Source organism: Dermacentor silvarum, chromosome 5, assembly GCF_013339745.2.
Source record: "Dermacentor silvarum isolate Dsil-2018 chromosome 5, BIME_Dsil_1.4, whole genome shotgun sequence".
In the NCBI taxonomy this organism is placed as follows: domain Eukaryota; kingdom Metazoa; phylum Arthropoda; class Arachnida; order Ixodida; family Ixodidae; genus Dermacentor; species Dermacentor silvarum.
The window spans coordinates 95797690-95869778 of NC_051158.1; the positions used below are offsets into that span (position 1 = coordinate 95797690).

The 72089-nt window shown below is 47.9% G+C and overlaps 1 protein-coding gene across 1 annotated transcript; it reads right to left on the bottom strand.

Annotated features, from left to right (window-relative positions):
- Nucleotides 1–2038: 2038 nt before the first annotated feature.
- On the bottom strand, nt 2039–58155 carry LOC119452515 (uncharacterized). The gene is made up of 9 exons (XM_037714615.2): nt 58056–58155; nt 44011–44060; nt 30891–30929; nt 29130–29165; nt 24578–24677; nt 23870–24039; nt 17802–17849; nt 8303–8338; nt 2039–2436 (listed from the first exon to the last, which is right to left on the bottom strand). The coding sequence occupies exons 1-9, from the start codon at nt 58114–58116 to the stop codon at nt 2260–2262; spliced, it is 717 nt and encodes a 238-aa protein (XP_037570543.2). The 5' UTR covers nt 58117–58155; the 3' UTR covers nt 2039–2259.
- Between the last annotated feature and the right edge of the window lie 13934 nt (nt 58156–72089).

Below are 72089 nucleotides of genomic sequence, written 5' to 3' on the forward strand. Positions count from 1 at the left end.
AAAAAAAACGGAGGACAAGAATGAAAGAACCAAGGAAGCTATCATAACTGGTTTGAACGAGTGCTTCGCAACAACAGTCGTAGGACATGTCGTGTTCATGTACATTCCTGCGCTCAATTGCGCAGTCGTAGTGCATTTATTTAAATGTACACTGCAACCTTCAAGAAGTATTCACTTTCTACCATAGTTAAATTCTATTCACAAGTAAATTGGCAATAAAATTGTTTTCTTCCTTTTATATTGCAGAGTTTTCTTCTGTTCTTAGGGAGCTGAACAATATTTAAGCAATTGTTGACCGCGCGACAGTGAAATTTAGTTACAGCCAGGCAATCATAAATTAACTACGTCCATAAGCCCACAATGACGTGAAAACCAAATTTTTTTTTACGCTGTACACTTGCCGGTAAAATTTTTCACACTTCCAGAAAAATACACGCACGTCCCTTGCGATCGGCGCTTTGTGTCAGTCTTGTCGAAATTACCCGCGCCGATTAGAAATTTTTGAGCTCCATATAGCCAGGTACACTTACTTTTGTGGGCAAGGGCGGCACACAGCCTCTACAAGCTATTAAAAACTAAAAACATAAAGAACGTTTTAAAGCCACAAAAATTGGGATAGTAATCGACCTTTTCAGCGCAGCGAAAGCTTGCGATGCGCGTCGAAAACGCAACAGGATATTGTGTTTTCTGCAGAATTTGTGACAGAAATCTCCTACTTCGGCTTTGAAGCATTGATACTTCGAAGACATTCATGCTTACACTTTATTTTCTAACCGTACTGTTGTGCTTAGCTTGCAGATCAGTTTTCGTATACCACATAACGCCATTACAAAAAAAAAATCACGTCTTTCCAATTCACTTTTAAGAGCAATAACATTAACGGGGATGTAATCTTTGTTCTTCCCTGAGATGAACTTGAATAATTTCCGTTGTCTTCTTGTATGTGAAATTATGCTATTCACATTATATATGCGAGGCACTGAAGATATATTGCCCAGATTGTTTGGTTTTGGGGTGGAGATAGTGAAGTAGGAAGATGACTTTGCTTGTGTACGTAGTAAATTTTTCTACTCCATTCTTCACCGAAAAAGGCTTAACAGGAGTGAGTGAGTGAAAACTTTATTGAATATGCTGGGTGATTTGGGCAGGGTGGGGACACGAGCACCCCAGCCTAGGTAACGGCCTCGGGTCATTGGACACGGGCAGCTTCCTCGGCGTGCCGGACGGTCCACAGCTGATCGGCGAGGTCGTGGCTGAGCAGGGTCGCCTCCCATCGCGCTCCGCGGCTCGGGACTGCCATGCGTACCCCGTTCGTCGGGGACTCCTGCTGCTCGCTACCGGTGCACTCCCACAGCATGTGCTACAGAGCCGCTCAGGCTCCGCACGTTTTACATTCTTCAGATATATAAAGCTCAGTGAAGCAGAGGCGAAGGTTCGACGTGTCTGTCTGCAGTTACCTCCAGGCAACCGTTGTTTCTTCTTTAGTTTGGCGTGCTGTGGTGGGTATTTGCATCTGTTCAATCTGTAGTGTTGTGTGATGTCTCTGAAAGTGGTCATGCGATTTCCCCACGTCCACTCCCGCGTTGCTCTCGTGGTGGGCGAGACGTCGGGATTGCCGGCGGGCGCCGCGGCTCGGCATGTAAGTCCACGAGCCGCGGCGTGAGCCATCTCGTTACCCGCAAGCGGATGGTTTCAGTTTAGAGTAGGCTTTCAGTTTAGACTAGGCAAAATCTAAAAGGCTAGGTTTACGTGTTTCTATAGAACTATGTTGAAAGTTCACCTAGTAGCTTAATGACATTATTAATTAAACAAGATTGCAGCTCTAAGCAAGACGACCGGCATCCATCTGTCCCGCTCGATCGTGCGTGTCTTCGTCTTGCCGGGCGCTGTAAAACACTTTCATTACGTCTATAGAATACAATGTCTCATTGGGGACGAAATATTCGTCAAAAGTTTTAACGAAGTAGTTTTTAGTTATAATACTTACTCTAAATATATAGTGATAATACTGAATATGTGCTCATAAACCACGATATTGAAGGTTTACAGCGGCAATTGCAAAGAGTGCTCAACATGTTCTTCATGAAATGTGCATACATTTTTATGTATAAAAGTAAAAACGTTTAGAACGAAGTGAGCGCGCATGCAGACTTAGACTTCATGCTCTCGGTTTATTTCATGGCGGTTTTCATCATAAATGCGCTCTCATAGAAGTAGCACAAGCGCTGCGTTGTTAGCCTGTAATCCACCAAGAACGTTCTAGCACGTGATGCCAGCGCAATCGAGCATTAGCGCATTTTGAACTGTGCATAGAAGGGGCGTGAGAGCCTTGGAGACAGGGCTGCCGAATATGCTGGAAATAATTGTAATGAAGTCGCATCCGAACTGTCCGGCAACTTCAGCCGGAGATGTAGTGATAACGTAATAGATGAGGCACTGAAAAACAAGAAAAAGCAAGAGTTTAAGCATGCATGGCTCGTCAAGTAAAGTAGCGACACCTACATTAAACAAATCCGTCTTGAATCAAGTACAGAATTCGAACGGGAATGAATAAAAATGAACTGTGGAATGGTATACTAGGGAGGGTGCCGTTGGGCTGCTTTTAAGTAATTGCAAGAAATGAAGAAAATATATGCCTAATTTTACGTGTAAGAAACATACATTGAAAGCCAGCAAGTGGCGTTAATTAACAATAGTGTAAGGTCTACTAAACTGAACAAGTACAACTTGTTGGAAAAAGAAAGAAAGAAATATGGGGGCAGCTTCACATTAGTGGTGCGAAGTCGGAGCAAACAGCTAGGCTGGCGGCCCTTCCCTAGCTCTAACTTGGCTTTTCATTAGCTTTACCTTGGTTCTTTCTAACCTTTAACTTGGTTCTTTCTTAGCTTCAACTTAGTTCTTTGTTAGCTTTAACTTGGTCTTTTCATTAGCTTTATCCTGGTTCACATTGGCTCCGTTGCCGCTCACCATTCCAGCGTAGAACTTCACTTCTCTTAATTATAGTGGGACGCGTAAAGCTGCTGCCGACCACACGTTTCCCCACGTTCGCGCCGAAGGCTCCCGGTGTCCGTCACTGCAGCCGATGCCTCTGGTGGCGGCTCGGCAGGAGAACTCACACTATGTGCGTCTCCGAGTCCGCGCCTTGGCGACGCGGCGCTATATACTCTGGAGTGACGTCATTGCCAGCTTCGCCCCGCGCGGCTGTGGGGAGAAGCTAGGCAGAGCTACGGCGGAGGAGCGAGCGGCGCTGCAGCGGAGGTTAGGCAAGGCGTCGCTAGGTGGCACTGTGGCGGGAGCGGCGGTGGGGCGAGGAGTTGGCGCTTCGTTGCTAGGCGACGCCCGTGACGTCATCGCAAGGCGGAGGAGTTTTCTGCGTACACCACGGGATTACCTCCACCTTTTTAACAGCGTCGCTGTTAAAAAGGTGCGCCCAGCACAAGCAGCGGCCACGGGTGCAGGCTCACTCATTTGCTGTAAGATGACAAACGAGTCGGACGTCCAGGTCTAATGCCTATCCTTGTTTAGTTAAGCATTCGAACGGTGCTGAAGCCCACTGGCTCGTCTAGCCCACGACTTTAGACAATGGAGCAACTGGCACGAAGTGCCGCTTTGTCCAGGGTGCCATCACCCAGGCCATTTCTACGCTCGACTCATCGTGTTCGACCGCGCGATTCTCGACACGCTCGCGCATGCAGACCTGGAGGCAGACCTGACAGCCGTTTTGGAGTACGAGCAGAAGTTCAGCTTCACGAAGAGAAGCATGGGCCTGGCCATGAAGCCGCGCCCGCCGGCCCTCCCAGTATACGTCGACTCCACCGAGAATCCTACAGAATCGCTTGCATCCACACTGTAAACAGCTGCCCATTCCATGTCGCCCGGAACTTGGCCCGCGACGTCATTATCCGGCGTTTTCCTGCCCAAGGTGCACACCTAGAGCTTCTCGGGGGAGCAGCGCGAGTAAAAGCTTTTGGAAACAATAACGGGCAAGCATTCACGGCATTCATTGGCTAGACAAGATCAACAAATTGAAATACCTGCTGACGTGCCTTACCGGTTCTGCCAAGCCGGCAATTCGCCGAATGTACCTTGGTAAGGCACACTACGATGTCGCCATCAGAGTGCTGCCTGACCAATTCGTCCATCGCGGCATGCTGGTAGACGACCATCTGGACCAGATGCTCGCAATGGTTTGCAACGAGCTTCTCGCGCTGCCTCCCTATTTGTATTTCAGTGAAATCTCTCTGAAGAGATGCCTTTCTACACAAGCGCACTGAAGGGCCTTGCCGTTTCTCCAGACGAATACAGGACTGTTCGACGGCACGTGTTGATGAAAGCACCTTATTTTGGTATCCTGTACCACCAGCGCCTGAAGGAGGCTTCTTCATCTAACTAAGCTGACATAGCTGAGTCACTAGAATACCTCATGACTTTCCTTCCAATTCAAGTTGACGTCAGGGAGGCTAGACTAATGGAGCTTATTTACGAGCCAGCCGCCTCACCAACGTGTACAGTTGTGCTCACCTTCCGCCGCGGCTCCTGTAGTCGAAGTTAAATCGATGTAGACAAGGCCCTGCTTGGTGTGCATCATGACAGACCACGCGGTTGAAGTATGCTCTGAGGTACTGACACCACAAGAGAAACAAAGAAGACTACAAGCGCGGAGACGGAGTTTCCGCTGCGCCAAGTGGAACCACTTAGCCAGTGTCTGCCGGAAAGCCAGGAATTTACAAAACGCCCCCTGCGCTGGTCAGCACTTGTCACTCTGTGAAGTCTCTATCCACTCCAGTGCTCATCGAGTGAGGGAGTATGGGCAACGCATTTCCGACGTCAGCGCCTCAAGGCCATACGCCTCCTAGAGCCGCATCCGTACCGGGGAGCGGCACCCAACTCATGCGCGTATCCCTCCAGACCGGCAAAGCATGGGCTGTCGCCGCAGCGAGGACAGTTCTGCTGCGGTTTATTTTGGACGAGGGAAGTCAACGTACTCTCATTCGGCAGGACGTTGCTCGATCCTTCAATTGCCCTGTTCGAGGCGAGCTATTAAAAATTTTCACCTTGGAGAGAACACGACGCCCTTTGACTATTACGTGTAACCGCGTGGCAGTCGCGCTCCCAAGCCAGAATTATGGCAACCGGGGAACTGTAGAGACTTTCGAGGTTTCAAAAAAATCTGCTGTGACCAATCCACCAGCGCGTGGCGAGATCATATCCTTGATGACATATACTATGGTCTTGTTACCGCCATTGTTAGCTCTGAAGCGGTGACTTTCCTAGGGAACGAGATCAGGGGACGTATTCTGCGACGATCACCTTCGGCGGTACTATGGCCTTGGCCATTAGGTGCGCGCTGTTTAACTGGTTGAGCAAAATCGTATGAGTTTATTGGCAGGTTGAGCATACGTGCTGATGAACTCATCCGATTTTTCTGAACCAGCTAATCGGCGCGCGCATGATGACTAAGGCGTGGCCAAGGCGATGGTATCGCCGAAAGGGATCGTCGCAGAATACGCCCCCAGCTTCCTGACTGGGTACCGATATTTACTGTAATGCCACCACGTGAGAGATAGAGACTGTCGGTGCAGGTTAAAGGAGTCGGAACTCTTTTTGGATTGACGGTTGAGGGAACTTTCCACGACTTCACACCCAAGGTTTATCTGTACAAAGCACGTCACTCTTCTCTGGTACAGGAGAGCCTCCCACAGACGATGCGCCAATTAAAAGGGCGAGTTCTTTATGGGGCACCTGAGTGCAGTCGGCCGAAGAGACACGCCTGAATTTCAAAACGCAACAATGAGACAATGAATAAGTTCAACCTTCACATAACCGAGCAGGGTAATCAGCACAAAATTCCAGATCCAAAGACCCGGGACAGCGCCGCAGCTCGTTCATCACCCATTGAGCTCCCTGAGAGGCTGCCGCTGCCGAAGGAACCAGCCGCCACAATGCCCCGGAAGGAAAGAAAGCAAATGCCAAACAAGTTAGGCGTCCTCTTCCGGGTCTAATCGCTGTCATTGTTTAGCAACATTAGAACTGGCATTTTGCAGCGAATCTGTTAAGGGCTAGTTCCCCCATGATCGCGTCCCCGCGTCAGAAAAAAATTTCATAATCAGCATTGACTAGAGCGTTGTCGTCTTCTTCTGCAGCTGGTTCGTTGGCGCCCCTCGGTTTGCGCTCGTGCCGTTGGATGCCGTGCCGAGCATGAGCGCGGGCTCGGCACCTGCTCGTGCCACTGCTCCTGCGTTCGTCGTCGTCGTCTTCTTCCACAGCTGGCTGCGTTGCCGCTAATCATTCCAGCGTAGAATTTCAGTTCTCTCCTGTCGTCGTAGAGGAGCCCGCGTTTACCGGGGTACGACGAGCCATTCGAGAGCAACTGACGACGTGTCCTAACGCGTTTCAGAAACGCCGCCGTGAACGCGCTCAGGAAAAGGCTCGTCGTCGACGTGCCGATTCTAGCGTGAGGGCTTCCGATGCTCAGTTGAAACGTCAGCGAAGAGCCACGGAACCCAAGTTGCGGGAGCGCGATGGTCAGGCCAAGAGTCAGCGTCGTCTTGCTCTCCAGGAACCCGACAACGGTGGTCCACGCCTCGGCAACGCTAGCGCCAACTTCTCCAGTGCGACGGCCAAGTTTCAACGCGAGTTCCTCAACCAGAACATTCATCATAGACATGTTCGGTTTGGTGATGCCCAACAACGATATGACCATTCTTATCGTAGCGGCAATATTCACTACTGCAGGCCCGCCATAGTCACAGCTTTGTTGGCTACCATCTTCGCAGTCGTGAAAGCGCTCAGAATTTTTTAGCAAAATTATAAGTCCTGGCCGGGAGTGTGTTGCAAATAAAGAAGAAACTGCGCCTAGCTCAAGCAGCCGCGACGGGCGCTGGAGCACATATTTGCAGCCAGATGACGAACGAGTGGGCCTAACGTTAAGAGACAGGAAGAGAGCGGTGTGGATCAGAGAGCAAACGGGGATAGCCGATATTCTAGTTGACATTAAGAGGAAAAAATGGAGCTGGGTAGGTCATGTAATGCGTAGGAAGGATAACTGGTGGATCATTAGAGTTACAGAGTGGATACCAAGAGAAGGGAAGCGCAGTCGAGGACGGCAGAAAACTAGGTGTTGGGATGAAGTTAGGGAATTGGCTGGCACAAGTTGGAATCAGCTAGCACATGACAGGGGTACTTCGAGATCCTAGGGAGGCCTTTGTCCTGCAGTGGACATAAATATAGGCTGATGATGATGATGTAGATGGCAGAACGAGTGAGACTTGCGGGGCTGGGTCCAATCCCCGTCGCTGTATGGCTACGCCACATGCTTCCAAACATGCACCTTTTAGTAGCAGCTTTCTTAGAGATTCTAGCAATTATTGCTGTGAAACAATACATTTGTACTTTAAGGATATTACTTCAGACAGAAGTTGAATTTTTATTGTAGTCATATATATTTTGCTTCTTAATTAAACCACGCTGGCTCAATGTACCTATTTGTAAGCGTTTTGTAGCTCCACAAATAATAAGCATAAGGTACCCACGGAGATGTACAAAGACGTATTTAGGATGTGATAAAGGCTTGCATAAGATATTTTCGTTCCAGCATATAGCTCGTTCGAAGGTCGAAATGTGAGCTAGCTTTCCAGATCACTCACTCTCAAATAATTTGAGTGAGTCGATTTGCCTTTAGAAAATATGAATTTATAGTAACAGCATTCGAAGTGTCTGATATAAAGGGTAAGAATGCTCAGTATCCTTGATAAGAATATTTTCCGGCCAAGTGCAAAATATAAAAGAGGATGAGTGTACAGCTTTCTAAGGCTATTATCTATTTCCGCTTTCATGCGTATTGGTGTTACAACTGCCACTCAAGATTGCCCGGCAGGCCTGCTCCCTTCTCATCGACAGTAACGAGGGACGCGCAAACTGCAAAGAATAAGCGTCCATGCGGCATCAGACATCAATCATAAGTCAGTGAACATGAATTGGCTCATCGACTGGAGATGTCAACGGCCCCCATATTTATTCCGCTACACCACTCAGAAGTGTTTGCTCCCGGTATAATTACTTTACTCTTCACTCGGAGTAGATGGACATCTGTCAGGACAGTGTTCGTGCGTATGCGCAAACATTTATAACCAAGTTACTTGAAACAGTTTGCGATATCTCTATATCTGAACAGTTCATATCGTATCACCAAATATAAATAATTCGCTATAACTAAACAATTATGTACACCTTTAATTAAAATGTACAATCGCGACTTCTCATGCGGATTTGAAATTTCTGAGTGCAAAAAGCAGACTCTTACCGCAAGAACTCTCAACGATCCAAGAGCAAGGGGTTCCTGTAACACAAAGAAACGAGGTAACGTGATCACGGCTTGTTTCCTACCGAGTATCTGAACACTGTTATGAGGGGTTGTGAACGAAGTCTTCTTTTTTAACTAAGAATATGATAAATTGATGCGTGAGGTTTCAGTAGCTTCGTCCAATATTTGCTTTCTAATATGCGTTCACAGCGGCATTCTCATATCACAAACACAAAAAGGAAAACATTTTAACGCATCTTTGACGATATGTTATATGTGTCAGAACATAGGCTATTGTAGAAAATGAAGCATATCCTATTTGCAAGCTTTCTTTTTATTTTGAAAACATCATGCCTCACCTTGTTTGTCAAAGGTCGTTATGCGACTACGGTCTACAGCCACCTTATGGCAGAGCCTGAACATTTAGAACAACTAAGACAGCTAGGATTCGCTGTGATCACATGCGCGATGTCGAAGCAAAATTTTGCAATTAAAAAGCAAGAGCGCATGGCGAACTTATGGCCCTATGGTGAGCCGTCAGCGTCTCGACGACGACGCCGTTCCTGAAGACGAAAGGCCATCCACAAACACCAGACGAACGCGCTTCGCAACAGCAGAACCTACCAGCTGCTCATAAAGATCGCTCCTTCGCACACTGGCTACCTCGCCCAATGGCGAGCCGTCAGCGTCTCGACGACGACGACGATGTTGCGCCTCGGCTGCTCCGCACGTTCGCGCTGAGCGCGAGAGTAGAACGGCGACAAGACGGCAAGAACGGCGGCAAGAGCGTATGTGATAGTGCATAAATAAATGTGGGCAACCAAACGCCATCACGTCTTCCCACAAGCTTATTTAAACCTTCGAATCGAGTTGATGTCATCACTATATCGAACACTGGCCAAAGCTTAGTAGCACAAGTTAGTGACCAGCTATGTAAGCAGGGGGCATTAAGTACCGGAACTTCATTCTTCAATGTCATCCGTGGTGAACATGTCATAAGCCGTTTGATTTTTGATGCGGTAATGCAGTACAGAGTACTTAATCTACTGCGCGTTTCGAAATTACTTAGTGGTTGCTTATGCAGAGAGAGAAGGCTCTTACTTTGACCTGCCATGCAGCTATAACGAAGTAGCTGCATTGGTAATGAAGGGTAAATCAAAAGGAACAGCACGCATATAGGACGAAGATGAAGAATCTACTCGCAATGTAGCCATGTATAAGCCGGTCACAAATGATGGACCAAACATTCACATCAAGGTGCCATATGTCGTCCCTTTCCACTAGGCAGCGCCAATGAAAATAGTAATTAATTCTCCACTGAATTGCTCAATGTTGTATTTTCCAAAGGCAACAAAGAGCTGAATTATGTAACCACTTCAAATAAAGGAAATCCAATACATGAACCAGAAACTCAAGAAGCGACTCAGACACGTCGATAGTAATACTTAGGTATTCGATTTTGGCTGTTATTGGACAATGTTGCTGAGCCCTTTCTGCACGTAAACGACATGAAAGTGTTTTTCCGAGCGTGAAAGCAGCCCGCGAATACACGCAAAGTGCCTCGAGCGACCAGTCGCGCGGCAATTCTGCGTGCATTCCCGAGGTTCTTTTACACTCGGAAAAACACATTTATGTAGCACGTACTGAGCAACAGAGAGCTGTATCGGGAGTTTTTCATGTTGCTCTACAATGTTTTCATTGACACTTTGACAATTAGCACAGTACTTCCCGGGTTAGATAATTAATTACAACTAGCTAATTAAATCGCAGTAAGGAACAAAAATTACTCCATCTCCCGCTAAAGGGAACCATCTGTGGATGCGAAGAAGCGGGGAGATGGTTAGCTTGAGCGGGAGATGGTTTCGCGGCAGCGGCCCGAGCGCTCATCGCAGCGCTGCACCGGAGAATGAGGCGCGCGCGCTCAGTCATTTTCATACCGCGGAACTACCGTGGCGCCCCGAGCGGAGTATGCAGCTGTCGCACCACCTGTCGTGCGCCCGCTCCGGATTCCTAGAGGAGAGAAAGGGGGGAGCGTAGGAGAGGAGAGAGAGGCGGAGGGGACGCGCATGCGCTGTGGGGGTGTGGGACGCGGGCGCCGCTCCATACAGGATTCCTAGAGGAGAGAAAGGGGGGAAGCGTAGGAGACGAGAGAGAGGGGGAGGGGACGCGCATGTGCTGTGGTGGTGTGGGACGCGGGAGCGACGGACAGAGCCGCCGGCAAGAAATGCTTCGCATTTAAAATACTGGCGGCTACTCCACTGTACTCGAAACAATACACCCTAAGTTTGCTTCGCGTAACGCCCTTCTTCTTTTTTTAAATCGTGCTGCGTAATAGGTGGGACACCCTGTATACTTTTTACGTGGGAACACTTCTCGGCTTGCTTCTCGGCGAGGAGCGATCGACCAGATAAATAAACGTCGCGCACCCGTCGGTCCACTCACGGAAGCGGCTGCCTGTCGGCGGTATGATGCAACTTTAAGACAGAAACGGTTTATCTCCCGTCGGTATAGCAGACGGCGCTACACGGGAAATCCTTAATGCTTGAATGACTCGCGAGAGTAGGTCACGGTGCTGAAGGAACAGGGCATCGCCTCAACCAAGCAGATACCGCGACGCGGCGCCGCAATCAGACGCTGTTGTCTCGTTGCTTGCGTGATGTGCGCGTTCCTTGGCCGCGCTCAACTTGCGCTGGCCCGCCGATAGACGAGTAAACCTAAAGTATGCCCACGCGGCACCAGCGCCGAATACTCCCCTGGCGGAAGGATGGAAGTGTCGAAGGTCGTCGCTGGGCCAGCGCGCGCCCGTGTTCTCTACGGCGCAAGCGATCGTGCGCGTTCTTTTCGCGACAGCGAGCGCGACCTCATCAACCAGGAAAGGTGGCACGCAATACTGCTGCGTTGTTGATTCCCACAACAGCCTCGAAAGGTCGAAATCCGCCCGTGAAGTCCTATATAATTCCGGGGATGTGGTACGAGAAGGACAGGCGACAAGCGTGGATAACTGCAGTGCGCCGAATCAAGTAAGTCACGTACTTTCGCATTCGCGTGCGATATCACGGCCGCTCGATAAAAACGCAGTAATATGCCGCTATTTAGCGCATGGCCGTTTGTTTAGACGTGTCGCGTAGTTGAATCGTACAGTGACATCCGCTGTGTTAGCTTAGCGGTAAATGCATACGTGTCGTAATACAGCTCTAAAGTTGTTTTTCACCACTTTTGTAGCACTGCCAGAGCGCTCTGAAACGACCACTCGAATATGCCATTAGTGTCACTTGGCGCACGTGCACTTCGGCGCACTGAGTCTCACTTTGGTGGCGCGCCGCTACACGAGAAAGAAAAGTGTCCTTTGGCATTGATGACAATGGCAATGGGTGAATCATAATAGGCACAACATATATTTATTTTAAGCATGGTGTTCAAAATAACAGTGCGTTTTAGTTGAAAAGAGCATTTATAATAAAGTTTAGTGCAAATGAAGGAGTTCATTGCAACCGCAATATTATTATCGATCATCACAAGCAAGGACAAGCGAGCGTCGCATCCAAGGCGAGCAGAGGAAAAATGTCGGATTCCGTTGCATATGGCACAAGAGCGGATCGCGAGCTTTTAAAGCGTGTTATTGCAGCGCTTATTTGCCGCTTACGGACTACTCCGAGACCCCGCTCAGCTTTTACGCGCTCAGACAATAGAGAAAGTGTCGTCAATTTCGCATATTCAAAAGCGTTTGTGCTAGAGACGCAAGGCTGTAAAACTACCAAGTTATATGGAGACATGCTCTGCTTGATTTGTTGGTCAGCTTTCCAACTACACTCGACGAAAGATATAGCGTCCATACGGCGTTTGTATCACAACGACGAAAGCGTCGCCATCCTAAACGGCAGTCGAGACTGTCGAGGCACCCCATGTATGAGCGCCTTGGTCTCCTCGTCCGACCACGTCATCATTGATGCGCCACTTCCGTGCAATAAACTCGGAACGACGGCACAGTCAGGGTGGCTAGCACAGGCATGCACAGGCATAAACAATTGCTCGGTCATTACACATAAACAGCCTGAGTTTGAGAATAGTATACTGTCACGAGCGGAAGTAGAAGAAGAAAAAGAAGAGAGAGAAGAAGGAAGAGGAAGAAGGCTGACCTCTGCTCTGACCTCTGCTCTGACCTCTGCTCGTTTTGTAATCAACCGGAGACTATTGACCATTTCTTTCTTTCTTGCCACCGCTTCTCCTCCCTCCGTAGAATGTTTCTGTTATTTCCAAGCAGTAATCTGGGTTTGGCACTTACAACGCCAAACATTTTGTCTTTTGGGCCCTGTCAATTAGGCACAAGTCAGGGTTCTATGATCACTGCTGTTCACAAATTTATTGAAGCATCCGGAAGGTTACGCTGCTAGGGCACCGACCGTGGGACATGTTATTTTGTGTTTATTTTTGTAGTTAGTTTTCTCTTAATTTTTATTTAGTTAATTTATGTATAGGACATCTCAAAATCTGTGTTGCCAAAATCTTAATTTTGATTATTCACCTTTACCATTTTGTTCGTTGTTAGGTGTATGTTTTATTTTATCCAGTGTGGCCAATCCCCCTCGTGGGTACGAGCCATGTTTTGAGGCAACAACAACAACAACAAGAAGGCTGACGTGGCCTGGAAGGAGCAAGGTGGGAAATGGGAGAACACCGCTCGAAGAAAAGAAGGAAGCAGTCTGCTAGGAGACTGGGCGAAGACAACAACCACAAGGCGGTGAACCAATGGCGTCGAGATCGAAGAGTTGAGTAGGAGGAGGACACCAGTGGCCCTGCACCAGTCGGGCTTGATCCTCCACGCCCCGCGGCTGTGCACCGTGGTCGCCAGCAAGGGCTTGGTCCGAGGACAACGGCCCCGTCCTATGCTACGGGGACAATCTCACCGACGACATCGCCCAGACAAGCCAGGCCGATTATGTGGAGACAACCCTCATCAGAGATGTCAGCATTCCACCGGGCCATGCGCAAGAAGCACATCGAATCAGACACGTAAGCGCCACATCGCACGTGACTTATTAGGACGTTTGAAGAAGGAGATATCAAACTGAGTGTGACGATTCTTAAGGTTGTGTATAGGTTTGACGTGAACTTATCGGTGTGGAATAGCATAAATGTGTTTTGTGTGTCTTTGTCCTGATTCATGTCTCGTGCACCGGTAACCATGACATATACAGTAGCTTTTTTTTAGTATAGCATATTTTATAAGCTTATAACAATTCCAGTCATGAAATATGTGGTTTAAATTACTGCTGAATCTGCTTTCAATATCACTTTGTGTATCTTTTAAGCGTTGCCACCGAGGCGACACACTTCGACGCAGCGAAGTGATCGAGTTGGCCGAACACAATCGCTGCCGAGTACGTTCTGCTGTAAGTGTCACTAAGCGTTCCCGTGTGGCAGCCTGCGAATGACACTAGCGGCGAAGCGCACTCACTCCTTAAGCTCCCTCTAGGAACCCCCAACAACAAACTCTTAAGCCTTGGCGTCCATAACACGTTTGAAGAGTTGCGGGAAGCACAAGTAGCCCCTCAACTCTCCCGACTCACACAGACTACCACCGGGAGGGACCTGCTGCGATGCCTTGGGCATGTGGGCCCCCTTCGATACATCGGTGAACAACAATGTATTCCACCCAACGTCCGGGCAAATTACAAAGTAGCCCCCATACCCCGTAATATGGACCCGCAACTTCATCATGGGCGACGGGAGGCTCGAGTTGAAGCTCTTCGTAAAGACTACTCGAATAGGATCAACACAACATATGTAGATCCAGCGCAGTATGGAAATCGCAATAGGGCTGTAGCCACAGTGGTCGACCTTCATCTGCGCGAAATCAGCAGTGCATCCATTCACTGCACCTCCATCACGGAGGCTGAAGAAACAGCCCTCGCATTAGCCATTGCCTACGGCAACAACCAGAGACGGTCGCTGAACACCCTTACGGATTCCCAGGCGGCCCGCCGAAATTTCCTGTATGGGAGAGTCGGCCGAACAGCAATGAGTAATCTCCTCGGCACTCCAGATCCTACCGACCCCTTAGATACACGAAATCCCCCTATCCGCCATCGCATAATATGGACGCCGGGTCACATGGGACTGGAAGGGAACCGGGAGGCAGACTGGGTGGCTAGAGGATACACAACAGACGGAGCACTCCTTGATCCTGCCCCGGAGGAGCCTACCCCGGTACCCTGCGACTGTGCGGCCATTTTGAATTACTACAAGGGACTCAGGCGGATATACTCCCCTCCCCATAAAAAACTAACAAAGGAGGAGGCTGTCAGCTGGCGCTTAATCCAGACTGGCACGTACCCCAACTTACACATTCTTAACAAAATGCACCCAACGGCATACTCCGCGCGTTGTCCATGGTGCTCTGAGAAGCCAACGCTTTTACACACCACCTGGACATGCCGGGCCATCCCCGGACTGCCCCCTATAGACAAAGCGAGTGTGGAGCGGTGGGAGGAGCTGCTGGCCAGCGACAGCCTTGACGATCAACTCGATTTGATCGACATGGCGCGCAGAGCGGCAACTTCCTGTGGCGCCCTGGACTGAGGGCAGCCACCTCCGCTTGAATGGTTCCCATGAACCAAGTGGGCCCCACACCACAAACCACATTTATTCCGTCAAATAAATGTTTTGCTCCTCCTCCTCCAAGTGCACTTAACTTTGCTCCTGTGGCACGGGTCTATCACCGTGCCGTTAACATTCCCGCTTAGCGTTAATGTGCTACGCGGGAGTGTTAATGGAGAGCGATCGACATATGACGAGCTAGAACCCGACAGGGTACAATCATTTTTAAATGGAATGACTTTCTTCGGATCTTTCGCCGCCTTTATGTGGGTTTTAGCTGTATCCGGACTTCTAAGCGCACGTGCTGTCATGCGAGTGCTTTGAGGCGTATGAGTGTGCAGATGCTGGGGTTGAGGCTCTGGGCAAGGACAGCCCTCCTTTTCTCTCGTGGTCCTCTTTCCCTGCGTCTGCGGCATGAGCGCAATAGCAGACGCCTTCAACGCCAGCGCTCGATCCGTGGAAACATCACATGTATGACGAATCGGCCTTATGCGTATAGCCACCTATACTACCGCTACAGATATGCTGGTCTGCGGCGTTGTTTCGTACGGAATTGCGAGAATGAAACGACAAACACGTCTAAACACCCTCATGGCGACAGATATACGTCCTTAGGCGTATCATTCCTTTATTGCAGCGAAATGCGGCTACATGCTTCTACGTTCGCCTTTCATCTGTATACATAATCTGCCGCTTCATATGTCCGCTGCACGAAGTCCTCTGACAGCGACCTCGAATTAACCCTGTCTTGCGCTGATTCCAACTTCCGCCTGCAGATTTCCTAATTTCACACCTCCTTTAATTTTCCGCCGTCCTCGACTGCGCTCCCCCCCCCCCCCCCCCGGCACTCATTCTGTAACTTTAATGGGCCGCAGGTTAACGGCCCTTAGCACTACATGTCCTGCCCAGCTCCATTTCGTTCTTTTAATGTCCAATAGAATATCGGCTATCCCCTCTTTGCTCTCTGACCAACACCGCCCTCTTCCTCTTTCCTCACGTTACGCTTAACGAATTTAGTTCCATCGCTCTTTGCGCGGTCCTTAACTTCTTCTCGAGTTTCTTTGTTAACCTCCTAATTTCTGCCCGATATGTTATCACCGGTAGAATATAATTATAGCGCACTTTTCTTTTCAACGACAGTGCTAAACTTCCAGTCAGGTTATGGTAATGCCTGCCGTATGCAATATAACCTATTTTAATTTTTATGTATGTTTGATTCTCATTATCAGGGTACCCTGTGATTCAGTGACCTAAATAAGCGTACTCTGTACACTCGCGAGAGGCTGACTGGCGATGATGAATTATGGTTCCCTTGCCCGCCTTTTGAATATATCCTTTGTATTCTGCATAACATTTAACTTTATACTCCGACACTTTCCTCGGTTAAGGTCCTCAATCTCTTGCCGAAATACCGTCCCAGTCATAAGCCTTCGCAGTATAATAGCTTGCATACTTTTTCTGACCCTGCAGTCAATAACATAAGGGAGATTGTGTTTGCTTACTTTACCACTTTCATGATAGATTATTTTCTTCTTTTCTTGTCGAGAAGCAAGGTCGCTGTGATGTCTTTGTTGAAATTTTCCAACATATTTACGTATGCTTTTCATATACATTGATTACGCAATGCCTCCATGACTGCCTGGTGTTTATACTGAACAAAATGCCTCTTCATTTTCCATGAAAGCCATATGAAGAGGTTGATTCTATTCCGCAGATTTCTCTATTACATGATTGATGAGATGGACGTCATTTATTGCAGAATATCCCGGTCGCGTATTTCCAATTGCTAGTAGATACAGCGCTCGACCGCTGGCGCCACGATGCGCCGCTCGCGCGTACCATGTTTCTAGCCGCCGCCGTTGGAACGGAGGAGGCGTTGACGGAGAAAACGCTGGGCTGGTGGTGACTAGCCTGCTGTTGGGATCGGTGGTATTATAAACGCATCACTGTTTTCATGATCCAAATATAATCTCACTATCAGGTAGGGAGCAGTCTACCTGACTGGAGCAGCATTTTTTTTATTTGGGGTGTTGCTACGCTGCGCTCCGCAACACCCCAACGACCGCCGCTTCGCGTCGTCGCCCGGCACACCGGGGTTCAACCGACCGCACTGGCAAACAGAGAGGAAAAAAAAGAAAAAGCGTGATATTAAGAAAAAAAAAAAAAAAACCGTAGGCAGGGCGGGATTCGAACCGGCGTACGCATAATCCTGAGGCGAGCGCCGTAACCACTCCGCCATACAGCCACGCTTCGAAGGGTGGCATTCATGAGAGCCATATGATTAAAGTCCCTAAAAAAAACTAGTTTTCTTTAGGGACTTTACCATATGATTGCGTTCGAGCGCCCTCGGCGAACGAAACCACCTAGAAGTGCGGTACGCGCGAGCGGCACAACGTGGCGCCAGCGGTCGAACGCTGTATCTACTAGCAATTGGAGTGTTGCATCCCGGTCCAGCCTTTTCTCTTGGTCGAGTGAAGGCAAGGGTTGTGGAAATTTAGAACAAAACTGAACGCAAGCTAATGGCCTGTAATGCAACTCTTCAATGCTTCCCTTTGTGTGTGTGTGTGTGTATATATATATATATATATATATATATATATATATGTGTATTCCAAGTTTTATGTGCACGTTACAAATACTTCGGTAGCCAAGATTACTCCTCAGCCCCCCACACGGGGCCTCCCAAAGCTAGGTTTTGGCTTCGGAATCTATTACAATTTAATAGTTTTCTCTTGTCGTGTCCCGGTAGATACGAAGATCCTGCAGACCCCATTCAAATATAAAATTACCACGATAACTTACTAGCCCGCAAAAACGTATTACAACGAAAGATGCGCCAGTACTCCTGCGGGTCGGTCAAGTGTATCGTACTATGTACTCACTTACGTAAATTGATACTTACGTAAACTGGATCTTGGTTATCACACGTGAGCCCGTTCTTGCCCAAGCACTAGAAAAATGAAATACTGTTGGTCAAACACAGATAAGGTAACATGCACAAGATCTGCTTCAAGAAGTACCCGACATGCAGTGTTTCTGTTTACTTTAGGAAGTGCCTAACAAATTTCAGGCGCGATAAATGCTTTTCCGCGAACTACTGCAGCATTTGGTTAATTCAAGTAATTTATATGGTACATTTCACTGCCACCAGGTAGCATGGTCGTCCGAGTGGACAGCGCAGTTATTTAGATCTACTGCAGAGCTGCAGTGTAAATAGATTAGAAAAACACCACTGCAGTGTTTCTGAGTAGATTGCTGGTCTATTTCAGTGTTGCTCTTAAGTTACCGACAATAACCGATTGTACAGACACTGATCTACTCCGTGAAGTAATTTCACCTGTCGTCGTAAATTATGAGTAAAAAAAAAACAATTCGGCAGATCCGATCTCACGTTGACTGTGGACGGTATAACGTTTCGCATTAAATAAATATAGCCACACAACTTATTGCCACCGTCGATACAAGCTATGTATCGGGCATGTACGGCAGCGGGACTTCTTTTTCGCACTTTCCTAAGAACACTCGGCGCCATCCAGCACCTCTGCCGCGAAGCTCGAAGTTGCATCCGAAATGAATGGCGCACCGATGCGTGCGAACGCTGAAAAATGCGTCATGCGAGAACCGGGATCCTTTTTCGCGCTTCTTTCTAGACGCGCTGTCACATCTTGTGGCCGAGAAGTCCGTGCCTGGACCACGGTGTAAGATATATACAGGCATACATCTTACCGCTGTCGTTGAAAATACAAGTGTACAATCATTGCATTCTACCGGTGCTAACATATGGGGCAGAAACTTGGAGGTTAACAAAGAGGCTCGAGAACAAGTTAAGGACCGCACAAAGAGCGATGGAAGGAAACATATTAGGCCTAGCGTTTAGAGACAGGAAAAGAGTGGTGTGGATCAGAGAGCAAACGGGGATAGCCAATATTCTAGTTGACATTAGGAGGGAAAACTGGAGCTGGGCAGGCCATGTAATGCGTAGGATGGATAACCGGTAGACCATTAGAATTACAGAATGGACACCATGAGAAGGGAAGCGCAGTCGAGGACGGCAGAAAACTAGGTGGGATGATGAAGATAGGAACTTTGCAGGCGCAAGTTGGAATCAGCTAGCGCAAGACAGGGGTAATTGGAGATCACAGGGAGAGGCCTTCGTCCTGCAGTGGACGTAAATATAGGCTGATGATGATGATAATATATCTTACAACGTGGCCTGGACGGCGAGACTTGAAGCATGGTGCGCTGGTGCTTGAGAATGATGAGAATTGTTCCCTCGCTTGCCGCACACTGAGTGGAACAAACTCAGTGACCCAAGTTTGTGAGACGTTCATAGAAGAGCAGCATCTACCCAATGCATTCATGACGCAGCTGACGAAGCGTTGGCGTGCAACGTGTTCATTAAAAAAATTGCTGCGACTTAGCTCAGCTAGATAGATAGATAAGTGGTTCTTGAGGGAAAGGGAAAGGTTGGCGCTATCTTCTGCGGCCCTTGAGGGAGCACGGCTCAGCGCCAAGCTCAGCTAACGCTGGATATGCAAAGCGAACGGCTCGCTCTTCCTTAGTCTCCGACGGTAGCTTCGCGCGCTTGGCATTCCGGACCCTCTCCGGTGAAGCAGTTCGCGGGCGATATGCGCAGGGTGGTCAGACTCCTCTTGCCGACGACGGCTGAAAGCCTCCCGCTCCCGCGCAACTCTCAGAGAAGACGGCCCGGCGTCGCTCTCATGCTGCTAAGCGTTCGATATAGCGTGAGGGCTTCGAAAGCCCTCATGCTAGAATAGGCACGTCGACAACGAGCCCTTTCCCGAGCGCGTTATTGACGGCGTTGCTCAAACGCGTTAGGACACGTCGTCAGTTGCTGATGAATGGCTCATACCACCTTCAGGAATGGCTCATACCCCCGTAAACAAGGCCTACCCATTTCAACGGCAGAAGAGAAGGGAAATTCTACGCTGGAATTATTAGAGGGGCAACGCAACCGGCTGTGGAAGCAGACGACGAGCACGGGAGCAGGATAAAAGCGAGCGCGGCGCTCCTCTTAGCCAGGCGCGCGGCGAGTCACGTGATGCGTTGCCAAGGCTACGGCACAGCTGCGGTCAAATAAAGGTCAATTGCTGACGACGGCAAAGCTCCGCTCGACGCCCTTAGTAAAGCTTTCGCTTTAAAAGCGGCACGTACGCAATGCATTTGTGGCGCAGCCTGCAATTACATCGGGTTGCTGTCCTTGAGGAACCCTTGCGAGGTTGGTTCGATTCCGCTCAGCAGCGGAGAAATTTGAGGTATCTTTTAGATGCGAGAGCATCTTATGCTCGGGGCAGTGTCCGTTCTGCGGCGTCCGCACGCATACTGCGCATGCGCAACTCTCCCTCATTAACCTCTCCTACGCAGGTGTGCGCACTCCTCCTCCCCTCTCCCCCTCTCCGCCACAGGTGCGGCGCAGCGAATCATTGCATATAACTCTCTCTCTCTCTCTCTCTCTCTCTCTCACTCTCTCTCTAAGGGTAGGCTGGTAGGCGGCGCAAGTGTCGCGGCGCAGTGTAAAGCGCGCGTTCGCTGTGCTTCCGTCATTCTCTCGCTGTGCAACGATGTGCGAAACGCCATGAACAACGTCAACGTCGGCGCTAGTTGCAGCGGCAGCGCCACCGCCGCGGGGCAGAGGATGGCTCGGGAAGCCGAAAGTAAACGTCAGCATTTCCCAAGATCACAAGCAGCCCACCACCATCAGGGGAACGTGCATAGACCTCGTCTTCGCAAATTTTAAACTCGACCCTCTGCAGCAAGACCCATTGACGCTACACTTCACCGACCACAAAGCCATCGTCTTCAAGATACCGCGCGCACCGGCGCTACGAATCACGTACGATCTCTAAACAAAGACGCAACAACCGCGTACAAACGTCTCCTCTCTTCTCAATAGATTCTCTCACTCTAACTTTCATTGGGTTGTGTTGCCAAGTGAAACGAAACGGAAACTCGACGGGCACCCCCCGCGATGCTTTCGCATCCCACCATGGTTGCCCGTAGGGTGAGATGATGTGATTTTTTCGTCACTGTAGGGTGGAACATTCCCTTTAGCGCATACCAGTCATTGAAGAGCGACACACCCCTACTCGGACATACCCAAAGACCCAAGTTGGCATCAAAGAGGTTCATTGGAGAGCAGCACACACCCAGTGGCATGTACCCAATACTCCAAGTAAGCTAGAAGTACACCAAGGGTAAATGGAATAAAAGGTGATAGATGAAACACATAAAAAGACCAGTGCTGAAACCTGTCTGGATCAGAGTCCTAGAGCGTTTTCCTCTGTCAAGGGGCGATCGTCCAATTGTTCGAGCGTGGTCGCGAGCACTTTTGTTGCCACACTGTAACGTGGACTGTCACATATGAGGTGCTTGACCGTCTCTTCGCAGCCACAGTTGTCGCAAGCAGATCTGTCGGCCATTCCAATGCGGAAGGAATAGGCGTTCGTGAATGTCGCATCGAGCCACAGGCTGTCGCGCCGAGCCACAGAAGTGTTGCTTCCGCTCGTGGTATCCCTGGTGGAAGACGGAGTTGCAGAAGTGGATCCAATGCACTCGTGTTCCACAGAGCCTGTGTAAGCTCGCGTGCGAGGGATCGAAGCCTTGTGGCTGCATCTGTTCTGTACAGTGGTATTGATATAATATGGGCACCGTCGTGGGCCGATAGGGCAGCGTCATCCGTACTCTCATTTCCAGAAATTCTGCAGTGACCCGGTATGCACTGGTAGATGGTGATAGGCCCCTTGTCGTTTGCGTGATGGTGCAGTAGTTACACGCCTGTGATTAATTGCACGTTAGGTTCGTGGTTGAAAGGGGACAGGAGACATTGGATAGGTGCCTTCGCGTCACAAGAGATGGACCATTACTGTGATGATTCGTGACCAATAAACTCCAGGACAGCACAGATAGCTGCGCGTTCCGCAGCCGTCGATGATGTAATGTGAGTCATCTTGAATTGGATGATGATACATTTCGCGGTAATTACCACTGCTCCAGCTGAAATTTTGGAGGATGCAGAACCGTCCCTCTAAACGTGGAGGCGATCTCTGTGCTTCTTATATGTAGGAATGAAAGTATGGTTTGCTTGAGGGCAAATAATGACATCTCATTTTTCTTTTTGATGCCGGGAATGACAAGAAGGGCTTGAAGTGGATGCAGGCACCGCAGCGGTAGAGGTGGTCGTGCTGCAATGCGACGGTAAAGTTTCATGGTTGGCGGCGATAATCCTGCTGAACGAAGTCCAGCGGCAGGAAGTGAGGCGAGACGATGCGATGGAAGTCTGGCGAAGTGCCTGGTGTGCACCCTTAAAGCGTCGAATTTAATGCATGAGTACGTATTGATGGAGTGCTCAGGCGCGATAGCTTTTGTTTCTGCCGTGGATGCACACCTTGGTTGGCTAAGACATATTAAGACATATTTGCTGAGCTTGAGCTTGCCCAGACTGGAGGGCACAGAAGTTGGTCCTACTTGTCCCAGCCAGTAAAGGTAATAGCATAGGGGAGACTTAGGGACAGTGCGCTATAGAGTTGGCGCATCGACCTCACAGACACACCCCATTACTTTCCCGTGATAAATCTGAGGACATGCGTTATTATGGCTAACTTCTTTTTAACAGCGGAGCTGTTTAAGCTTGAGCTCCAGCCGCGTCCGGCGTGGATCGGAAAATCGGAAGTGAAGAGGAGGAATGCTAGGTGACACGAAAAGGGAAGCAACAGCTGTACAACGTGTGGCGAGGGAGAGTGGAGTTCCGTCGTCCGCAGCTCCGCCGATCTCGGGGAGAGGAGCTGAGAGCAAGTGAAAGCAGAGTATAAAAAGGGCATCGCGCAGCATAGCGGATGCGAGGTGGAGAGGAGTGAGGCAGGTGGTAGTGGAACACGTAGAGCTGCTGCCGACGCCGACCGCGTTTCCCCGCGTTCGCGCCGAACGCGCCCGGTGTCCGTGACTGTAGCCGATGCCTCTGGCGGCGGCTCGGCAGGTTTCGACCAGAGAACTGGACACTCGTCGCTTCCGAAAGACAAGCGAGAGGTAGGGAAGCTCGAACCAAGCGTCACAGAAGAGAACATCTTAGCATTCTCAATCTGCACTGGCATGTCAAAAAAGTTAGGCGTGGCTTTACTATCGCAAACACCAGAGACCAGCGGAGATGGAGGAAGCCCAGTAAAAGTTAGGATAAGTGTGTGGTTTGCCACTACTTTACTGGGCTTTCCCCAGCTCCACTGCTACCTGGTGTTTGCGATAGCAGAGCCACGCATAATTTTTTAGGTAGGAGACATGAATATTCCAGGAGAGGTCTCGATCTATTATCACACTTAGAAAGCGGTGCGTCCAATAATTCTGACGACGTACGGTCTCATTGATTTGCACTTTTCGAAGGACACCTCCAGACCTCGTCAGGGTATATCTTGTAATGTTCTAAGTATCACTCCAGACGTTTCAGCACCATCCTCTCCATCACTTTTTCTAGGCAACTGGCCAGAACATCAGGACGATAAGAGGCCATGTCTAGGGGTGATTTGGCTGGTTTGAGCAGAGGCACAAGGCGGCTGGAGTTCTATGGAGCAGGAACCACTCCTTCACGCCATGTATTGTTGTACATGCCCAGAAGAGCATGCCGGGGCTGATACCTGGGCCTGACCCCGTCAGGCCCAGGTATCAGCCCCGGCATGTTGTCACGTTCCTCATCACCTCGGCCAGAATGAGGAACGTCTGCAGGCTGCCAACGCCGCTTGCAACTTCAGAATGCCAACGCAATAATATTCAGCATATTAGTTGCTCTTAATAGCTCCATAAATAGTTTCGGTACCTTCTTTTCTAACGTGAAGTATTTGTGACCGCGGACGATTGCGTATGTATAAGCTTTCATGTTAAGTGTTTATCGGTTCAAAGAGAGCAATGCGTGATGCATCAAGTTCTCGTTAGAATAAACGAAAATGACCAATGTTATGCTTTCACCTCTGCAAATGGTGTGGTAGCCTGGACGCTTATGAAGATGGGATCACCACAGACGACCATCCTGTCGAAGTCCAGCTCAGCGCAATTGATTCGCACGGTGCCTCCAGTCAAGAAAGCGATTGCAGTGCTGAGGGTCTTGCATGTGTTGATTATGAAAGGATATACCACCCCTGTGCAGAGAAAGGATTGATTTTCCTTATATTCATAACGCGTAGCTCTGTGCATGAGTTAAATTTTGGGATTTAACGGGCATTATGCGGGACGCCATCGTGGAGGTCCCCGGATAGATTTTGACTAGCTGCGGTTCTTTAACGTGTGCCTAAATACCAGGCAAATCACGAGCGTGTTTGCACTAAGCTATCATCGAATCGTTGTCGCCGAGGCTGGCAATCGAACCCGCGACTTCATGCCCAGCAGCAGAACGCCGTGTCCGGAGGGCCACCGCGGGCGATAATTCAAGAAGTGCAAAGAAAACATTTCGAACAAGAACGTCCGATGGTGCAAACAACAAATAAACTAATTGGCGGAATTCGGCATTCAAAAATACGGAATGTTTTTTGTTTGTTTGTTTAGAAGGGCATCCTAAATCGTGGCGGAAAAACGTGTGCTTAAGAAACTTACATGTGAAATTTGTGAAATAGTAACAGTGATAGGAAATAACTGCTCCTCACCTTGTGTTCAATGGAAAAGTGCGCTTCCAAGACTTACCAAAATCGTCTGTTTCCGCTCGTAGAAGAAACTTCAGGAACTCAATTGTCAAGTAGGTCTGAGATCCTATGTCAAGGTTGGCAAGGCCGGCGAAGGTGCACTGAAACATTAGAGAGGAGATATTGTTCAATGCTGTTGCATAGATGTGAGAATCTTGGCTATGAGTGACAAGTTTAGACGCAAGCTTCTGGGGTAGGCAAATTTTATTGTCGGCAAATCAATGAACACTCGCGAGTGTAATCTTGAGTGCTGTTTTTCAGTGGCATAGGTAGGAATACCAGTATTATTTGATTTTGCTGTACCATGACTTTCGTAAAGCAAGGTGGCTCAAGTTTCTTCGAGATGTGTCCAATTTACAGGTGTGCGAAAAAGCGGCGAGGCCAACCTAAACTTTCAGCATTCATAATACCAGAGGTGGGAATGCTGTTACGTTGCGCTAAAGCTGCTGCATCCCTGCTACAATTGATAGAAATTGCTTCAAAGCTGCTCCAGGCATGCAGCGCAATCTCGGAAGCCATGCCAAAGAGGAGGTGTGGTCAACGGCTGATGAAGAGTGCCGTCGTATCTCCTGTCATTGAAAAGCTAAACGAGCCGAAGGGCTACTGAGATATAATCCAAGCCAGTGCACACGCGTGCATGTTGAGGTTGCCCCACCAGGAAGCTCTATGCGCCATATTAGCGAGTCTTTTGTAGTTAAAGATGAAGCTCCGTCTGATCTAGTCGTGCGCACTCGGCCCGTTCCGCACTGTTTGAGTGTCCCTTATCCCTACTTCTATCGGCGGCATGGCTTTGGTCAGATCCTCAACCGACAACGTCAACTTTGCGCGTTCAGCACGCCGGCTGTGCTATGGCATTCAGCCAACTGAAACCTATCCCCTTGCATTTCTTGAGCTGCTTTGCTGTGCAACGTTCATCTTTGTGTGATCGTAGTAGCGGATTTGTAGCTTTGCCATTTTACTGGCTTGACGACTCTAGGTCCAAAATAAAATTGCCGCTTGATGGGGTAGCATAGCCAGAGGGAAGAGCGAGAGCGTAGCCTGGCTGCAGCGCATGGCTCATACATGATGTGCTTCGCTTTTGGCAATACCGTATGTCGCAACAGCGCTTGAATGCTAATCGCATTAAAGGCACATTCACACTGAAGGCGAGGAGGCTAAAGCAGGCCGGAGAATGCGGCGAAAGCGGCGGAAGCCCTCTCAGAGCAGAAATAGCGGAAACAAATATTTCGCTATTACTTCAGCGCCGCATGAAAAAAATGTAGGCTTTCATAATCTATGCAGCCCATGTATGCAGCCTAAACGGCTTCGCTGGTAATCCAACCCCATATGAATGTTGCGGACCCAGAAATTTTCCCACTTCGACGGAGCTTCCCGATTTTACTCACCCAATCAGAACGCAAGGAGAAGCAAGAGCCTGGTTGTTCTTGCCAGGCCGGCCGAACCCACCAGGGCTTGGGGGGTGTCTTCGAGTTTTTTTAGGCACTTCTTGAAATTCCACTAGATAAGTTGCCATCAGAACGCCAGCTGTCTCGTCTTATGCGGCTGATCCTCCTGCATACGCGGCTAGGGCTCCTCCAGTGGCCTAAATGAATCCTCTCGCTTTGCTTTCAAGCCTGGTGATTATGTTGGTTTATACGATTTCTTGTCTACCGCCGATTGGTCGCTGATTACAGACGAAACAAAGGTTGATGACCAAGTAGATCAGCTTACGGAGCTTGTGTTGAGCAGTATGTGCAAATACATTCTCTGCTAAAGAACCAAACGCTCTAAATATCCAAGTAGTTCTGATTCTAACTTTTAACAACCCTATACAATACAGATCGCGTGCACCGAACATCGAGAAGTCCTGTTCCTAATAAGTGGAGAGAGGAATTCCGATTTTTTCTAACTCTCTGCAGACGCCTCTATAAGCGGTATCACTACTCATATATTGCATTCTTGGAGAAGAGCGCCTCCGACCGGCCGGCGGAATTTTGGAAGTATATCCGCAAGGCGCTCTAGTAATCGCGGAGAGTGTTTTTGCCTGTTCGACTCTAGAGGAGTAGAAGTCCAAGCAGACGCGGATTGTTTTGCTGCGCATTTCTCTTCCTTATATAAACCTTTGGTTTTCAACGCTGGCGTCAGTCAGCAGCACACGATGGCTCCTACACTTATTACTGTGTTGTTTGATGAAAAGCTGATCAGCGAATGCCTTAGGAGCTTGAAGCCTGCGGCCCTGATGGCATCCCCTCCGCAATTTTAAAACCTTACGGCAATATATTTGCCCCAGTATTGACCTCTATATTCAATAACTCTCTGAATGCTTCCACTTTCCCTCGCATGCAGAAAACTGCTCGTGTTTTTCCTGTATTTAAGTCTGGCTGTAAAACCTATGTCTCAAATTATCGCCCAATTCTCTTCTCTGCGCCACGTCTAAGATTTTTGAGCGTGCTCTTCACAACATATTGTCAATTACTGTGAAGAACGCATTGATCCCGAATCAGCACGGATTCCTCACCGGACGCTCCACTATCACAAATCTCACAAGTTTCATGAACCAGATCTTCTCGCCGGTACTCCAAAGGGGGCAAGTTGACAGCATTTACTGTGACCTCAGCAAAGCTTTTGATGTGGTCAGCCACTCACTGCGTCTGATCAAGCTCACACACTTTGGTGTTCAATCGTCAGTTGTAAATCTCTTGCGGAGTTATCTCATTCATAGATCACGTTATGTTAACGTCAATCGCCAAACGTCTTCTTCTGACGTGACAACTAGCGGCGTCCCTGAGGGATCAGTATTGGGGCCACTCTTTTCTTTTACTGTTTATTACTGACGTTCTTTCTCCGTTCGGCATTCTTCATTCCTTCTATATGCCGATGACAAAGATTTTTAAGGCAATTCACACTGTCGATGACTATCGCATCCTGCAGTCTGACCAGCTTTCTTTTTCTGAATGGTGCACAGATAGTAACCTTACCTTGAATTCTGTTAAGACCAAAGTCATGACTTCCACCCGCAGAACAGCAAGCATTTATTTTTCTTATTCGGTAGATTCTGTACCATTGTGTAGGGTCCGTGAGATCAATTATCTCGGTGTAATGTTTTATACAACGTTAAACTTTTCAGCTCACACTAAACCCGTTACAATGCGGGGTATGCGCACTCTTGGCTCTATTTGCAGACTATCGAGAGAATTCAATTCTCCTAGATCGTTGCAGAAGTTGTACACGACAATCTGTGTTCCTCAACTCGAATACGCTTCAGTCGTCTGGAACGGCATGTCTGGATCCAACAGTGACATTATAGATCGGGTCCAGAAAAAGTTTCTAAGCATATATCATCACCGCTTTGCTAGCACGGATGCTGGACCTTGCTCTAGCACTGTCGGGTTATTGTCATTGCCCTTACTTCATTGCCGAGGTAATCATGCTGACCTTCTGTTCCTTTTCAAACTACTTCACGGTATCCTCATGTGCCCCGAACTCCTCAGTTGTATCATGTTTCGTATTTCCCGTAAGATCACCAGAGAACACAGACCTTTCCATGTTGCTGCCTGTCACCATCAACACTCAACCGTCCACAGAATGCAGTTTTTAGATCGCCCATTTTCATGACCTTGATATTTTTCACAACGCGCTGTCATTATTCTGTTCTGAATTTTGCGTTGTTGCCGCTTAGTTTCACATATTGTTCAACTTCCCTTCTCCTCCTTTTTATTATGTATTCATTTTTTCGCCTACGGTGACATGTATGTACACTTTTCTTTTCAAGATTGTTATATTTTATTCATTGTTTCTTTTTTACTGATATTTCCCTGCTGTATTTCCTTTGCTATGTATACGTGCGCCAGCACTTCGACCTCATGGTTGCTCCTGGGCACGATAAATAAACCATGGATTGATTTTATGATTGATTATTATTATTATTATTATTATTGATTCGCTTCATAACTCACTGTCATGGTTCTTTTCCGAGCTGTGCGTTGTTCTGTCGTAGTTTCACAATTGTTCAAGAGCGCTTCTCAATTGTCCTTTTTCTTCTGTATTTATCTTGCGCTTTATTGTATGTACTCTCTTATTGTCAAACTTGTTCATTCTATTCACTGTTTTTTTTTCCTGTACTTATATTCCCCTGCACTTTCTTGTTTTTGTTTCTTTATGTAAGCATGTACCAGCACTCAGACCTTAAGGTTGTTTCTGGGCAGGATAAATAAATGATTGAGCGATTGATTGATGATGAATATTATTACTACTCCTACTGCTACACGCCGTGGTGGCTCCGTTGCGCGGCGTCGCGCGGCTTAGCATGATGACAAGTTTGATTAAGGCCGCATGCTCGTCAACCGCGTTTTCATTGCGTCGGAATACGAAAATACTCGTGTGACAAGAGTAATAGCCCCAGAACGTCTAAATTAATTTCAAGTCCACCGCTATCGCGTCTCTAACAGTTAATGAGTTGCCTTAAGGCGATAAATATGACTAGTATTTTTCGATTATTTTATCATTACACAGTAAAAGATAAGTATACATAATAAGCCAAAATTAAGAAGAAAATCTCGTATGATTCGTCTTACCTGTGTAAGCTGAGCAACGAATCCAGCGACACCTTCCTGTGCGTAAATGTACACAATATATGAAATGTGCAATCATATTTTTATCGTTGCAAACCAACAACCACAACACAAATAAGAAATTACTGAATAACTTAAGACAGCTTAGGTGTGGGAATGCGAGCGCATTAAAGTCCCATTGCTGAAAATCTTTTGCCGCACGTTCCTTGTCCGCGATAAATAAAAACTCGCCAAGGGTCTCAAAGAGCTCCCTTGCCCGTGAGCAGTTCATAACTTGCAGGACCGCTGAGCGGCGTTCAATTGGACATTGACGCTTTTTATTTGATATACTCATTTTATACACTCGTGACGTCGCGCCACCTTCTCCCCATTGGCTGCGCCATCTCGTGCTCAATGACTCATGCACTAGGCCACACCTTTAGTGCGACAGATGGCTGCGACGTCGTGTGCAATGGTGTTCGCGCTAGGCACAGTTTTATAGTCAGCAAGAACCGCCGAGCCGCCGTGGCATCGCGGAAGCATGCTCGTCTCGCACCCCGGTGATCCGGGTTCGATTCTCATCCCGAAATTTAGCGAATTTTCTTTTCAAAGTCGTTGCTTTAGTTTGTTTAAATGAACATCCCTCAGAAATTGGACACCAATCCGAGCACGATTCACGTGTTCTTATTCTTTGCGCCATCGGCTTGTTTGGGTGCCATCGCTCGGTGGCGACGTTGACGACGCCGCATTTTCGCGCAATGGAGCATATAGTGCTTTCGCATTAAAAAAGAGTTAGAATATGCCGCAAATTGCTCACGCTGAAACGCTTAAGTGCCACAGCAATGCTTATTTCAAAATTGAACAATTGCGTATCAGAAAATCAGGTTGTCGTAATACTACGACGTCAATATGTGCGCCAAGCCTTTCAATTAGGAAGACTCAACGGGCAAAGAATGCTTCCCGCTCGATGGACACAAGTAGTAGCGGATAATTTGGACTAGTATGGTTACCTAAAGAAAACGTCACATCGACGCTGCCTGTCACCTTACTTATGTAAAACGCTGCCGCGGTTATGATAACGAATACTCTTGAGGCCAAAAAAAAAAATCGTAATGTCGAGAATACCAATAAAAAAAACTGCTTATGGGATGCGGGAAAAAATATTTCCTGGCGTACATATCGTTTAGACAGATAAATTTGTGCATTGTGTCACAGAGAGGTAACTTGAATATAGATAAATAGCTGTGAAAATTCTGGTTTTATGGCCCCGTTGAGTTGTGATTGCTTCTTGAGGAAATCCGCGCACGGCGCTCAACAGGGAAATGCACGATTGCACTGACCTACGCTGGTTGGCTCAACACGAAGGGGGTAAAAACAGCGCGAAGGACAGGACGAGGCGGTTGCCAGTGAGCGCCGTGCACGTCGTCTGTGCTTTCGTCCAGTCCTTCGCAGTGCTAGTACCCCCTTCAACAGGGAGCTCAACGTAGACGTATTAAAAAATTAGGAAATTTTGCATTATGCAAGACCTTCCGGGGCGTGAAATAGTGAATCTGAGTGGCGTGCCTTCTGTCGGCATGTTCTCTTCTTTGTTCGACTTTGCAGGCTCCATTTAATGAAACGAGGCAATTGAAATCTTTATGTTTTACATGGTGGCGCTCTTTGGCCATATGGGGCGCTCGCGCCAATAAACCTAAACGTCATCATATTCTACAGGACCACTTCAAGACGAAGCACAGCTATTTGCGCGTCGATGCAGAAATTGAAGCAGAATTAGTAAGCCCTTACCGAATCAGCGTTGCACAAATCCCCGGAAGAACTCAGGCACTTGAAAAAAAAAAACGAAAATATAGCACAAGTTAATATATTTTATTTCTACAAAACCAATTTAGGACCCTTTATTGAAATGACCTGTGCAGTAAATGAACAGAGCGCGATATTGTATGCCTCTGAAAACAGAAACAGCAAGAAATTTGTAAAAGCAGATCATCAAGGACTATTGATACGCCACAAAATGCAGCTTCTGAGAAATGCAAAGGAACTAAAGAACACCGACTATTTGTTGTCAGAGGATTATTCACTCAGAATTCAGACAATAAGAAAGAAGCTATGGCCGACCGTTAAAGACAGCCGTACACCGGAAGATAAAGTGTATCTGAAGTACGATAAGCTAGTTTACAACCGGGTGACGTACGTGTGGGATGAGGCAAAGAACGAAAGACGCAAGCTTGTGAAGCCTGGTACAGATTCAGACGGTGGCATAGCACAAGATAACGAAAACCAGGCTGCGCTTCGGAATGATCCAATAACCACCCGGCGAATGGCCTAAAAGGGGCAACAAACTGGACAAACGGGGCCGCAAACGCTGCAAACAAAGAGCGCTAACGGGGCACCCAAGTGACAAGGAAATGACACTTGTCGTTTGCGGTTACTTTCTTTAAATGTGCAAAGTGTCGTGAATAAAATCGCTGAATTTGAAGCGCTACTTTATGACCTCGACCCACATGTTACGTTGCTGACGGAGACCTGGTTGCACGCTGGAGTGCTTGATAACGAAATCATTCCTCCATCGTACAAAATACTCAGATGTGACAGACAATCTCGAGGGGGCGGAGTCGCAATTGTTATTAAGGAAAACATAAACGTGACAATTTTGCCGGATATTCCTAAGCATGAAAGTATCTTTTGTAAAATTTGTTTTTACGGCAATTCCATTGTTATCCGTGTTGTATACCGTCATCCGACGGCAGATCTTGCATTCCTCGAGCAACTCTACGATTATGTACAGCGTTTCCGGAGTGAGAACGTAAGATTTGTCTTGGCCGGGGATTTTAACTTACCTAATGTCGATTGGGCAACCATGAATACGGTGGACATGAATGTTAGGCACTCCGAGACTCTTATTAACTTTGCATTTTCGTGTGGACTAACTCAGATCGTTACCGCCCCTACCAGAATCACTGCCACCGCTAGGCATACCCTTGATTTATTGTTTGTAAGTTCCACTATCATATGCGACTCTGCTGACGTCATGAATGGGCTATCTGATCACAAGTTGGTATTTGCCACCTTTTCTTTTCAAAAGTATTCTGACAAAAGCAAAGCCGTGATCGTTGTGAAAGATTTCAACAGGGCAGATGATTAGAGCATCCTAGATTAGTTATAAATGAAATTGGACGGTTTTAGTGCTGATGAAAATGTGAATGTGTTGTGGTGTAAATTCAAACAAGTTTGTCTTCATTACATTGCCATGTTCGTTCCTGACAAGATTAGGAAAAAGAAACAGAACCCCACAGATAATCCACATGAAAAGAAAGCTTTTTTAAAAGCCTCGGGATTCTACTATCAACACACTAAGCGCAGTGCTGAAAATTGAGGTTAAAAAAGCCAAGGACACTTTTTTTTCACTAATACTCTAGGCAATTTCCTCAAGGAAGCACCAGGGAAATTTTGGAGGTATTTAGGCGACAAGAAATCCAGTACTATTTCATTAATGGTTAACGCCTCACCAGTTTCAGAAGCAAAAACAGTAGCTGATGAATTTAACAGATACTTTCAATCCGTGTATGCCACGAAAGATACTAATCTTGTAACAGAGCCTGAAGGGTTCGCTTCTTCTATGCAGGATGTTGTCCGTCAGGAGGCTATCTTTAACTTGCTTCTTAACCTTGATGCTAAAAAAGCTGATGGCCCTGATAACATTCAGTAGATATCGCAATACTTGTTCCTCATTTATAAGGCCTCCCTTGCGCAGTGTTCTCTTACGTCAGACTGAAGAGGTGCTCGTATCATTCCTATATTCGTAAGCTGATCGCTTGTGCGTATCCAATTATCGCCCAATTTCCTTGACTTCAACAAGCTGCAAAATATTAGAGCATATAATCTGCCGACACTTGACCGTATTTCTCGAAGAAAACAGACTGTTATCAGATACTCAGCATGGTTTTCGGCGTGGTTTGCCGACTTTTACGCAGCTGCTTAGTGTATGCCATGATATTTCACTCTCGATTAATAACAAAGAACAGATCGATGCTTTATTTTTGGACTATGCAAAAGCTTTCGATAAAGTGCCCCATAATAAATTATTACAGAAACTATACCCCATTGGAATAAATAGCAGACTTATCGAATTCATTAGGGCTTATCTACAAAACAGGTATCAGTATGTCCAAGTTGACAGGTACTGCTCGGGAACGGTACAAGTAACATCAGGGGTGCCACGAGGGTCAGTTGTGGGTCCGATTTTATTCCTCATTTATATTAATGATATTGTGAATGTTATACACTGTAATGTTGAGATAAAGCTTTTCGCAGATGACTGCATTCTTTACACCACTGTTAAATCTGTTGCTGATCAAATTACACTTCAGAAAGCCCTCGCTGAAGTTTCATGTTGGTGCATGAAATGAAACAAGTTCTTAAACGCTGATAAGTGCTCAGCCCTCCGTGTATGCAAGAACAAAACCGTTTTGCGACATTCTTATTCTGTAGATGGCATTGTACTTAAGGAATCACCGGCGGTTTAATATCTCGGAGTTACAATTACACACAATCTGAGTTGGGATCTTCATATTAATACAATTAGCACCAAGGCTTTCAAATCTCTCTGGTTCATTCGACGCAAACTTTCAAAAGCCCCTATGAAAGTGAAATTAGGAGCATATAAAGCGTTGGTATGGCCATGTCTGGAGTATGCTGCGTGCCTATGGGACCCTTATAGACAGAAAAAAACGTTGTCAAGTTAGAAAAAGTTCAAAGATCTGCGGCTCGATTCATGTGCAAGAAATATAAACGCACTGATAGTGTGACAGAAATGATTGATTATCTTGGTCTTGATACACTTAAAGCGAGACGTGCCGAATGAAATTAAAAAAATTGTACTTAATATATAACAACTTAATACAAATTAACAATCACAATTTCATTACCAGCCACACTCTGCGCACAAGCTCTCGTTTTGATAATGGGAAACTGATCAAGGAATACAGTGCTCAAAACGACATTTTTAAATATTCATTCTTTCCTAGAACCATAAGCGCTTGGAACAAATTGCCGAAATACATTGTCGATAGCCCCAGTGTTGACGTATTAATTATAATTTTGAAGAAAATGCGTGGGTGAAGGTGTTCTTATACTGTTTCATTTGAAGTGTTTAATGTCCTCATTTTCTGTATTTGGCAAGAAGGGGTTCTTGTACTGTTTCAATTGCAGTGTTTCATGTCTTAATTTTCTGTATTTGGTTCTTATTGCCGTTGTTGCTGTGTTATCTGATGGTCTTTTTTCTTGCGCCCACTCCTGCTTGGAGTCAAGCGAATCTACATATTTCTAAATAAATTGTAGCGAAGCGTTGGAACTCTGAAGTGGGTCGTCCGCTCTAGCGCCTTGAAGTGGGTCGTCCGCTCCAGCGCCTTCTAGTGGGTCGTTTTCTTCGGCTCTCAAGCGCCGCTCGTGCTGAGAGTCCGTGCTGCGCTTTTTGGACTGTCGCCCTTGCGCTGCTTCAAGTGCTGTTCAATAAACATCCTTATAAAATGGTGGAGAGTGTTGTACCCTCAAGACCGCTTCGAAACCCCCTCGATGCCCCTGGAGCTTCGATCGCGTGCACTACCATCTGCCATGCCGCAAGACGCCTCCCAGCAAACGCCTCTTCCCGCACCACCCGCATGTCCGGGTGTCCCTCGTCAACGCGACCCCCCTATCTTCACTGGCGCGGATGGCACCGACATGGAGGACTGGCTCGCTATCTACGAGCGCGTGAGTGTACCCAACAAATGAGACAAGGTAGGAAAATTGAGCCACTTGGTCTTTTACCTGGCGGGAGTAGCAAGTCTGTGAAACAACAACCACGAATCCGATTTCCTGACATGGTCCGCTTTCAAGACTGCCATTATCGACGTGTTTGGCCGCCCTGCTGTTCGTAAGCTGCAAGCAGAACAGCGTTTGCGCGAACGAGCTCAACAGGCCGGGGAATCTTTCACAAGTTACATAGAGGACATTCTGGACTTGTGCAAGAAAACCAACGCTACTATGTCCGAGTGGGATAAGATCAAAAATGTCATGAAAGGCATCGACGACGACGCCTTCACCATGCTCCTCGCCAAAAATCCTCGCACGGTCGCAGAGATAATAACGCTGTGGCAGAGTTATGAGAACCTACGTCGGCAGCGGTCGTTGACCCGTCGGCCGCCAGCACGGGACGTAGATCGCGCTGGCTTGTCAACCGTTTCTGTCCACACCACCTTGCTGGCAGAAATGAAGACATTTGTGCGCGAATAAATTCCACGCCAGCTCTCTCTGCTGCCCTTTCCTCACCCACAGCTTCTGGAACAGCCATCAACCGCACTCCCGCCTCCCCTCCGCCGAGTGATTGAACAGGAAATCGCCGAAGTCATGCCTGAATATCACCAGCGCCCTCCGTCACCGGCGCCACTTAGCTGCGCTCAAGTTGTCGCCAGGCCGGCCCCAGCAATCTCTGCGGCTGCCCCGTTTAGTTACGCCGAAGCCGTCGCTGGACCTCCATCGCTCGAAGTGGTTGTGCCGCCTACGTACGCCGATGTCACTAGGCTCCATCTGCAGCCGAGCATGCCGCCATATCAGCAGCAGCTACGTCCATCGCGTCCTGAGCCATGGGTCGGACCCTCTCCCGCAAACCGTTGGCGCACTTCGGACAACCGTCCCATATGCTTTGCGTGCGGTTACGCCGGCCACGTTGCACGTTTTTGAATCGCGTGCAGCCGCCTCGAGTCGCATCACCCGTCATGAGCCAGTCCAGTCGCCCTAATTAGGAACCACCGCCGCCTGTGTCACCGACGTTACGCCCAGCTCTCTCGCCGTTCACCGTCTCCACGACGTCGCTCATTGTCGCCGATGCGGCCACGTCAGGTCGCACTAGATCGGGAAAAGTAGTCGTCGCAGTCCACGAGGCAAGGGCTTCGACGCTATCGAACTGTGAAAGCCCTCAGCAGAGACCATCGAACGCAATAGACGTGTTTGTAGACGGTGTTCGCGCATCTGCCCTTATAGACACTGGAGCCGCCGTATCCGTTATGGACGCCAAACTTAGCCGTTTCCTACGAAAAGTGACGACGCAACTTTCGGGGCTATCCCTTCGTAGGCCTAGCGCCCAAAGTATTCACCCAACACCAGTATGCACAGCTCGCGTCGTCAATCGGGATGCCATGTATGCCGTCGAATTCATCATCATTCCTGCATGCTCGCATGACATCATCCTGGGATGGGATTTTCTCTCTCGCCACAACGCCGTCATTCATTGCACACCCGCCGAAATAGAACTCGCGCCGTTCTCAGAGATGACGCCGGCATACAGACCATCGCTTTCGAACAAGATACTCGTCACAGACGATACCCAAGTGCCTCCGAACGCGTCAGCGGCTGTGTCAGTGTACTGCGACGGTCTCTGCGACACCATTGCACTCCTTTCGCCGTCTGACCGCGTTCGCACTCAGAAAGGATTGTTGGTGCCCTTTGCGACAGTGCAAATCACTCACGGTGACAACGCTATTTTTGTTAGCAATCCATCCCTATATACTGTCACATTGCTGCGAGGGGAATGTCTCGGTAGAGTTGAACCCCTCGAAGACGCACAAGTTGTGGACGCACCCGATGACACGCACTGGCCCAGCTCATGTACGCTCAGTGCTGTTTCGAAGTCTGATTTGTCGCCCGAAGATGTATTTGGCTCTTCCATCGCTGAAAACCTTACGCCGGTCCATCGTTCACAGCTTCTGTGTCTGTTGGAAGAATTTCGCCCATCTTTCGATGTCACGCACACTTCCCTGGGCCGCACGTTCACTGTCACACAGGGCATCGACACTGGCTCCCAACCGCCGCTGCGGCAACGTCCATATCGCGTATCTCCTGCCGAGCGTCGTGTAATTAACGACCAAGTGGACGACATGCTTCGACGGCATGTTATTCGACCATCAAACAGTCCCTGGGCGTCTCCGGTCGTTCTTGTTGCGAAGAAGGACGGTTCCGTACGGTGCTGTGTGGACTACCGACGGCTCAACAAGATAACCCGCAAGGACGTCTATCCGCTGCCACGAATAGACGACGCGATCGACAGCCTCCAAGGAGCTGAATTGTTTTCATCGCTCGATTTGCATTGAGGGTACTGGCAAGTCCCTATCGCTGAGGACGCTCGACCGAAGACAGCCTTCGTCACGCCCGACGGTTTGTACGAATTCAACGTCATGCCGTTCGGACTATGTAATGCGCCCGCTACCTTCGAGCGCATGATGGATACCGTCTTGCGCAACCTGAAATGGCACACGTGCTTGTGCTACCTCGACGACGTCGTCGTTGTCACTCCGGACTTCTCCACGCATCTTCAACGCCTCCGGCATATTTTGACGCGTTTGAGCAACGCCCGCCTAGAGTTGAACCTAAAGAAGTGCCGATTTGCAGCACGGTAGCTGACAATACTGGGCTACGTTGTGTCCAAGGAAGGAATTCTCCCAGATCCAGCCAAGCTTCGGGCCATAGCCGAGTTCCCCAGACTTACGTCCGCCAAAGAACTGTGCAGTTTCGTAGGACTGTGTTCCTACTTTCGACGTTTCATTCGAAAATTCGCCACTATTATATCGCCCCTGACGAAGCTCCTTGGCAGTAAGGGGCCCCTCGACTCGTGGGCGTCAGTGTGCGAGGACGCGTTCGCAAAGCTCCGTCGTTTGTTGACGTCTCCGCCCATACTACGCCTCTACGCTCTACGGCCCTTACAGAGGTACACACAGACGCCAGCGGTGTTGGCCTTGGCGCTGTCCTTGCGCAGGGCAAGCCAGGGTTCCCTGAATATGTCGTGGCGTATGCAAGTCGTACGCTTACTAAGGCCGAGGCCAACTACACCGCCTCCGAAAATAAATGCCTGGCGATGATCTGGGCCCTTACGAAGTTTCGCCCATATTTGTATCGTCGCCCGCTCGATGTCGTTACTGACCACCATGCACTATGCTGGCTGTCGTCATTGAAGGATCCCTCAGGCCGTCTCGCCCGTTGGGCACTACGTTTGCAGGACTACGACATCGGCGTGCTCTACCGCAACGGACACCAACATGCCGACGGCGACGCGCTCTCGCACTCCCCCTTACCCGACGACAACGCCCGCTGCTCAGGAACTCAGCTGGCCGTTTCTTCCATCGACCTTCGCACCATCACTACAGAGCAGCGCAAGGACCGATGGATTGCCTCGCTGAGAGACTTGCTCACTGATCCGTCGGCAACACCACCCACTCGCGCATTGCGTCGTGAAGCCCACCATTTCACCATTCGCGAAGAGCTACTTCACCGACGCAATTACAGCGCCGACGGCCGCCAGTGGTTACTGATTGTACCCCGCAGTCTCCGTTCTCAAATATGCGAATCATTTCACTCTGATCCGCAGTGTGCACACTCTGGGGTATACAAAACTTACCACCGAATTCAACAACAGTACTTTTGGCGGGGAATGTACCGGTACGTGCAGAAATTTGTTCGATCCTGCCTCGATTGTGAGCGCCGGAAATCTTCGCCGAACCTCTTGCCAGCAAGGCTACAACCTTTACCTTGTCCTAACCGGCCGTTTGGGCGCGTTGGCATCGATTTATACGGACCTCTTCCTCTAACGTCGGCTGGTAACCGCTGGGCCATCGTCGCTGTTGACCATCCCATGCGATACGCCGAAACTACCGCCCTCCCAGCGGCTACAGCACGAAATGTTGCCTCCTTCCTGCTCCACCGATTCAAACTGCGTCACGGTCCACCCTAGGAGCTACTCAGCGATCGAGGCCGTGTCTTCTTGTCGGAAGTCGTCGAAGCCATTTTCAAAGAGTGTCACGTCGTTCACCGCAAAACTACAGCTTACCACCCACAGACAAACGGTCTCACAGAGCGATTTAACCACACGCTCGGCGACATGCTCTCAATGTACATCGCCGCCGACAACACAAATTGGGATTCCATTCTGCCCTTCGTCACCTACGCCTACAATACCGCCCCTCAGAGTACTACTGGCTTCTGCCCATTCTTCTTATTGTACGGCGGCCACCCGTCGCACACGATCGACACGATCCTTTCATACAAGCCAGACGCGTCTGAGTATACGCGTATATCTGCCACAGCCAGACATGCTGAAGAATATCGCGACCTTCACCGGACCTTTACTACAAATGAACAAGAGCGGCAGAAGAGCATTCGCGGTGACACCACCCCTTCTGCGCCCACGTTTTTCCCTCGGGCGCTCGTCTGGCTCTCAGTCCCTACCACCGCAGCTGGACTGTCTTCGAAACTACTGCCCAAATACGAAGGCCCCTACCGTGTCGTCGAACGCACGTCCCCAGTAAATTACCTCATCAAACCCGTTGAACTATCTTCAGTCATGCGCCATCGAGGGCGCGATATCTTCAATGTGGAGCGCCTCAAGATATATCATGACCCACTCAAGGTGACGACCTGTTAAGTCGCCGGGTGGCTCCCTTTTCACACCCGGGGTAATTGTAGCAAAGCGTTGAAACCCTGAAGCGGGTCGTCCGCTCCAGCGCCTTGAAGTGGGTCTCCTTCTCCAGTACCTTCTAGTGGGTCGTTTTCTTCGGCTCTCGAGCGCCGCTCGTGCTGAGAGTCCGTGCTGCGCTTTTTGGACTGTCGCCCTTGCGCTGCTTCAAGTGCCGTCCAATAAACATCCTTATAAAATAAATACCTGCATAAGTGCTTGGCACTTACATCGCTTCAAGTGAAACAACTCACATGTTGGACAGCAAACTGAGAGAAGCAAATTCTAAAGAATAGGGTGTACGAAAATATAAAGAAACTATGGGCGGAATTCGCTAAGTTAACTTAGGAACAAATTTTGGCGTAAGAGAAAAGGCTATTGACCAAACTAAACCCGTTCATAAAATCAGCAAGCCTGCGGTGCGTGCGATGAAATGAGTGAATTTGCTGCCACCAGTTGGAATCAGCTAGCACATGTCAGGGGTAATGGGAGATCGCTCGGAGAGGTCTTTGTCCTGCAGTGGACATTAAATTAGACTGATGACGGTTAGCAACATGCACAATTCGTGTGGAATTTTAATAAGTGTTGCACTTGAGCAGCAGTTCACATCGTACTGCGGTGCCAAATTCGCATGTTTACAGAACGGTGTCTCACCGCTTGGATACCCCCACCTTGGCCTTGTACTATATGTACAATTACGGCTCTGAACGAAGTGCGTCAGTGTAAACGTAGAAATATTAGAGATTTGAACCAGTTTTACCCCAAAACACTTGGAATTTAGAACCGGTACGGGGATTGCGTGCGGTTCTGTGCATTATTCTGAGGTGCCATTGAACGTGTGTTCTCATGAAGCTGGTAAACTTATGGAAATGTTGGCGCTGATCATTGTGGTGATGTTGACTGATTAGCCTTGCCTTCTATGAGGTAGCAATTGAGCTATGCAGACACCGCAGTCACGGGCTTCAGGCCTTGACGTTACCCACCTATTGTTCGGCAACTGTCGCAAATTACACTTCAAGTTAAACTGCAATGTTTGAGCCCGTCAATAACCGGGCTGAAAGATTGAAGTTGTCTACGCGCCTCTGGGCATTACGACTCTGCTGGAATGCGGCCGCCTGAATCTTCAAAACCAACTCTTGACTTGGTGCGAGGCATCATCGTGTTTTATCAGCTAAGGAAATGTCAAGCAAAAGCGATGAACGCTAATACGATGAGAAAGTGTTATAGGCATCGAAACTTGCACGTACGGATCTTACGTAGCGAAGTTTTTTTGCCATAAATTTGAGTCTCTGTAGTGACGGCTTCTTCCTGCATTTGTCCTTTGTGGCTGCTTTCACAACTCTCAATACCCTCGAAAGGGATCCTATGCTAAGGGAGCTCAGATTTCGTGGTCGGTTGGTGCAAGAATACGTCATCGACCAGCACTTTAGACGGCATCGGCTGCCGAGGGAGCGGATATTGAGCCTGTGCGTGCCCAAGAACCGCGCCAGCAATCCTATGCAGTGGGATAACATACCACCCCGATGGCTGTGCGGGTACTGCTGGCCTTTCCTTGAGGACATATGAACTATTCATTAAGAAAGTTTTTTTTTCATTTCCGTAAAAACTATCGAAATAAAGACATCTAGTCGCTTTGTAATATGGTGGCCGTGGTGGTGATGTTATTACCGGCGGGGTTAGCCTGGCAGACTTGGCCAACCATTGCACCGCGCGAGCGTCTGTTTCTGCGCTAAATATGTCATCAGTTCTGTCTCTCACAGAAATGGGAGAAGAATGCGTGACGCTTCCACGGCCATTTTTTTATAGCGGTGCGGTGAACTGGCGAGCGCAGTTTCACTTGTCGGCGCTGCAGCAGACGCCCGGAAAAGGAAGCTGTCGAAGAGGTGTGTGAGGTTTTGCGGTGAGAATAGAGCCTAGACTGCAGATGGAGGCATAATGTGGGGTCACACTATCACTTGACCTTGCTTCTTTCTCTCATTTTCTTTTGTTCGTTTTTTACAGCTAATTCTCCTTTTTACAGCTAACCAGCACTGTATTCGCAAACATCGCTCTTGAGAGACTCAGCTGTTGGCAAATATTAATAATATCCTTGCTATTTATTCATATTGTTAAAGCCTTCGACACTGTCTCTCACCAGATACTGCTTTTCAAACTTAATAAACTAAACCTACATGTCAATATAATGAAATGTATCGAGTGTTTGCTAAGCAACCGGAAACAGTACGGGTACACCTAGCGAGCATGGCTCCCGGCCTTGTCCAGTTAAATCACGCGTTCCTAACGGATCTGTGCTAAGACCACCTGTGTTACTTATTTATATTAACGACCTTCGAAACCTGCATAATTCTTCAATTAGGTCTTTGCGAGCAATTGCGTTATATCAATAGAAATTTCTAACATGACCATTGCATCCACCCTTCAATCTGACCTTACCATATTGATTACTTGGTTACTGAACCTAATCAAATGCATGTACATGAAAATTTAATGCACGACTAAACAACCTGTACCATATTTCTATTCGTTAATGGCAGTTCATTGAAACTCGTTAGCACGTACATGTAACACGGTGTGTATAATAGTGATGAACTTTCCTGGCAGACGCATTTTGATCACATGATTAGTAGCGCTAACAGAACACTTGGCTTTCTGTGTCGTATATTTTATCTTGCTCCTGTGTGGCTAAGCGTACTGTGTTACAAGACTTTCGTGTGCTATAAACCACAGGATGCGCCAAGGGTCGGGGACCCGTACACTCTCTTACGGTCTTGTTAGAGTAGGTCCATAACCGCTGTGCTAAGTTTAACGCAGCAAATTACTCCCGGACGGCAAGCCTTTCACAACTGAAAAGAGCATTAAACGTTCATTACCTGTTTCTGCGCCTTGAAATTTTTCGTCTATGTGTATTTCACAAAATATTCCCATTAGTCACTGCGTCCACATTTGTGGAAGCGACCTATTTTTGTCATTTCTGTGCAGTGTTAACAAGGAATAGAACACAAGCATTAAGCTTAGGGTAAATTGAACATTCTGCTAACTTAAATTACTTACATTTTACATCTGAGTTATAGGTATCGTTACAGAGTACCGCTTTGATGAAGGTACTACCGTGTTTTACGTTACATTTGACGTGGGGCATGTTGGTAGGAACCTCGAAATATTTTTTTCTTTCTTGAAATACTTGCCGCCAATAAATAACTTGTGCATGTAATTCGGGTGGGTCATTCAATCCTTTTTATGATGAAACCCAGCATGATTGACTTTAATATATTCAAATATTTAGTTACTCTGCAATTATGATGACTGATCATAAAATGCACGAAGAGTCATTCACCCTTGACTTGCTTTCAGTGGAGGCTCAAGCACCCTGGCATAAAATTATCTATGTTTCACACAGGTATCGACAGTCGATCATAATTCGCGACTGAAGGGGATATATTAGAGCAATGAAAATCTGAAGCAATCATTGCTAATCACTCCTAACCACATGTCAAACGCGCATTGACCATAGAAACAAAGTTTGTCTTCCAGTACCAAGAGCTAGCCTGTACTCTGAATCGTTTATTCCTAAGCACTAGCAGGGACACCCCTCCATCGTCTCAATACAAGATCCCACCATGTTCAAATCTTCAATTTTCATCACCTATACTAAACAACTTGCTGTTATTATTTTCGATATTTGTTTATTTTTCCGCTGTCTTCGACTCCTTTCTGTAACGTCTGTACAGCCCTTAAAGTAAATAAATGAAATAAATGTGTCAAAGTGCGGGGCACAATTATGGCTGTTCGCATGGGTTCAGTGAGATCAGAAGTAATAAGTGGGCGTCCACAAGAATTCGTGATGAAATCGGGTAGGCCACGAGCCTCTACCTTCTATAGATCCGCGCAAGGGCGACAAGGTCAGTGACGCTACCATCCACAGTTATATCAGCTCAGGCTCGCGATGGACCTTTGTGCTTACAGCATTCCTTTATAAGTATTGCCTTATTTTGCAACAGCTAGCACAAATGTTTTCATTCCACTTCAGAATGCTCTTCAGGCGTGCGTCTTCGCCTTAAGGTAGAATGAACGGTGACAGTCTTCCAAATGTTTCCCATTAGCTGTGCAAGAAATGCTGGGGGGTCCGTTAACTACGCCAGTGCATCCGCAGACGTTTCTCAATGCTCAATACCGTAATCTAGGCAGAATGCTTCGCACAAAACATTCGCTAGATGGAGAGCTCTGCAGAGATCAGAACATACAGTTGTATATATAACAAGTCTTATAGAAAGAGCAGTAGATTATTAATCAAATTCGACCCCTTATTTGATTCAAACTTTTACAGTAATCAAAACATTGGATGAACGTTTTCACACCAAACTATATGCTGGCTATGAGTGCAAACGGCTTTTGCAACACATATGGGAAACAAAATGCAATTCAACTTACACTTCCGATATCGAGAAAGTTTGGGAAGCTGAAGTTAGTGCACGAAGATGCTGGAAAAAGAAAGCACAGAAGAAAATGGTTAGCCGAAAAAATGCTACAATTACAATTACCAGGACCTGTCTCTAGCGTATATTGATGTGATCTTCAGTGTCTAACCGCTTGCTAATATTCTCAAAAAATGAAGGAGCTGCCAGAATAAGTATTGTATAAATGTACTGCAAAAATGTCTATCTTAATTTACCTAATACAAGAAGTCAGAGCAACATGTGCAATTATTTTGCATTTAATTCCTATGAATACGATCTACAAATCCCAAAACTGCGCACAGTTACCGCGTCATAGGAGATATGCTTAGATCAACTCCTTTTATCCTGACTGCAGCACTAACCTCGTATACGATACACAATAAAAGTGAGAAACAAGTGATATTGTGTTGTACATTCAGTATTTTGTTTAAAAGGTTACAGTATCAGCATAGTATTCAACTGAGCTTGTTGGTTCATGGCTAAGACGAGTTTGAACAGCTGAACTGAAACACGGGACCACAAGAGACAGATATGGACGTCACTGGCTTTAGTTCTGCCGTTCAAACTCGTCTTATTGCAGTATTGCCCGTAAAGAGAATCAGCAAGCATGAAAATGCAGATAAACATGAGCTACGGGATAGAAGAGGACTGCTGCAGCGATGCAGTCCAGGATGAACAAATATTTGGGGTGCAGTTCTTCGAAAATCAAAGATGGATAGGGTTAGTTTGAAAGGAAGCCTTAACTCGGGGCCCCGCACCATTTTGTCTATTCAAATACATATAGCTGCAACAAAACGTGTATGGACAAATATTTACAAGGAAGGCGAGTAGCATAGGCGTAACAGCAGCCAAGATGGCGAGGAGCAACTTTTACCGCTTCTTCAGCGGTGCCGGCATAATGCTGCAGGCTTCTGTCTCACGGCATTAGCGGTAACGCGCATTATGCCATCGCACTGGCGAACGCTGCGCGTCGTATCGCACCTGAGCGCCTTACGATGCCGCGGGCTTCAGAGAAGTTGCGTTACGATTGCCGTCATAAGAATGCATAATACGCTCCAAGATCCTTAGTACTCCTCTGGTCGCCAACTCGACGAGTTGGTCTATCAGCGAAGCTTCTACCACGCTACAACGGTCCTTATCGCGTTCTGCGCCAAATTACCGACGTGACGTATAAGATTGGCCCGGCAAATCCAACGTTACCATCTGCGCCGGTCCTGACTGATGTAGTTCACGTTGCTCGGCTAAAGCCGTATAAATCGTCCGCTGATGCTGCACTTTGACCTGCCGAGATGGTGCGAGCGTTTTCACTCGGGACTCCGATGGTTGTGGAGCAGTTGCTAGTAAAGTATCCATGAGTAGTGTCGTTTCACGGCCAAAAATAAGATAAAACGGTAAACTAGCAGTATCGTGGTGTGAAGAATTATAGGTGAATGTAACAAAGGGTAATGTGGCATCCCAGTCGCGGTCGTTGGCGAAAACGAACATGGAAAGCATGTCGGTTATGATGCGATTCGGGCTTCCGGTGAGGCTGTTTGTCTGAGGGTGATAGGCGGTCATGACCTTGTGTTTTATGCAGCATAAGTTAAGGAGGTCATCGATGACGCGGGACAAGAAGTAAGGACCGCGATCGGTGAGCAGCTGACGAGTTGCTCCGTGATGCAGAATTACATCGTGGAGGAGGAAGTCGGCAATATCGGTAGCACAGCTGGTTGGAAGTGTGCATGTGATAGCGTAACACGTGGCATAGTTTGTCACGACAGCGATACATCTGTTCCCTGACGCTGATGTAGAGAAAGGTCTGAGCAGATCGAGGCTGACGCGGAAGAACGGCTCTACTGGGACGTCATAGGCTGAAGAAGGCCGGCGCGAAGCATCGGTGGCCTCTTGCGTCGTTGGCACAGTTCGCAGATGCCAGTATACTTCTTCTGTACAGAGCGATAAAGCACAGGCCAAAAGAAGCGATGGCCCACGCGATTATAAGTGCGCGTTAAACCAAGATGGCCTTCTGTAGGTTCGTCCTGAAGCAGCTGGAGTACAGTAGGACGCATTTGGGTGAGCACCACAAGCAAGTGCTCAGGGCCTTCGGGGTTTATACTGTGGCGGTATAATGTTCCATTATCTAAGGTAAACATCCAGAGTGGCTCGTGAGAGGCCCCGGTACTGAGACGGTTGATGATGGAACGGAACGCCGGATCACGCCGCTGTTCATCGCCGAAATGATGAAACTCCGAAATAGGAAGAACACAGGCATCGGTGTAAGCGTTGGTGCTGTCGGGTGAATCAACGGGCTATCGGGAAAGGCAGTCCGCATCCTCACGTAATTGGCCAGACTTGGGCACGACGGAAAACGAGTACTCTTGTAAGCGCACATCCCAGCGTCCAAGACGTCCTGTAGGACCTTTCAACAAGGAAATCCAGCCGAGTGCATGGTGGTAACCCCCTATCGTGAATGGATAGGAGCAGGCAGCTGGCGTACGCTAAGACGCAGTCCCAATCATGCTGGCGCTGGGCAAGGACGGCTCCAGTTGCGTATCCACTGACATCCGTCCAAACTACCATAGCAGCAGATGGGTCCAAGTGCGCGAACAGAGGAGAAGTCGTCAGAAGGCGGCTAAGTGCAGAAAATGCACGCGCTTGTCTATGGGCTCATAAGAAAGGCGTATCTTTCTTGAGAAGGTCGGTGAGCGGATGCGCGATGTTAGCGAAATTTTTCACAAAGCGACGAAAGTAAGAACATAGGCCAATGAAGGAGCGATGGTCTTTGGCTGAGGAAAGTACAGGGAAATGCTTCATGGTGCGAATTTTTTCTTTGTCAGGTCAGATTCCCACACCATTAACAAGGCGACCGAGCATTATTTCGTGGTGACCAAAGTAGCACTTGGATGATTTCAGCTGAAGACCGGCGCAGCGGAACACTTGGAGAACGGCCGACAGGCACTGAATATGGCTGGCAAATGTCGTTGAAAAAACAATGACGTCATCTAGGTAGCATAAGCAGGTCGACCATAAGAAGCCTCGAAGCAGTCAATCCATCATGCGCTCAAATGTTGCTGGCGCGTCGCATACACTGAAGCGTATAACTTGAATGTAGCCCGTCAGGTGTTACAAATGCGGTCTTCTCGTGGTCCATAGGATCTGAGGCAACCTGCCAATAGCCAAACCGCAGGTCGACGGAGGAAAAATAACTCACCCCGTAGAGGCAGTCGAGGGCATCATCTATGCGTGGCAACGGATATACGTCGTTAGTGATTTTGTTCAGGTGTGTGTAAGCGACACAATTGTTCTTGATGAGAACAAGTGGAGATGCCCATGGGCTAAACGAAGGTTCGATAATGTCTTTTTCCGCCATTTTGTTGACTTCATTTTGTATAATCGCCCGTTCAGCCACAGAAACGCGATACGCACGTCAATGAATAATGTTTGCGTCGCTGGTGTCAATTCGATGCACGGCAACCGCTGCCTGGCCAAGAGGGCCGTTGTCGAATTCAAAAACACCCCGGTACGACGCTAACAAACGGTGAAGCTCATGGGCGTACGCAGGTGAAAGGTCCGCGGCTATCATTTTCTAGTATTGGCTGGTGGGCAAGCTGATGGATCCTGCTGCGCACATAGTACTTCAAGGTGCTTGAGATGTTAGCTTGGAGATGCAACTTTCCTTTAGAGATGACAACATTGCATGTGCAATTCTGGAAGGTAGAACATAGGCGGATGAGCCCAAGTTGACCACAGGAAGATAAGCATCATTGCTGACAATTTCGACAACCCTGTGTGGCAGGGACACACGGTGTGCCAAGACAACGTCAATAATAGGCGATGCAACGTAATCCCCCTCAGCGACAGCTGTACTTGGCGTCAGAAGAACATAAGGGGTGGATTGGATCACAATCGTACGAACGCTAAATATTAACACAGTTGTTTAGGCCTAGCAGAAAGAGTCTCGGAGACAGAAGGGAGTTCAAGTTGAAGGACACCAGTGCCACAGTCGACGAGGGCTGAATGCGTGGACAAAAACTCCATGCCCAAGGTCACGTCGTATGGGCACTGCTCAAGCTCAAGAAACTGAGCACTTGTCCGGTGGCGAAATATAGTGACGCGGGCAGTACACGTTCCAACAGCGGTAGGTGGGCTTCTATCGGCGATTCTTACTGCACGTTGCACGGCAGGTGTCAGGGCTTTCTTCAGCTTCTCACGAAGACTGGCGCTTAGCACCAAGATTTGTGCACCGGTGTCGATAAGGGCCGTAACAGTAAAACCGTCCACTTGGACTTCGAGCAAATTAGAGCGGGTAAGGACAGTCAGACGAAGATTTCAGAGCCAGGTCAAGAATCCAGCGTCAGCTCCGGGCACTGAACTCGTTAGTTTTGCGATGTCTAGCGTCCAGGGTTGGCAACCGACGAAGCGAATCGGCGGGCATTCGGAGAGCGATATCGGTGGTCGCGTGGTGATGGTGACCTGCTATACACGTTGGTGCGAGTGTCGACATCGGGAGTGTCAGTCGGTAGAGAATGCAACGATGTTGCACGGGAGTTGCCACCCAGAACAAGGGTTCTGGGTGCTCCAGCCAGTCGGCGACGTCCGATGGCTCCAGCAGATGATCCCCCAAACATACTGGGCGATCATCCGGCGTCCTCCACTCAGCGGTATTGCGGAACAGGAGTAAAAGTGCTGGTTCCACTGTGATACCGGCGGAATTGGTGGTGTGACTGGTGGAACGCGCATAGTGCAGACAGCGGAGAGTCCCAAAATATCAACCTCCTCTCGAACTACGGCTTTACACCCTCAGTATGAATATATTTCCGAAATAACAATAGACACCTTTAGGATTCTTAGGCTTCTGCAAAATATAAATACTAACTCGGCTGCGGGCCCGGATGGCATACCAGGCATACTTCTAAAATCTTGTGCACCTCTCCTGGCTAAATATTTTGCGTTATTATAGACTGCATCCCTTAACACGTTCTCCCTTCCACAGGATTGGAAAATGGGCAACCTAGTTCCCATACACAAAAGTGACCCTCGTAATTGTGTTCTTAACTATAGACCGACATCCCTCACAAGTGTCAGTTGCAACATTTTGAAACATATATTGCATTCAAGTATTTTCCATCAACTTCGGAGAAACAATTTCTGTGAATTACCAACACGGCTACAGGGCAGGGCATACCTGCACCACACAACTAATTGAATTTTATCATGATTTACACAAATCATTTTACCAGGGTCATGAAACCGATTGTGTGTTACAGGACTTTCAGAAGGCCTTCAATAAGGTCTCGCGTGGTCTTTTATTGCATAAACTGTCCTTCCTAGGTTTACCAAGTAACATTCCTCAATGGCTTCTGTGCTATCGCTGTGGACGTTATCAGAAGATTGTGATAAATGGAACGGAATCGGCGACAACTTCTGTGTCTGCTGGAGTCCCTTAGGGGTCAGTGCTGGGGCCATTATTATTGCTCATCTGTATTAATGATATAGATTTACGCAGATGACTGCGTCGTATATGGAGACATTATTAATGATTCAGATAAAGATGCCTTACACAGCTGACCTTAACAAAACGTATACTTGGCGCAACACGTGGCTTATGTGTCTGAACATTGCTAAGTTCAAATACATACGCTTTTCTAGAAAACGAGTCACTTCCAGCCTATTGCTACTTGAATGATAAGCCCATGTCACAAACAACTGAAGCAATATATTTTGGTGTAACCCTTTTATCTGAGTTGACTTGAACCCGCCACATAGATGCAATAACTTTTAAAGCTGCATGCACATTTAATTTTATTCGCCGAAATTTTAGAAGTGCTCCTCAAGAAGTAAAGGAATGATTATATTTATCGAACGTTAGACCAATTCTTGAATATTCCCAGATTGTCTGGGACCCACATACCCAAAACCTTTTTAACCGCTTAGACTCGTGACTGGAAATTATAAATTTCCTAGCAGTATTACTGAAATAAAACACTCGCTCGGCTGGCCTAATCTTTCAACGTGGCGGAAGCTTGCCCGCATCACTTTACTACGCGACATCTACCTTAATCGTTCAGCCGTAAGCAGGGATACTTACTTAAAACAACCAGCATACATATCTAGTCGCCGTGACCATCTATTTAAAATAAAAGAAATGAACACACGCACATCTCTCTTCATAAATTCATTTATTCCATTTACTATTAAGTGCTGGAATTGCCTTCCATGTGACGTCATGATCATGGTCCGCGAAGAACATTTCATTGAAATTGTGAGCCAACATGTGTTGAATGCATAAAGCTGTGTTCGCATTGCTGGTTTGTTGTTTGCTGTTGCTGGTTTGTTGTTAATGTTAGTAGTGCGGTTCTTTTTTGCCTGTTATACACATCCTATTGTATTGCACAATTTTGTTAATTCTGCACACTTGTTCAGTTTCTCGTATATTTATGCGCATTTGTTTGCTCTTATTTTTGTATTTCGAACCCCCCTACTGTAATGATTTCGGGCGAATGTAGGTATTGAAATAAATGAATAAATAAAGGAAACCATAGGCTGGTTGACAGTCGGCACATCGGGCACATTGCTTCTATTTTAGGATGATCGATACCTGTCAAAGTGTCCAAAGCAGGCGATTGTAAAGTCGGTGGTAGTTCGGTAGTGGGTGGTTAAGTCGGTGGTAGTGCTCATGCATCTCGTATCAGACGCACGCGGTTGCCTTAAGAAAAATAACATATTCGTCAGCATAAGCATATCGTCCTACCTGTTCTATTTGCTGACACGCTAATACCACGAAATCCAATCCTCGACGTCCACGTCATCTGTGCCACAGAAGGTTCCTGGATCTATTGGAAGCGATAAGATGACAGACGGCGGTGAAGGCTGTTCCACGGTAGGTTCTGCCACGGTCTGTGCTTCAGTGGCCATCACCGAGGAAACGACGCGGCGACCGCTTCGTTGTTCCGTGCTTAGGTGGTTGTGATGGACAGGCAGCACACCCCGGATCTCCACCAGAAATGTTGCACAAAAAAAGCGTGGGTAGCTTGCACTAGTGGTGCAAGGCTGAAGTGAACAGCGGAGCTGGTCATCTACCTAGTTTTTCTTCGAGGTTTTACTAGGCTTGGCTAAGTTTTGCTAGGAAATGCTAAGTGCTGCTAGGCACGGCATTTTGAATCGGCTCGCCGCCGACGCGCAGATTCTTGCTTAGCCACGTGACGCGCTTCAAGATAAGCGGCTTCTTATTTTGGTGTCCGGATCTTCTTTTGTCGTCCCATGTCAAGGGTACATGTACTCGCCACAGAGTCAGCGAGAGTTCTGCCACCATCGCGGCGGCTCCAAGCTTTATCTGCCCGGTGACGTCACGACCAAGCTGCTCCTCCACACTTGCCTGGGCGTGGCTGATCGAAACCTGCCGAGCCGACGCCAGAGGCGCCTGCTGCAGTCACGAACACCGTGCGCGTTCGGCGCGAACGCGGGGACACGGGGGTAGCGCGGGCGGCGTCGGCAGCAGCTCTGCGCGTTGCCTCGTTGGTGCTGCTACAGTTTCTATCTCTCTCTCTCTCACTCTCATTTTCTCTTTGCCTCTCCTGAGAATTGCGCGCGCCGCGCGCATGCTCTACTTCCCTCTCCTTAACGTCCCATCTCAAGGCAACATGTTCTCGGTACGGATAGGAGGGGAGGCACACGCTGCTCCGCGAGGTGGTTGCTAGGCAACCCAGGTGACTCATCGCTCAGCGATGGTTTGCGGCTCGCGGCACATCATGCGGCCGGCTTTGACAGCTCCACTGTTAAAAACGTATATTTAACAATATTTGCACGCAATGAAAGTAGCACAGGCGTAACAGCAGCCAAGATGGCGAGGAGCAACCTCTACCTCTCTTCGTAGATACCGGCCTAATGCTGCAGACTTCTGTCCCCCGGCAATACGGACTAAAGAAATGGTTTCCCCTAGACAACTGCTGAAATAATTCATTCAAACGGGTTGCATTTAAAAGAGAAGGCGAAATTATATTGACTGCAGGAACGGTAATGTTGATTTAGGGCGTCAATTTTAAATTCGCCGAAGTCTGTACGTTACAAAAAATTCCAGCACAACGTTTACAAATCGTTACTATGCTCTGAAACAGACATCGCAAAAAGTTCTTGAAACTGCTTTTTTAAAAATCATGTGAAGTTTATGAATTTAATACATGAGCTGGCCGGGCTACGAGGATGTTGAAGCAGACTTATTAAAAAATGGCTGCGGCTTAGCCCAGCTATCCCTGGATATTCAAAGCCAAAGCTTGGTTTAGCCTGGTTAAGTCTTGGTTTCACTTGGTTAACCTTTGATTTAGCTCTAAGTATTATACTTAGGTATACACTCATCGTTAAGCCAGGTGTGACGGCTGTGCCTTGGTCGGTGGCTAGAAATGACTGTGATTAGGGGGTGGTCAGACACCGTTTGCCGACGACGGCTGAAAGCCTCCCGCTCCCGCGCAACGCTGAGTGAAGACAGCCCGGCCTCGCTCTTATCCATGGCTCGCACTGCCTAGGCGAGCGCGGCGCTCCTCTTAGCCTAAGTGATGGGGAGGCGGAGCTCTGCGCGGCGAGTCACGTGATGCGTTGCCAAGGCTATGGCGCAGATGTGGTCAAATGAAGGTCAAATCCCTGGCGACGTCGAAACTCGGCTCGACTAGGTTAAACTTTAAAGCTTTCGCTTTAAAAAAATCACATGGTCTCCTATGTTATCCCTAAGACGACTTGAAGGTGAAAGCCCAAGTGTCGATGCACAAAATACGGACACATGAGGGACATATCCCCCTTAATTCGCTTGACCTACTTCGTTTAGTCATCCCTCTTAGTTCGCTTATTCATCCTCTTATTCGCTTAGACATACCCCTTAGTTCGCTTAGTCCCCTTTGCTTTGGCATCCCTCTTAATTCGCTGAGTCATTCTATTAATTCGCTGAGTTATCCTCTTAATTCGCTTATCGTCCTCTTAATTCGATAAGTCACCCTCTTATTTCGCCAAGTCATGCTCGTATTTCGCTTACTCATCCTCTTAATTTGATGCCTTAATCACTTAGTCATCCTCTTAAATCACTAATTCAACAATATTAATTCTATTGCCTTTAACCCGCCTGAGTCATCGACTTTATTCACTTAGGCATCCACCTTGCTTGCTTACGGAGATATCAGCCATTGACGATTATAGTTTTTGTACCTTTTGTGTCGTTGGCGCGTTTTCGCTCGAGGACTTTGAAGGTCGACTGACGGATGAGACATATCAGGCTTTCGCCTTAAAATTAGTGCCACATTTCAAGGGCATGTTCAATACACCAATTTGCTTTGCTTACTTGACACAAGTGTTCATTCACTTATCAACTAATAAATCTTGTTAGTGCCATCTGGTGGTGTTGCAAGAAACCCAGCGGCGCGCACCATGAAAACCACAGCACCACACAGAAAGTGGGTAAAATGCAAAGAAAACTTCGCTTTAAAATTGAGAAGGAGGGCTTGGGGGTGGGGTGGACTTTCACTTTGCTACGGTATTGATTAGTCATTATCCGCTAAATAAATTTTAGACATATGAACAAAAAGATTTAACCCTCTGAACTAATTTTTATCATGTTTTAACTATGCTTTAGATGTACACCACTCTGCTCCACGCCACCACTCTGCTTCGTGGTGACATGGAGCAGAAGTAGAACAGCCGACTTCTAATCTGAAGGTCGTGAGTTCGAATCCTCCTCCAGTCGGCTACATTTTTCAGGCATGGAATGGCGCCTGAAACCGGCAAAAAAAATATCGCCGAAAACTAGTGGGGCTATCCTAGTCTGGGTGCAACCAAATTAGGAATGCCCACTTCCTCACCAGAACAGGAATTGGCCTCTCTGGTGCAGTACTCGGCCACTACCTCCCTCATGACTCCTACAATTAACCCATAGCCCTCAGTCCCCAGCGACTGCGGAGCACCTGACCAAGGCGGCGGTCAGACCAGCGACGCGGCAGTTGTTGCTAAGAATCTCTGGGTCCGGACAGGTCGCCACTGGAGACTGAACCGGGCAACGTTCAACACGCGCACCTGATCACGTGAGGCTAGCTTAACAGGGCTATTTGAAGAATTATCAGGTATTGTTTTAGAAGGGCGCAACAAGGAAGACGACAGACGAAAGAACACACGTACACAAGCGCCGTCTGTCGTCTTTCGTCTGTCGTCTTCCTTGTTGCGCCCTTCTAAAACCATGCATCCGTACCAACTCGCCCAATTGTCAGTGCTACTCAACGTGAATTATCAGGTATTGCCTGGGTTATTATTGGCCTGAAGTTAGAACTGGTGAGGCTTATACAGTGCTGACTAACGGCCACGTCCTCTGCTACAGAGGTCTTCCAGATAAGAGAGAATTTGGAGTAGGATGTCCAGTCTATAAGCACATAGCGGGCAACATTGATGAATTCTACAGATTAATGAGAGGGTAGCAGTCGTCGTAATAAAACTGAATAGGAGGTATACAATGAAGGTAGTACAAGCCTACGTCCCAACCACCAGTCACGATGATAAGGAAATAAAACAGCTTTGTGAAGATGTTGAATTAGCGATGAGAAAGGTGCAAACTCAGTATACTATAGTAATGGGCCACATCAATGCAAAAGTGGGGCAAAAGCAGGCTGGTGAGCAAGCAATTGGCAACTACGGCATCAATTCTAGGAACACTAGAGGAGAGATGTTGGTAGAATTCGTGAAAAGGAATAGGCCCCGAATAATGAATACCTTCTTCAGGAAGTGCAGCAAAAGGAAGTGGACCTGGAAAAGCCCTAATGGAGAAACAAAGAATGAAATACATCTCATACTCTCTGCCGATCCCAGCCTAGTGCACGATGTAGAAGTGTTAAGTAGGGGAAAGTGCAGTGACCACAGGTTAGTGAGGTCTAGGAATTCTCTCAATTTGAAGAGAGAAAGAATAAAATTAGTCAAGAAGAAACAGTCCAACCTAGACACAGAAAGGGTAAAAGCAGACCAATCCAGTCTGTGCTCGCATACAGCTTTAGAACAGGAAGATGAACACAACATAGAGGTAATGAATGAAACCGCAACTAGGCAGATTTCAGAAGCAGCACTTGAAGTAAGAGGTAAGGACCAAGGCAATCAGTAGGTAAACTCTCCCAAGTAACAAAGGACCTAATAAAGAAACGGCAAAACATGAAAGTGTCAAACTCGAGAGGTCAGATAGAATTCGCTGAACTGTCGAAACTGATAAACAAGAAGAAAGTAAGGAACATCCTAAATTATAACGCGGAAAAGATTGAGAAACATTATTGAGAAACAGTAAAATATGGACGCAGCATGAAAATCCGTGAGAAGAAAACATGGCATAGGACAAGGCAAAATGTATGCACTGAAAGATAAGCAGTGCAATATCGCCAGCAATTTCGATGGCCTAGTACAAGCAGCGGAAGAATTCTATACTGACCTGTAAAGCCCCCAAAGTGGCCAAGGAACTTTCATTCGAAGTAGTGATGAACAGGTTACAGAGGATCTTTCTATAACTAGCGATGAAGTTAGAAGGGCCTTGAAGTACATAACCAGGGGGAAAGCCGCTGGAGAATATGGAATAACAGTCGATTTAATGAAAGACGGAAGAGATATCATGCTTGAAAAGCTTGCAGCCCTTTATACGCAATGCCTCACGAGTTCAAGTGTACCAGAAAGCTGGAAGAACGCTAACATTATACTCATCCATAAGAAGGGGACTTTAAAGAATTGAAGAATTATAGATCCATTGCTTGCTTTCAGTATTGTATAAAATATTCACCAGGATAATTGCCAATAGAATCAGGGCAACACTTCACTTTAGCCAGAGGCTTCAGGAAAGGATATTATACGATGGATCCTATCGATGTCATAAATCAGGTTATAGAGAAATCTGTGGAGTGCGCTCAACCTCTCTATATGGCATCCATTGATTACGAAAAAGCATCTTAATTCAGTAGAGACACCAGCAGATACCAGCAAGTATTGCATAATCAAGGAGTACAGGAGGCGTATTACGTGAATATCTTGGCAATTATCCACAAGGAATGCACAGCCACCTTGGTTATCCAGAAAAGTAGAAAGTTACCTATCACGAAAGGGGTCAGGTAAGGAGACAAAATATCTATAATGCTATTCACTGCATCCTTAGAAGACGTATTCAAGCTATTAGACTGGGAAGGCATAGAAGTGAGGATCAACGCCGAATATCTCAGCAACCTTCGGTTTGCAGATGACATTGTCCTATTTAGCAACAATGGAGACGAATTACAAGAAATGATTGATGACCTTAATAGAGAAAGTGTAAGAATTGGGTTGAAGATGAATAGGCAGAAGACAAATATAATGTTCAATAGCCTGGCAAGGGAACAAGAATTCAGGATCCCCAGTCATGCCTCTAGAGTCTGTAAAGGAGTACGTTTATCTAAGTCAATTACTCACAGGGGACCCTGATCATGAGAAAAACTTTACAGAAGAATAAAACTGGGTTGGATTGCATACGGCAGGCATTGCCAAATCCTGACTGAGAGCTTAGCACGGTCGTTGAAAAGAAAAGTGTACTACATTGCATTCTACCGGTGCTAACATAAGGGGCAGAAACTTGGAGGTTAAAATAGAAGCTCGAGAATAAGTTAAGGACCGCACAAAGAGCAGTGGAACGAAAAATGTTAAGCCTAACGTTAAGAGACAGGAAGAGAGTGGTGTGGGTCAGAGAGCAAACGGAGATAGCCGATATTCTAGTTGATATTAAGAGGAAATTGGAGCTGGGCAGGCCAAGTAATGCGTAGGGTGCATAACCGGTGGACCATTAAAGTTACAGACTGGATACCAAGCGAAGGGAAACGCAGTCGAGGAAAGCAGCAAACTAGGTGGGGTGTTGAAGTTAGGAACTTTGTAGACGCAAGTTGGAATCTGCTAGTGCAAGGTAGGGGTAATTGGAGATCACAGGGAGAGGCCTTCGTCCTGCAGTGGAGCATAAATATAGGCTGCTGCTGCTGATGATGATGAGATGTACACACTCAGAATAGTTCTGTTCAAAATAAGAAAAATGCAATGAACTATCTTTCTTATGAATCATTCCTGCTGAAATAAAAAAGCAGCAGTTTCGCCCGAAAGGTGAAGCATCGACTGCAATAGCAAATTAGTATAAAGCACTACGAAGTACGGATAGTAGTTTTACCGGCCGTATAGACTTGTAAACATTCGCACTGCTCTCAACGCCAGACTCTCCAGTGTGCCTTGAACAGACTGGACGATAGGCCATTTACGGTAGCAAAGTTATGGAAGCCTGGCCTCACAGCTGATCATCCCAGAAAACGATTCGAGCTCTTCTTCAGTACATGAAGGCGATAGACTTGTATGCCAGACTGTAGATATGCTGCACCTAGCTTAGTGCATGTGAAAGTGCGACGAAGACTCGTGTCCTCTCCTCTCTTTCTCTTTCTTTCACTTCCATATTCCCCTCCCCACGTGTAGGGTAGCAAAGTGGACCAACTGTAGTTAACCTACCTGCCTTGCATTCCGGCCTTCTATTTCTCTTGCTAACTAAATTAACAAAGATGGTTTCACGCGTGACAAGCAGCCTTGAACACGTCTCACTCGATGACCGCGCACACACGCCTTGAAAACGCTGGAGGGAGTAAGCGTGACCGCAGCAGCGAGCGAATTTACCTTCGTGCTGCCTCTCGCTTCAATGCGAACTAAGCGGCGAGAACACAGCGCACATGAAGCTATCAGCACCGGGCGCACTTTGTCCCTATCTCAGATCGCTTTCAATATAGGGCCCTGGCGGCCGCGCCATACGCAGCCTCTGCCGAAACAGAACGCCCCCCCCCCTCCCAGTGCTTTGCGTGCTACGGAAGTTGGCGCGCGTATTCCCCGCTTTGCTCCCTTGCGCGCGTGAGATTGAGCCACCATCGTCAGCTGACTGTCGGATGCTTTCACTTGCACACACAGCATACGACGTAAAGTGCGATGGCGACGGCAGAAATGCGCTTGGAGTGTGCATATAATTGCTATAGCAAAAAAACAAAAGATATTTACCATATTCCGCAGCGCCGATTCCTGAGAATAAAGGCAAGAAGAGGAGAGCATAAACAGCCATGTCGAAGCAACCTCACGAACGCAAATGCCGACTACGGCCAATCATGTCCCGTTTTAACCTCTTTGTTAAATGAACACTGCTTGCTTTTGACGTCAACAAAAAGCACGCAAGTGAAAAAAGGAAACGCAAAGTTTGCATGATTCCAAACAAAACATCCGCTACCTGCACTTTTGCCTCAAGGACCAGCGGCTGCTGTTGTCGTATAAAAATATATTCTATATGAAATGCGTGTAGGGGCCTTCCGGTGAGGACAGGTAAAACATAAAAACACGTGGCTTACCTAATGTTTTGGGGCAATAGAGAATGTGTGTTTTTTACTGCCACATCATTTGGAAGGTCGAAATTGAATTTTCTGCGCCAGTCCATCCGCTAGTGCTTCCCGCTGCGCAGTCGTCGTGACCTTGGCTTTAAAGGACGTACGGACATTTTCATTTGTGTCTGCAATTTTAGAGCGCAGCTCTTAGGTGCCGGTTCCTACGGCGAGCCTTCGTGTCTGCGGTGGTGGCGTAACCGAGTGAACGAGCACAGTGAAAGATGAAAGCGAACGCGAATCGCAGTGGCGGATGAAAAACACGAGGAGGAAAGCGGAGAGTAGGGTGCAGCGGAACTCTGAGTCGGAAAGCAGAAGAGGGTATGGCGAAAGCGTGGGAAGAAAAGCGTAGTGTGGAGGCGATCACTACAAGATAGCACCCTCTGGTAGATTCGTCGGCGGCGGCTGTTGTGATTCGCGCCCACGCGTCACCCACGCACAGGCTCTCGCGATCTCCAGATTAGAGAGACAGTCGTGCGACACTTCGCTCCGTTTGCAACGTGCCGCGCGAGATAGACTGTCAGCGGCAGCCTATATATCGCGAAGTCAAAACACGTATGCAACTGCGCTCAAATTTGGCATTAGGGAGTATCGTAATTGTTGGAAAATTTCAAATAACAACGACCATTGCGCTGTGGCATTGTTATTATCGAAGGCAGAGATGCCGTTGGCTTTCTTAATACCATATCGTCGGCGCTTCTGTGTCTCTCACTTCGTTGTCGAGCACTTCACCGAATGCCTTAATTAACAGCTGCTCATTCTGCTGATAACTGCTGATTCTTAGGTGATAGTTTGTTTACGTGTGGGTCGTACACGACAACGCCACGTGCAACAACTTTCTTGCGGGGCACAGCTGTTGTTTGCACTTGCGCTTCGACGGTGTGTTGCTGCCGTATAGGCGGATTGAAAGCCGCTTTTGACAGCTTCATATTTGTCAATGATTTCCTGTTTCTGTATATTTACCTTTTATTCATCTGTTCTCCTACCATCCGGTTGGTATGATAAGTGAAAAAGCAACATTCATCATCTGCGGGATAAGGGAAGGAGCTTGCTGATGCTTGTGCACCCAGGTGGGGGCATACAGCCATTTTTGGCCAGGAACTCGCCAGGCCGCCACTTTCGCGCCCTGGACACCATCTTCTCCGTACCGCCACCATCTTCTCGGTACCGCCACGTCCGCCACGCTCGCCGTCTCCCTCCGAACTCTCTCGCGTACCCTAGTGTCTGCTTATTTTGACGTGAAAGCGTCCCACGTCCCTTTTAGCGAAATCGCCAGCGCCTGTCGTCTGCAGCAGCGAAACAGAATCTAAACTGGCACTGCCATTCGCTGCGACGCCATTTCACGAGCCCACCTTACCGAAGTTCCCATTGGCTGCGATGCCACGTCACTGGCTGCGCCTTAGCGTAGCATAGCGGGCAAAAGGGCACACCTGGTGGGACGATAGTGCGCCAGGAGTTGCGCGAGCGTCAAGAGCATCGCGGCGACGTCTCGTTACCCTAGACCTCGCTCTCAGCACCAGTGGAGCACAGCCAGTGCCTGCTACATAGTAGGCCTGTACTATCTGCTTTATGGCGTCATGTTTCTTGGACTGAAATTTGCACTGTCATGCGATGACCTCAAAATCACCATGAGTTGCTCGGCAGCTTCTCCATTAGATTCTATGACACAGTCAGGCAAGGTAGCCTGACGCATAGATCGAAGTGTACTGGTCTTGTGCTATCTAGGAGTCATCTCCAGAGCGGGCGAAAAGGATCACCTGCTACGGAACTAAGGCGCCAGGTGTTGCCTGAGGGGAGAGGGCATCGCCGTGACGCGTCGCCTGACGGGCCTCGCCGTGTCAGTGGCATGCGGCGCTGCCACTGACGCGGCGATGCCATGTTAGCAGAAAAGCGAGGACTTGGGCAGTCCAAAGATGGCGCAGTTCTTGCCTCGCGAACTGCGGCGCTTAATTTTCCTGGTCGGGGGGTGCGGGTCGGCGACCCATTGGGGAGAGCGAACGTCGACGCGGAGATGGGGATCGGCGCGACGAAAATTCAGGAAGGTCAGAATTAACCTACCGCTGGGAGGGACCCGGGGCTGATTGGCGCATGGACTCCCATACTGGAACGGCCTGGCAGCGTCGTCGGGAGTTGGAAGGCGACGGCGGCAATAGCGAGCGACGTGTCCTGGCATGCAGCAGGCGTAACAGATGGGACAATTGTCAGGCGTCCACCATGGATTGCTGACTCTCGGCCCGGCCCAAGAACCAGTAGGAGCGGCGGGTGTGCAGACTGTTGCAGGATCGAGAAAGGCGGTGGGGGAGGCCTACGCACAACCTGCGCATAGGTAGGAGGCACGGCAACAGGCTGCACTGCCTGCGTATAGGGAAGAGGCGCGGCCGCAGGTGGCTCGTGGTGAGCGACGGGAACCGCTTGAGCGATCTCTTCGGCAATGACAGTGCGGAGCGTGGAAGGGAGACGACAGGATGGCTCCTGAGTGAAGGGGACCAAGGAAAGTTGACGGACAACCTCCTCGCGCACGAAGTCCTGAATCCGCTGAAGCAGTGGAGAGTGGTCGGAAACGGCAACCAGACTGGCTAGTGAGTCGGCGGTCGACAGAGGCTGCCAAGTCAGGGTGCGTTGCTTCTTCAACTCTTCGTAGCTCTGGCATCCCAGCACACCTAATCACTAATCAGTTGTGAATGCGAAAGCACTGATGTCCAATTGAATGGCGCTGGGCAGTACTTTGCCCAGCGCCATTCAATTGGACATCAGTGCTTTCGAATTGAAAACTGATAAGTGCTTAGGTGTGCTGTGACCTTTTTTTCTTCTTTTGGACGCAGTTGGATACGTGGGTCTGGCGCCGACGCGCTGTCACCACTCTTCTTTTCATGCCGTCACCTTCATCTTCCATTTATGCACTCCGCGGACATCATGACAAATGTACCCCTGCCGAAAGTTTTTTTTTTTCAAAGAAAAAAATTCACTAATATGCGCAGTAACGACAATATTGCAAACAGGGTACAATTACCTCGGAAAGCAGGTCATATAATGGCCAAAGCAAAAAGAAAAGCCAGGAGTGAATTATAAACCTAATTAGGTTACGCGCTCCCACAATAATCTCACTGCAGGCGTCGCAAATCTGCCCACGGATCTTCCGTGTCCTTTGGACGCCTCATGCCCCAAATCAGAAAAAATACCCCATCGTGCGAGATCTCCTACTTCTAATCCAGAGGTCATATCCGGCACAATATTATCTGATGTCGCGGACCCTACCTGCCTCACAGAGTGGAAGAGTGTTCGCGATTTCATCCAGTTCACATTGACATGAATGGATGAAAGATTCCGTACCTGTGCTGGCTCGTTTTCGTTTCTGCCCGGACATCATTGAGCACACACTATGTCTTCTGAACAGCTCATGACTAGCCAGTGAGCTCACTTGACTAGTGGGAGTTGGAACCCCGGATGATTTTATTCTCATAGAACTAGAAAGATTATCTATATAGGTATGCTGGTTACCCGTTATGTCTGTCATCATCATCATCATCATCATCAACCTATATTTTTGTCCACTGCAAGACGAAGTTAACGCCCCCCCCCCCCTCCCAGTGCTTTGCGCGCTACGGAAGTTACCGCGCGTCCCCATCTCCCTGTTACCTCCAATTACCCCTGTCTTGCACTAACTGATTCCAACTTGCACCTGCAAACTTCCTAACATCATCACCCTACCTAGTTTTCCGCCGTCCTCGACTGCGCTTCCCTTCTCTGGGTACCCATTGCGCAACTGTAATGGTCCACCGGTTATCCATCCTACAAATGGCTGATGGCCTGGCCAAATTGTCTGGCCAGCTCCAGTTTTTTTCCTTTAATGCCAATTAGAATAACAGCTATCCTCGTTTGCTCTTTGATCCACACCGCTCTCTTGTTGTATCTTAACGTTAGGCCTAACACTTTTTGTTCCATTGGTTTTTGTGTGGACCTTAACTTGTCCTCGAGCTTCTTTGCTAGCCTCCAAGTTTCTCCAAGTTAACCTCCAAGTTGCAAGAACTGGAATTGGCCTCCCTGTTGTAGTATTCGGGTACTACCTCCCTCATGACCTTTTCGATTGTCTGTCATACCAGAAAATAAAGCCTTCTCCTTGGTAGCATGGATTTCTAAGGTTACATGAAGATCAGATTGCACACTAACCTCTTCAAGCGACATGCAGTGTTGCAGGATGAAAGCTGCTTGGTTAGGGGGTAAAATTGGCAACCTTTAGGATCACTCTGATGGCGTATCACAGTTCCGGCATTGAAGTTTTGAATATGACGCTCTTTTTAGTCATAGAAGGCATGTAAAGTTTTCTAGCTAATCAAATAGCGCCTGGCTGTCACATCGCCTTTTTATAAAAGCAAAGTATTCATTGCAGGAGATAAAGATATGGCAAAGTCATCTCTAGTATCCTCATTAGATGGTGCAATGCTGCCTAAACTTGTTTCAGTGAGTGAGCGCTTAAGGAACCGCTAGAACAGCTACCAGGAATTTGAGGGCGCGAAGGTATTTTTTATGACGAGCTCACTTAGCTTGAAGCTGGTCTGCGTGGCGAGCTCTTTCAATTTTCCTTTCAGCATCATGCCTCTCATACTCCAAAGACTGCTGGTGCTCCAACTTTCAACTGGTGTCGTCCGGTCGCGGACGCCATTGTCGCGGAGCATGCGGTTCGTTTTATAGATTGCCTCTAAATAACAAGTGATAACAAATATTAAAGGCGATGCCGTTTGCACAGCTGCAAAGCGAACAAAACAATTTATATATAGAAGACAGCTGAATATAAGGCAGATAAAACAAACTAGGTGTTGCTGACAAAAACAATCGAGCACTGTAGCGGGTAATAAAAATAAATATCATAGTTTCGCCTTAAGAGCGAATCAATGAATGCGATAGAAACATGTCAGAATATTGCAGAAACTCTAAGGCTTGTAGCTCTAGTGACAGTATGAATTGAAGCAAACATATGCTAAGTAAAAACCAGCTGCTGTGCTAGGGGTCCTCTTTTTGAATCCTGCCATCGGATCCTGCCAATTTCAAATCCATCGAATCCTGCAAATTTCATTTATGTTGAATAATTAAAGTCAACGTCTTTCTAAGTTACCTTTACACAACTTTTCCGTATCGGGTATGCTTCAAACCAGTTTTCTAGGCTGATCCCGGAAGTCGTGCACAGCCGCGCTAATAAAGTTGTATCATTTTGAGGCTTGAGCTCTGTTATTGTTTCGCCTTTTTGTTATTGAAGTCTGTGTGAGTATTTTCACAGATATTTAGGTATGAGAAGATTTGAGATAAAAGGCGCTGTCGGTTTTATGTTTCATGACATTTGTGTGTGGGCGGCCATTCTCAAAATGCTGAGGAATAATTTTGTCAAGAAGGTAGGACCTAGTATGAGCAACTAGAGTGACAGAATGGTGTGGCAATATAACTCGCACATACGACATGACATATAGCATGGCATTGTATATGTACGTGTACCTCAATGCATACGGAACATCACAGCGACGCCTAGAGCAACGACGCCGTCAAACATTTGCTTGGAATGCCGATAGAATTGCTATCGCAATAAGACGCCACCGATTCATGGTATAGATGATGGACATATAGTTGTTGGATTTACGGAGATGCTGGTAGTGAGCTTCGTTGCTGGCGCAGCTCCGATGAAGCAGTGACAGTGCAAGGCGGTTTGTGGAGGCGGTTTGTGGCGAGCTTTGTGGAGGAGGCAACGGCTGGACGCCCTTTCGACGTTCGCCTGCCGGAGAATGGGCCCGGTGACGGCGACGCTGACTGTGCACGGGTTGGACGCCCCTTCGACGTCTGCCCATCGCGGGCTGCAGGAACGAGCTCGATCACGCGCGTGGGACCACGTGGTTGCCTGCAGAGACCTTTGACCACGATGTTGGCAGGCCACTACTCCCGCGAGCTTGACTCAGTCAAGCCACGTCTGCCGCGGTGGCTGTCTCTCTCCGAACTCCCTGACGTTCCATTCCGCCTGCTCATTTTTCCTCTCACTCAATTGGGCACCTGTGTCTAACGCCGATGCGTTGTCGACGCACTTCTTCACGTGGCGTCGTCTTCGTGTTCCACTTATAAAAGCTAAAGCACTACATGGCTCATGAAGCGGAAAAATCCAGCGGCGTCCCCGGATATGGTACAAAAAGTCACATGATCACAGCCGATCTACGCGAGGCGCGCACCGCGTAGTCGCTGGGTTCCTTAAAGCACCAATAGCTGAGGCTCATCCGCGGCGCCGGCCGTGTGCGGGAAACATAGACAAAGGACAAGAAAGCTCGCGTTCACGCATAACGTTCGCCGGAAGCATTTCCCGTTAAATATTATGGATGAATAAGCTGCGGTTGTCGAGAAGCGGCCATTGTATGGCCGGTCTACCTATATATCGCGCTGCGCGTTGCTACGTTGCCAGTCGGTACGGTGATTTTGGTAAGTTCTGTAGTGGGCTTCGATGAACGAACCTTTGACTTCTCGGTGAGTAGCGGCGCCCGGCTTTTCTGGAAGTCCACGCAAGTATGCGAACGATGCCGAAGCGCCATCGAGGAGACGTCGCAAAATCCACGTAGAGTTACCTAAGCGCCCTTGATTTTTGTGAATCCGCCTACACGATGACACCCAACACTACATTAGGCTCAGCTGCAGAATTGTGTATCCACCAATGTTATGCTCTGTGTCCAGTTCCCACTGCAGACTACGGAAGCTGTTTATCAGTCGCATAAGCTGTCACGCTTGATCAGTACACTCACCGCCACTTAGACACTTATAGCAGAAGCACTATGCATTTTTTTCTGGAAAGAAAAAATGTCATCTTTTCTCTGGTAAATGTAGTACACGAGCTTTCAGTCTAAGCGAATTTCAACACATACTCTAGGCTGCGCTATGCTGCTTGTATTAATAACATACTGAACCTTGTCTTTGCATAAAGCTCTCGTATACAGACAGAACCTTTTTTTAAAGAGCTGTCGTGTCGTACACACTGCATTATTTTCACTTTACTTCACTTTACCGTGTACAGAACTTCCATGAAAGCTGTATATTACAGCGATTTTATTGAAAAGAAGGTAGGCCATGTTTAGTCGACTATATTTTGTTTAATTTATTTATTTGTTTGCAGTACCCTCAGGACCCAGAAGGGCGTTACAGAGGGGGTGGGTACAATAAACAATAAAAATACAACACGTTCAAACAATTATTAGTGTTTAGAGTAATAAACTCGAAATATAATCAGTTATTGCAATCTTGAAGGATAATGCCTCGATGCAGGTGATGCAGGGGGGAAGGCAGTTCCACTCGGCACTGGTTTTTGGCAGAAAGGAATCGGAGAAAACTTTTGTGCGACAAAAAGAATAAAAACTAAAACTGATGATCAAGACGCGACGACACATACGAAGGTTCTAAATTGATTTCATGGTTAAGTATGTTATTTTGGTAAAGAATTGTTTTGAAAAAGGCAGAGACAAGAAATTTGAAATAATAAGGCCAAGGTTTGACTTCATTAGAGAAATGCTTCTTGTACGGGAATAATTTGAAAGGATGAAATGTGCTGACCTGTTCTGAATGAAGGAAGGAAAATAAGAGGTGAAAGGCAGAGAGGTTAACCAGGTTAAGAATCCGGTTGGCTACTCTGCACAGGGGGATGGGGTAAGGGCAGAAAAGGTTAGAAAAGAAGATTAAAAAGAGAAGAAAAACAACCGCTTCAGTCCGCACATTGTAAAGTTTTTGACTAAGTCCTGTTTCTTTTAAAAAGCGTACTAGCGCTTTTAAGGCAGTTCGTTCCGACGTCGGCTGTGACCAGGGACCAAGAATTCTGACTTCCGTAAGGAAACGGCTCTCTATCTTGTCGAGCGTAGTACTGAGGACTTTCCTATGCGCACTAAAACGACGACAATCAAACCGAACATGTGCTATCGTCTCTTTGCACCCGCAAGTTTCACAATCTGGACTTGTGGCCATTCCGATAAGGTAGGAGAACGCGTTGGAAAGAGCAACTCCAAGCCATAGGCGACAAATGAGAGTTACCTCCCATCGTGGTAAGCCATGTGGAAGGCGGAGTTTCTGATGAGGATCCAGAGAACAGAGTTGCTGGTTTTTAAAAGAGAAAGAGAGAGAAAATGATTTAATGAAAGGCAGGGAGGCTAACCAGGACTAAGCCTGGTTGGTTACCCGATACTAGGGGTTTTTAAAGTCCGTTGAATTCCAGTGGGCTAACGTAAGCTCGCGAGCACGCGCACGGAGCTTTCCTGCTGCGTCTGTTCTTGACATAGAGATAGCGACACAATCGGCACTGGTATGTGAAGATCGAGCGGCTGCGTCTGCTTGCTTGTTTCTAAGGATACCACAGTGACTTGGCAGCCATTGAAAGACGGTGTCATGTCCTTTCTCAACTGCCAGATGGTAAATTTCGCGTGTGTCTGCTAATGTTTTTTGACCAGGGTCCCAGGCAGATGACGCATACGCTAGCTTTGGTCTAATTATTGCTTTGTAGAGTAGTAATTTCCAATGTGGTAGGGCTTTGGAAAAAATCCTGCGAATGTAGCCAAGAGATCTGTTTGGATTGTTCGATGTCTTCGATGTGCGCATGTCATGAAAGGTTACTGTTTAGCTGGATTCCGAGATACTTATGGGAATTCACGTGCTCAAGGTTGGTTTCATTGATAACATAGCCGAAAGGAGTGGGTGAGCTTGAGGGACGCGAGATAGTTGGAACCAATTGAAGCAATAAAGCAATTGAAGTTGGAAGCAATTAAACACACAGTAGTATGTTCTTGGCCTAGCCGTTACTTTGTCAATTAACTAGAACAACGAAGACTGGTGGAAAAAGACAATTAAACTTTCACAGCCCTGACTATTTACTACAGCTTTTACCTTCGTATGCTGCAAAGTATAGTACAAGGGGGAAAATATAGGTGGGATCATATTACGAGGTCAACATCTGCTCAGCGACGCAGTTCGACCTTGAAAGGAAGCAGCAACCAAAAACAAATGAACGCATTTGTACTCCGCGGCGTGTTCTCGCTGTTTCGATGCCATGACCGGAAACTTCCCATTTGTAGATATTTGTTGTTTTCTTTGTGTTGCACTGCGTTCCTTCAATAACGGTGTTGGTGTCTTTCTCCTTGAGCTATGCTTTCCATGCACATTGTGAGTTGCATTGTGAGAATTTGTTCTGCATTCAGTTTTAGTGTGAGGGCATTACTCGGCTCAGTGTGCGACCTCGGCCTGATCAGAAAGCCGTGGCAGAAAAACGGCACGTAATTTACGTCACGTTCATCTAAAAAAATGGCCTCAGTGAGGATTCGCTCCTCCACTCCAGCGCCACTACCACCGCTCCGTAGCCGAGTGCCGTAACCGTTGCGCCACCCCCGTTGCAACAGTCGACAGTGATGAATATCTTCGAGGCTGTGCACGTGGTTGGGTTCTGCCTGGCGGGGTATTCACTAGATGGCGCATAATACGAGTGATGCCACTGTCAGCGCTAAGGAGCCTTCATCGTCTGAAGTTGCATCTCTCGCGTCTACATCATCAGGGTAGAAAGCTTGGACGCACAGACGTCGTCTCCGGAGCCGACGGTCGACGACGACAAATAAGATGGAACGCGCTTGAAGTACCCGTCAGACGACGACTGCGACATCCCCCCAGAGTATGAAGTGGAGTTCGCCTACGAACCCGATGAACAAATGCAGTGTCAACACCATGGTGCCACTCGGAAAAGTAGTGTCATCGCTAGGCAAAGTGGCATCATCGGGCTGAAGCATGGTGCCTTCGAGAAAGAACACTCAACGCAATGCACGTGAAACACTACTCTAATGTGAACTTCGCAAATAAAACTCAGCGTTGAGATTGCAATATGGCCATATTGTCGTCTTGCGCTGTTGTGACCGCATAAACAGCAACATTGTACTCGGAAACATAATGCAGCAAAACTAAACTCAGCAACATTTCACCGCAACACTAAACTAAGCGAGATAACTCCGCGTTACACTTAGCGACAAGTAATGCTCTGGCCTTTACACAGCGTAAGAATCGCATGTGTGCCCCCATAGTTTTTTTTTCGGCTTGTGTCCCCGATCCCTTTCCGTATGCTGAGCATTCTGTAGGCACCTATATATACCTCACATAGTTCTTCGCACTTTGAGAAAGTGCTTTCTCTCTCTTTACTACTTTTTATTGCGATAGCAATTATATGGACACTTCAACTGGATTTCTGCCGTCGGCGTCGCCGTCGCCGTGAGGTTCCCTATAGATAAAATCTTCGCCGCATGCCGTATGCCCGAGCGGAAGCGTGCGGGGACTCGCGCTATCACGGAGAGCGAACGCACTCAATCTCCCACGCGCAAGCAAGGAAGCGGGAAGCCAGCGCCGGAGGGAGCGGGGGGGGGGGGCACTTCTACTCTGCCAACAACCGCGCTCGTCGCTCCCTCGCACCGTCGCTTATCTCCACACGGCTCTGACCTTTATGCGCCGTGCATTCGCCGCTCAGTTTCCGTTGAAGCGATAGACCGCACGTACCTTCGCCCGTTGCTGCGGCGTATGCGCTTGCTGCCACCGTTTTGACAGTCGTTGTCTGCAGTCATTCAGTGTGATCTATTCATGTTTGTTTGTGCGCGCTCACACCACGCTTGTTCAATCAGTTAGTAATAGTCGGGCCACATTTTCCAACGCACGCTACACATGCAATGCTGCCCGGGTCGGCAGTGCAGCGCTACAGGTGTGTCCCTTCGCACGGGAAGCGCTTCTGGTGTAGCCCACGGGAAGCGCTTCTCATCAACACCACCGTTTCACGCGCGCGTTCTCGTGGTCATCGAGTCTCTCTTCATGTCGGTCTACTTACGCCGCAGCACACCTGCTTACTTAATCAGCTCATGTAACCCGCCGTGGTTGCTCAGTGGCTATGGTGTTGGGCTGCTGAGCACGAGGTCGCGGGATCGAATCCCGGCCACGGCGGCCGCATTTCGATGGGGGCGAAATGCGAAAACACCCGTGTACTTAGATTTAGGTGCACGTTAAAGAACCCCAGGTGGTCCAAATTTCCGCAGTCCCCCACTACGGCGTGCCTCATAATCAGATCGTGGTTTTGGCACGTAAAACCCCATAATTTAATTTTTTTAATCAGCTCATGTTTACTACAGTTCATATTGGTACCAAAGCCGCTCACCTTACTTCGTATGACATTGCTGTGTTGCTATCGCATTCATTGCTTCGCCCTTAGGGCGAAACTGTGACATTTTTTTTATCACTTCAACCAGTGTTTGCAAATAAAGCTCCATTGTCTTGTAGAACTACACGCTATTTGTGACACAAATCACGAAATGTTAACATTGAGCTTGCGGTAGGCGTACCGTCCCTTAAGTAGCAAAGTTCGGCCATAGGGACGCCAGTTTCTTACGCTAATAGAAATTTTTCCACGCAGCGGGTGCACGGGAAACCCAACCTATACTTTTCTGACTGAATCTACCATTTGTGGTGTTCTCCTCCATTCCTTTAGTTTCTGTATTCGGCATCGTGTCTTTAACTTCGTAGTTGTTCTCGTCTATTAAACTTTTCAATTCGCTTGCCTTTCTTGCTATTTCTTTCTATGCAACCATTGCTCAGAATAGAATGGTATGCCCTGCCTGTGGTTAAAGGACGTGGAAAAACATTCTTGATATTTTCGGGTCCATTTTGATAGATTTTTCCGGTATGCCAGCAACACCAGATAGCAAAGAGACATAAGATGAAAATATATCAGTCATTCTAGAAAATTGAGGCAGGAATCATGGATTAAGTCCGTCCATGACGCAAATCCATATATATATATATATATATATATGAAGGCGGTAGCCTCTAATGGCTAATGGAATACAATCGCATAAAAATTGATGGTGCCACCATTGATGGTCGAGCCCGCGACCATTGTTGGGATCGCACACACGAAAATTCGCAATAATTACGGCAAATATAATTAGGACAGAGTTAATTAAGATAGAGTTAATTAAGGCACTTGAACAAACGACCTTTGGTGGGAGTCAAACACTCGCCCTTTGGTGGGAGTTGAACTATTGGCCTTGAAGTCCTATTTCAAATCAATGAAATGGGTCTACAGTTTATAGGATCAAAGCGGATGCATGATTTGAAAATTGGTACTGCTTTAGCTATCGTCACTCGTGAACGACGGAGTGACTGACTTGAAATATCTACGCTCCGAGACTCCTATTCGCCACACTACTTTTGTTCTGCCATTCTCCCCTCAATTAGAAGACTTCTCGAGACAAGCAAGGGAAGTTGGTCAGATCTTTATTCTCTGTCCCGCTCTCTGTACAAAAGTCGGATCCCTTCTTTAAATATAATTTCACACTACAATGCACAGTAATGTCTAATCAACGGTAACTTCTCCTTTCCCAGAAATTGTCGACTGGTCCGGAATTCAGCCGCGGTCTTTGCGAGAAGTTGTTCATTGGCCTCAGCCTCAGCAGCAATCTTTCCCACGGCACGACCGCAATAGTCATTGGTCCTTGCAGGTCACCGACCGTGCCCGCCTTGTTTCGCCCCCGCAGATTTTGGATCAGCGTGAGAACACACAAGCTATGTCACTGCTGTTGTTTGTTCTCATAACAAGTGGGCACACACAGCGTCTTCGGGTTTTTCAGTTCGAACCCCTTGCTGGTATAAACAATCCAACGTACCGTGGTGCGCATTTCTGGGAATACGCTACTTCTACATCATGTTAACGTAAACGCCGTCGCTTGGAGCTGATGATCCGCGCAAAAATATGCCTTGCAAGTGGTCAGATGGCGAATGCCTTTCCCATGTTCAGGCACACTGTGTTCCTTGGACGGTTTATACATCAAGCCGAAGAAATGCTAGAGTACGGTGCGTGGCAGGTGGTCTGGCAGCCTCCCCGCCGTCGGCGCCCGCCGTCGCCCGGCCGTTCGTTCTTCAGTCCAAATAGCACTGTTTACGTCGGCCGCATTGATGACATCGACTCTCGTAATATCTTCCCCGCCATCGGCACCCGTCCCCAGGCCGTTCGCTCTTTAGTCGGCACAGCCCTGTTTATGTCGGCCGTGGTGTTTATGTCGGTTCGTTTGGCGCCAACTCGCTCTACGTGGGCCTGTCAACGTCATACCCAGATCATTAATTATGTCGAAGATGACAATAATATATTGAAATGTCAGCAAGGTTTTCGCAAGGTATTTTTGCTGTACTGTTCATTATGTGGCGTTTTTACAGCGAAGCTGTTAAGGGCTCAGTCTTCGATGGTCGCATCCGGATGTAGAAAAAAAAAAATTATTCCATCTCCCACTAAAGGGAACCATGTGTCGATGCGAAGCAGCGGGGAGATGGTTTCACGGCAGCTGCCCGAGCGCTCATCGCGGCTACGGTATCGCGGTGCTGCACAGGAGAGAGAATGAGACGCGCGCGCTCCGTCATTTTCACAACGCGAAACTACCGTCGCGCCCGCCGCGGAGTATGCAGCTGTCGCACCACCTGTCATGCGCGCCGCTCCGGATTCCTAGAGGAGAGAAAGGGGGAAGCGTAGGAGAGGAGAGAGAGGGGGAGGGCACGCGCATGCGCTGTGGAGGTGTGGAACGCCGCGGGACGCAGGAGGGACGGACAAAAGCTGCCATAAGCTGCTTCGCACCTAAAAAACATTCATTGGTCGTAT

Bases quoted from the DNA above. Each gene is read 5' to 3' on its own strand.
- LOC119452515 (XM_037714615.2), bottom strand. From the start codon at position 58,116: ATGGCTGTTTATGCTCTCCTCTTCTTGCCTTTATTCTCAGGAATCGGC. The intron at 29,166-30,890 runs GTAAGGGCTTAC...ATTTACGCACAG, and splicing joins ATTTGTGCAACGCTGATTCG to GAAGGTGTCGCTGGATTCGT. The intron at 2,437-8,302 runs GTAAGAGTCTGC...CTTGTTTTTCAG, and splicing joins GATCGTTGAGAGTTCTTGCG to TGCCTCATCTATTACGTTAT.